Source organism: Lissotriton helveticus, chromosome 9, assembly GCF_964261635.1.
Source record: "Lissotriton helveticus chromosome 9, aLisHel1.1, whole genome shotgun sequence".
Classification (NCBI taxonomy): domain Eukaryota; kingdom Metazoa; phylum Chordata; class Amphibia; order Caudata; family Salamandridae; genus Lissotriton; species Lissotriton helveticus.
Window position 1 is genome coordinate 388608568 of NC_136070.1, and position 72089 is coordinate 388680656.

Genomic DNA, 72089 nt, shown 5'->3' on the forward strand with positions numbered 1-72089 from the left:
TAACCTTACTCTTTTGACTTTAAAAAAAAAAATGCACATTTTACCTTTATGTCTGTCTTTTGCTGCATTTGCAGTCTTCAAGTTAATTTCTTGTGTGTCTTGTATATGCCCTTCTTTCCCTATTTTCTTTAGTACCTCCTCCCTTGTCAACTAAACCCTACTACACCTCCACATCTTGTTTTCTTCCAGCAGACACGATGTCCAAGTATGGAATGTGTATCCCATGTTTCTCTTTCAACCCCTGAATTTGAGGTTGTGGAATCGCAAGAAACTCTTATTAGAGGGATCCTTAGCAATAATTTGGCTTTTTTGTTTCATGTTCCCTTCTTCCAGTCTGACCCTCCATATACTAAATCCTAGTATGAAAAAGATCCTTACACTACAGACTGAATCTAATCTGCTATCTACATTCCGATAACCACTTCAGCTCCATAAAGTTTATATTGTATATCCTTTTTTAGACTGCGTTCTTGCAAGGTACATGGTACATGTAACTAATATGAGGGAGTATTACCATTCAGCAACTGTTTTCAAAACATATGCCTCAGGTGCTGTTGTTTTAATAAGCAATTTTATGCATGAAAACCAGCTTCAATACTACAGTTGGATTGAATACCTAGAATTCAGAGGAACTGGGCAAGACCTTCCCCTGGGCGTGGGACAAAAGATTGTTTACGTTCTCCTAAATATTAAGCAATGTTCATTGTTATGTGTGATTAACACTGTGATGGGACATGATCTGGGAAAGAAGTCCCAAATACTGATGACGGGTTGAGGAGAGTACATTTTCCGTATGTTCTGATTAGAATCTGCACAGAGACTGGCAGGTGTAGCTCTTCATTCAAAGTAACTAGGATCCTAAGCCACAGTGCATGTATTACATTTGTACTCAGAGATTTACACCTATGAACAAATGCAGATTTTACTACTTTTCCGGAGTTTTTCAAACATTTCTAGGAGCACCCAGCGATTGCTTCACCAGGTGCAGTTCTCAATGCCTATTTATATAGAATACACCAAAACCTGACAAATTAAATACGGGAAAGAATCCACCAAAGGTACTTGAGCCAGGGCCAAAGACAATTTTCCCATCTGATATCCAACGACAAATATCAAGGGGGAGACCAACCGGTGCTCCAGGGCCGAGCGGCCTACCATCTATGCTCTACAAATCAGATGTTGAATTTTGGAGCGCATCTTTAGCACCAGTGTTTAACAGTATAAGATTCTCTCAGACACTTCCTGAGTCCTGGCACGGTTCAATCATCAGCCCGATATATAAACAAGGTAGCAAGAGGCTTCCAAACAACTATCGCCTTATTGCTCTTCTAGATGTGGAGGCAAAATAATTTGCTGGCCTTATTTTGGAGGAGCTAACATCATGGGCAACTGAAAACTCCATCATCCCAATCAACCAAACGGGTTTCTGTAAAGGCCAAGGGACCACAACTAATCTCATGGCACTATCACTGCTGATGGAAGCAGCAAAAGAAACTAAGTCATCTTTATTCTTTTCATTTATTGACTACACTGCTGCATTTGACCATGTGGACCGCAACAAACTTTGGCTGAAACTGGACAATTTGGGAATACCTAAATGCCTATTAGACGTACTAATACTGCTCCACTCAAACACCTGGATTAAAATCAAAGTTGGGGCTGGAACACACCTTTCAAAGCCCATTAGGACAACAGAAGGATAAAAACAGGGGTGCCTACTTGCACCCATCCTATTCAATCTTTTTCTAGCCGATCTACCTGGGCAACTTGACAAATGTCCCAATCATGCACCGAGATTAGGGAAAATTCCCCTCCCCAACCTGTTATATGCGGATGATCTGCTGTCGATAAGTCGGACTCCAATGGGCCTCCAACATCTTTTGAACACAACTCATGCTTTTTCAGTAAAGAATGCCCTACAAATAAACTTCAATAAGTCAAAGGTAATGGCTGTGAACTATAGGAAAAAAAAGAATCCTTGCTGGCACTTGAATGGCGAAAAGCTTGACCAGGTCACCACATATAAGTACCTGGGAGTAATCCTGGACTCAAATAATACCTCTAGGGCGCAGTTCAAGTCCTTGCGAGGGAAGGCCACAATGACCTATTTGGCATTAAAATCATTAAAGGTCAAATTACCTGACCTTACACTTAAACCTCTTCTTGAAGTCCTGCGTGCCAAATTAAAACCGACTCTCACCTATGGGAGTGAATCACATCACGGTAAGGACGCGGCGTTGCTGGACACACTCATAGCTAACTCATACAGGGCTATTTTTAATCTTCCCAAATATGTCTCCCCGGCTCAGATTAGATTAGAATTCGGTATCCTGAAACAAACCTTAGAAAGGCGGAGTGTGTATGCGACAAACTGGCACAAGATTCGCAATGCAGAGGCTGGATCTTTATGTGCAAATATATGGGAAGAATTACTTCGGCACCGCAATTTTGCGCGGAGAGCCTATTTATACGAATCACTCAAAGTTCTAGGCCTGACTGACGCTTGGGAAACATCAATAGATCTCGTGTCTTTTAAAAAAATAGCCAAAAAATCAGCAAGTATCATTTCAGCGATAGAGGACCTAGCAAATAGAGCACATGGATGGCTAACGGTGGGCGATTATGAAAAACTGCGGTCACAAGCGTACGTCAACATCGGGATGAAAATAAATGTTAAAGAAAAATTCTTCAAATTACGCCTTGGGGTAATTCCAATACTCCCACATCTTCCGCCTTGGGAGAGAAACAACTCTTCACAGCAGTGTTGCATGTGCAAAACCGGCAAGGAGGACATAGTTCATGTGATTTGCATCTGCCCTAGCTTAAAGGACTTGAGGTACAATCTCCTACGTCCCTTCTTCAATCTACATGCCGTTCGGACCTGTAGACAGGCAGCCAAACTGTGCTTCTCTACTAGCGACATCAAATTGAACTGCCAAGTTGTGAAGTTCTTTGACCTAATAAGAAAGAGACTTAATCATGCCGGATGAACTTTTTAAAATCCCTCGAGGATAATCATGAAACTGTTTTTAACAATGCTGTAAGTTTATACATTCTAATTTTGTTAAGTTTAAGTAACAATGACTATTGGACGTTTTACAATTTTGTAAAGATATACAAATAAAATATTACTTACTTACTTACAATGCCTATTTATAAGAAAATCATGTGACGTTCCCAGCAGGATCCTATCCATGCTGCATGGAGTTCTCCATAGCAGGGAACTCGGCACTGGTGAAATAGTATCCCCTGAGTCTTTGCTTTCTGCATGGGAAATATTTTTCCTGGTGGAGAAAGCCCTTCTCCTAGACCCCCACCAAATATGGAGGCAATTCATTCCTCTCCACACCATGGAAAGGGGTTTATGCCTGTCTTTAGCTGGAGTAAAAATCTGACTGTTTCTAAGGTGGAAAGAGGTCAGTGGCAGCACCCCACAGCTTTGCAGGAGTGAAAAAAGGAAAAATTAAATGATAATAACTTTATGTTATTATCATTTTATTTTCTCCTGCTGCAGCAGCTTTGCGGGCTTGGTTGGGGGCACACGGGAAAGAGTGGTGTGCAGACTCTAAGTGCACGTTACTGTTTGGCCAGCCGTCTCTGGCCGGCGAACAGTCACGTGCACTTTTTATATTCTCCATCCAGCTGTATTGCAGGCTGGGTGGAGAACATGCCCAGACTCTCATTCCCCATCTAAGCACCAAACCACGATGCCCAGACCAATCACAACGCTTCATTGCAGTGTTCTGATTGGCTCAGGGGAGTTTGGGTGCTCCTGTTCTGACCTGAGCCCGATGTGACAAGAGACAGAGGAGAGATGCGCCGATAAGGTAAGTTTTTTATTTTTATATTTTTAACACCCCTTTTCCCCCGTCTCACCACCTCGATCCATGCTGGTCGCCACTGAAAAAAAACTGTCTGTATGTCACCAGCGTCCATGTTGTGGGTATTCAAAACATTCCAAGACTAACCACACCTTGGAATGCCCCATTTCCCATCACTTTGAGTGGGATTCTTGCATGTGGAGAACTCTGTACTCATGGCTGGCTTTTCTGAACAATTAAATAGGCTTACAACTGTCATGAATCCCAATGCAAACTCATGTCAGGAGTCAGTAAGGTACATTTGTAAACATCAATCAATCCACAGGTAAGAATCTATTACTGAAGTATGAATGTAAGGACAAGGAAGTGATCAGAATATTAAGCAGGTTGAAGATAGGAGAGAAAGGAAAATGTATGCTTTTATGGTTGTAAATAGTAAATGAAAGACAGAAGGAGAGTACACAAAAGCGGCGGTGAGAAGGACAGGGCGGGCATGAGGGTGGGGATGTATGCTCAATGAGACAAGTGCAATTGTAGATAAACATGGAAAGAAGGGAATCCTTGAGCAACTTTCTACTCCGAATGGCATGCTCTACTCTTCGAATCTCTGCATTATTTGTATGACAGTCTATGCAGGTTAATTTGAAGTATTATGCCAAGACAGCCTTCATAAGGACATATGAAGGTTTTTTCTAACAATATGTAGAATATGCTACTTTTGACATTCAAGAGGAAATCACTTCACTCACACACATAATTACTACACTAAAGGTAAGTACTGTGAAGTGTGACAGCCTGTGTACACTCGAAAAAGCAGGGAAATAAGCCCTGAGAATAACGGAAGAAATACAAAGGATGAAGTCTCTATTTATATTTAACGCCAGAAAATAAAACCTCGTTTTCTTTTTGAAACAGGAAAGCAAATACACTAGCATGTACGATTGTCAGATGAACTAAACTCAGAGGCTTAACATTTGCGTTCTTTTACACTTTCTGGACTGAGAAAGTGCAAGTAAATTACGTAAGAGATATACATCCACCCACCCTATAATCCATACAAAGCACTGGAATCCTGGCACTAAAACTGTTAAAATACATAGGACTGCATCACAAAAAGACAGCACTGGAGTGCTCATTTAAAACATGGGTTCGAAACACAAAACGTTTTTCAATTGTGTTATTACATCTGCATAGTGATAAGGACGACACTACTTGGTGTAAACACTTTTTACCACAATAGTATGAAAACAGATTTCTGCGTACGGCATTTGTAAATATTGTGTGCCATTTTGTTTTTTTTTGGTTGTTGTTTGTGATGTTGGGCTTTTTTGCTGCATTATTGCTTTGCATTATTACTGTGCTGTACCTGGTTCTTGGCTGAGTGCTGTTCTGTTTTTTGTGGGACTGTGACCTTCTTGTTTTAATTGGTTTGTTATATTACTTTGCGTTATGTCATTGTGCTTGTTCTGGTTTTCACAGTAGAGACAGTAACACATGCTGATACATTTTCAGCCCAAAAACAGGACATTGTTAAAACTTCCAGTGATAAATAACCATGTACCCCTAAGGTGGCAAACGAAACCCCTCAAGCTCTTCAACTATTTATAAAATAAATCTCCTCAAGCTCTTTAACTATATAAGTCATCAGTCAACCAAAACCTGTGGCATAGACCTTTCTTAAATTAGCTCTCTTATGTGCACTTTATGCAATGTGGTCCCCTGTTCTTGCTACAGTTTTGGGCTGATAGAACAGATGTATTTTACCAGTCACACAGTGGTAGATTGTTGTTTGTCACTGAAAGTTTAACAGACTGTGCTGATTTAGAAAGCAGTGTTTGATGACACCTTCAAAACAATTGCAGAGCCCTGCAGAACACAACCCAATACCATAAAACCGAACAAAAATGCAACAAAACACAACGTATTTAAACTGTTGGAAAATAAGTCATTATACAACCACAATATGAAACAATAACAACACTGTGTACTGATGTGGCACAAAAAATACAACATGAAAAACAACACAAAAAATTGCCACTACAACAAATGGACCTCAGCAATATGCATGTTTGTACTGGAATGTCCTCTGTATGGTTAAAGGCATGTTTCCCTGCCCTGAGTGCCAAACTGTACTGTTGTCTGGGTCCCTAATGCTGATTAGTATGTCATAGGTAAGCATGGATCATGCATGTGTGCCATGACATAGGCCTGCCTCACAAATTGTGGTCCTGTTGGACTGGGAGGGGTGCCCAAAGCTCTACTCTCATAGTGGTAAAAGGCTATCTCCTTCACCAGGAGTGACCGTTTGTCACTGAAGCGAGTCCTACTGGCTCACTCCCCGTTTTAAATTTTCCATTGTTGTGTTCTTAACTCACCCTTGTCCTACATCAGGTAGATGTGAGTAGTGACTGCACTGATCATATGTGTACCTGTGAAGGGCACAGTACAGGGACATAGCAGTGTTGTGTAGTAAACGTGAGATTAGTGCATGTGCTGAGTGTATGTATGCCTGGGAGAAATACATGACATGAAAGATGTAATGCAGTGCAGTGCATATGCAATGAAAGCATGTTCTGTGTGTGTGTGTGTGTGTGTGAGCTTCTAGGAATCACAATACATTAAGGGTGAAGTTTAGTACAGCTTGTACATAGTGAGTTTGTGTGTTGGCCGTGTGTGTGTTTGCATGTGGCACACCCTGGTTGGTAAAAAAAAAGAGTACTGAACAGTGCTCGCAGAGTGAAGGTGTGTCCTGAATGCATGTGTGTCTGTAGTGGCACAATGCATGTAGGTGAGAGTACTGGACAGTAACTGTTCTGTGAATATACACTGAGCAAGTGTGCCTGCATTGATACATTTAATGGCGGACCCTGGTTTCCATTTTGGGAATTCCAGGGCTGCTTGGTGACAACATGAGTGGTAGAGGAATCCCCCCAGATAGTTTTATGTATTGCTTCATTCCTGGGTGCTGGGTGGGACCCACTGGAGGAAGGGACCCTCCATATACACTCCAAGTGGTTGCTCTTTAATTGAATTTGAATTTGAATTGAATTTGAATTTACAGGCATTTGTATAGCGCACGTTTACCTGGCGGTTTCATGGCGCTGGAGGATGCCTAACCAAGGACTGGAGCACAAGGAGTCACTGGGAGGGGAAGGCACGTGAAAAGAGGAAAGTCTTAAGGGCCCCACGAAATTCAAGATAGCAGGGGAGAGATCTGATCTGCAAGGGTAAAGTGTTCCAAAAGATAGGGGCTAGAACAGCAAATTTCAGACCCCCTGATCTGCTTTTCTTGAACCGGGGAACAGAAAGAAGGAATTTTGTGGAGGAGCGAAGGTCTCTGTTAGGACAGTAGACCTTAATGGCCGATGAGACAAACGCTGGGGCAGTCCCTGCTATGGCCTGAAAGGTAGTGCAGCCTAGTTTAAAGAGAGCCCGAATCTTAATAGGCAACCAGTGCAGGGATTTGAGCAGCGGAGTAGAGTGATGGAAACTGGGCAGCCCGTAAATCAGGCGAGCGGCCTGATTTTGGACTAGCTGGAGGCGGTGAAAGGCATATGCCGGGGAGCCATTGTACACTAAGTTCCCATAGTCCAGCCGGGAGAGGACCATTGCCATTAAAATTAATTTCAAAGCCGGAAAGGAAAAGAACCGGGAAATTTTCCTGATGGTGCGGAGGGCAAAGAAACAGGAAGAAACAACTGAACTAATCTGGGAATGGGGAGTGAGGTGTTTGTTAAGTGAAATCCCAAGTGTTTTAACTGAAAGGGAGGGTGTAGGGGGAGTACCCAGGGAGGGAGGCCAGAAATTGGGGGTCCAAGGGCTAGGGGTACAACCAGTAACGACAAGTTCAGTCTGGTCGGGATTTAATTTGAGGTGATTACAATTCATCCAATCACTGATGAATAGCATGACGGATTGAAAATTGTGAATGCTGACAGGAGAGTGTGAAAGATGAAAGATGAGTTGGAGGTCATCGGCATAATTGTACACGGTGTCCTCCATCTGCTGAAGTGCAGAAATGAGTGGAAAGATATAGAGATTAAATAGTAAAGGAGAGAGAGAAGAACCCTGAGGGACACCACACTGGACCGGGCGAGGGAGGGCAGAGAGAATTCGGCGAGGTGGACGGCCTGGGTGCGACCTCTTAGAAAGGAGCTGACCCAGGTAAGGGCTGGGCCCCCGATGCCAGCCGCCTTGACACGGGCAAGAAGGATGGAATGATCAACCGTGTCAAAGGCGGCGGAAAGATCTAAAAGAACGAGGGCCTGGGGAGTGTTGGTATCTAGCCCCTCTCTAAGCTCATCCATCACCGAGATGACAACCTTCTCGGTGGAATGACGGGGTCGAAAGCCAGCCTGACGGGAGGCAAGACCCCCGCTCTCCTCCACAAAAGCGCCAAGGGCCTGGGTGACATGGGCCTCAAGGACTTTAGCCAGGAAAGGGAGAAGAGAGATAGGATGGTAGTTAGAAGGAGGGACAGGGTTGGCCCCAAGTTTTTTTAAGATGGGAATGATGATAGCCTCTTTATGGTCGACCGGCATGACACCCTGTTCAAGAGAAGCGTTAAGAAAAGTAAGAGGGGGAAGGTAACAGTTAGTGAAAATCTTCCGAAGAATATGTGCAGGGGCAATATCCACCGGGGATCCAGATTTGACACGGGTCAACAAAGAGAGAAAGATTTCTCTTGTTAAGGGAGGTAGGAGGGTGAAACTGGACGTGATAGACGGGGGCTGGGGATCACCAAATGCAGGGGAGGGGGACGGGATCTTGGACTTAATAAGTGCAACTTTCTCAATGAAAAAGTCATTGAGAGAGTTGCACAAGGATTGGGAGGGGGGAATTTTGGGAGAGGCCCTATCAGAGGAAGCTAACTCTCGAACTATAGAAAATATTTCTTTGGACTGGCTCTCTGCAGCAAGGATTCTCCCGGAAAAATAGGAAGTCTTGGCAAGGAGAATGTCCCTTTTGTACTCATTAAGGATGGAGTTATGGCGTAATTTGGAGAGGGGGCAATAAGCCCGCCTCCAGGCTCGCTCTGCTTGACGTACTGCCAGTTTTTTTGCCACAAGGGCAGGGGAGAACCATTTCTTTGCCTCATGGGCGCGTTTGATAGTGACGCGCTTCAGAGGGGCTGCTTGGTCGCAGGCCCTTCGAAGCCAGCTGTTAAGGGCGTCCAGCTGCCTCGATGGTTCAGGGCCAGCCATGGCCAGATCAGGGGCAGATAAAGACGAGCAGAGGGCAGGAATGTCCACTCTGCTCCAATTTCATGACCAAATATGTTTGGAAAAGGGGGAATTAGTTTTTATGCTAAGATCCAGGGAGAAAGAAATCAAAAAATGGTCAGACCATGTGCAAGGCAGAACAGTGAGAGCAGGAACTGAGGTATTGAGGGTCCAAACTTAATCTAGGGTGTGGCCACCAATATGAGTCGGGGAGTGGACCTGGGAGACGAAATTCAGGCTGAGAAGGAGCTCGGTAAAGTCGCGAGAAGTAGCATCTTCGGATGGATCGTTGGGCCAGAAGTTGAAGTCCCCAAGGAGCAAGACAGAGGAATTATTAACAGAAAGAGTTACCAAAAGGTCCGAAATGGCAGGGAGGAAACGTGGGCAGGACTGGGGAGGGCGATAGACAAGGACACAAGTTAAAGGAACCTGGGGGGAGATGGAGCGTATGACCAGACAATCTGTCGTGGGTAGGGGAAGGGAGGGAAGCACTTGAAAGTGCAAGCCTACAAGGGCGATTAGGGCAATCCCACCACCTAATCGACCTTCTGGCCGGTCAGCTCTAAGAATAAAATAAGGGGGTGGAGGGCTGCTAACACACTGGGGAGAGAGTCAGTGCGAAACCATGTCTCGGTCAAAAACAAAAGGTCCGGTTTAACAGAGTCCAAAAAGTCAAACAATTCTAACTGATGTTTGACTGTCGACCTAGTGTTAAGTAAAAAGGCTGACAAGTGTGGTGACGAAGGGGAACAGTAAGGAACCGGACAGGACAGAGGAGGGGCAGGGAAAGAAGGGGGAAGGGGAGGCGCAGAGGCGGGGAAGGTAGAAGGACGGCAAGGTCACGCCAAACCGAGTTCATTGATCCGTGCACAAGTGAGCGCTTGAAGGGGCCAGTGATCCTGAAGAGCGCATAAATCAGCAGCGGAGTAAAAATAAAAACGGGCAGGGTGAGGGGCCCCTAGCCCGGTCAGCCGCGGACGGGCGCAGACGGGCTTGCCTTTGGCGCGCCGCTGGCGCGCCCGCTGCGCGCGTCCGCTGCGCGATCGCATGGGGTGTTGCTTATCAAGGGCTAAGAGCGCGATGACTAGTGTGCTAGCCTTGATGTTGCCACTGCCCCTCTCAAAATGGTGCCCGCTGCCCCGTCAGCCCTCCGGAGCAATCGGCACACAGCCGTACCGGACCGGGGCTAGGGGTGCGGGAAGGAGCCAAGAGGGCAACAGCAGCAAGGTAAGATCGAAAAATAAACAATTTTAAAAGTAGTGAGGTTTAAAAGGTTTTCCCCAAGCCAAGCACCACACACACGACCGCAGCAGCCTCGAACCCCCTGCCACTGGGTTACTGCATTCGCTGCATGATCGCATGGGGCGTTGCTTATCAAAGGCTAAGAGCGCGATGACTAGTGCGCTAGCCTTGATGTTGCCACTGCCCCTCTCAAAATGGCGCCCGCTGCCCCGTCAGCCCTCCGGAGCAATCGGCACACAGCCGTGCCAGACCGGGGCTAGGGGTGCGGGAAGGAGCCAAGAGGGCAACAGCAGCAAGGTAGGATCGAAAAATAAACAATTTTAAAAGTAGTGAGGTTTAAAAGGTTTTCCCCAAGCCAAGCACCACACACACGACCGCAGCAGCCTCGAACCCCCTGCCACTGGGTTACTGCATCCGCATTCAGTGATAGGTCACAAGGAAGGGGCCTAGGCACATCTAATTAAAAGCAATGTGGCTGATAAGGGAATCAAAGAATAGGACTAGGAGCCTTGGATTATCCCTTTGATAGATTTATCACTGTGGCTGACATCCAAGTGTGAACTCTGGGCAGTCCCATGAATTGTGTTGTGGTTCAATCAGCTTTGGAGTTGTTCCTGCTGTGATAGATATCTTTTCAAGGGGAAAGAAAAAAGAGAAGTGGACAATTCAAAAGAAGCAGAACCTCAACACAAAACTTCAAAGACTCAGACCCTAAATTGCATGTTGGTGTCTGACAATGGACATTAAGAAGGAGAGGATGAGACCCCATACTTGGTCATCTGCCAAACAGTCAGACGGGCTGTGTGAGAGGGGAAATCTCTGCAAGACTGCCAATGACCAGGACTGGGGGCCAAGGCCTGCTAGTAGGCTACAGTGGAGCTTGCAGAATTTAACCATGTTGAATTGCATGGAGATACATAAACACTCTGCGAGATTCAGCAGAGTTCCACCAATTGGTGGAAAATGTACGTCACGCTACTGGTGCTCTGATTTATCCCAGGTAGTGTGTTCTGCACTGATAAATCAGCACGAATTGCACCACACGATGTGTAGGCACACATTTATTTTGTTTTATCCAGACTGCTCCTGGTTAGCTTTTCCTCCTGTTTCTTCCGCCCCTAGTCCTAGACCCCATCCAATTAAATCCAATCCAACCCAGTCCATCTCATTCTGATCCCAAAACCACCTTTTCTTTATTTCTTACTTTCTCACCTCCCCTGTGTGTTTGTTATTTTATGTTTTTTTTGTGTGTGTGTGTCTTAGTAACATGTTTGAACTTCCTGCTTTTCATATTTCCCTTCCCATCCCAATCCATCTTTTCTATGGCTGAAGCAGGCAGCAATGCTGCTGCAGCAGCACACACTACAACCGCAGCTGCCACATGCACCCCCTGTGGGTGATGGCAACAGGTGGGGGTGCAGGCCCACACTATCTTTGGTGAGGCGGAGGTGGCTACACTCATGTTCTGGGTGCAGTATGTAATAAATGAATTCCACAGATGACCAGAGGTAGCCAGGTAGTATTTCCATGTATGAGGTTTATTGGTAATTAGTTTCAGGTTCCATACAAGTCTTTAAAAGGTCTTAAGAAGATCATAAGGAAGGTCCCACCAGGAGCTGCATGGTTGCTGCTCAGCCCACTCTCTTCAACTGTCATTCTCCACACACAACCAGGCACACTCACATTCTACTCTCTCAGTCATCAAGCATTCCAACATTCCACGCAGACATCACATTCATTCTGGCTGAGCAACTAAGAAGGAGATGATTCAAGGTACAACACAGTGCCACCTCCCACACATGTTGGCAGTAGGCAACAGGCCCACCAAGGGCTATGCCTTGGGGTAGCATCAGGTGCTCTGGGTGCAAGTGCGACACTATATGCACTGAAACAATGGTGTTCTTCGCAACCAGCAGCAGCTGACTACCTGCTGGGTGGACATAGTTGACCGGGGTCAGGACATGCTAGACCTGCTAGGCATTGAAGTCGAGGAGCTTGGTAAGTAAAGTTTTTGTTGTCTAAAATTTCTAATATTAAGTATTGCTTTTTTCAAGCAGCATGATCAAAGGTAAGTTAAGTTTACTGAAAAAAACTAAGATTACAGGGACATTATAGTTAGGTTCAGATTTCATTCGTACAAAAGCATTGAAATTCAGCAGTTATAGTTACATGAGCTAACTATAACTTATGCCCCCGCAATGCACTGCTTATGATCTCACATATTACATCACTCATGGCATGCTAAGAGACATCACTCATGACATCTTGAATTACATCACAGATGACATATTCCAGTGAGTTTAAGTATTTCATAAATGTTTCTGAGATTTAAAGATCTATACTAAGCTACTACATAAGTTGAATCACTATGCTTTCTGTACTACTAATAAGTGATACTATTTCTAACATATGTGACCTTGGTGGTTGTGTGACTGTCTGTATCCATGTGTGAGTGGGTGTGTGGCTGTATGGGTGTGTGAGATCGTCTATTGGTGAGTATGTGGGTGTGTCAGTGGCTGTATGGGTGAGTGATTGGCTGTGTGAGTGGCTGTATGGGCGTGTGAGCAGGGTGTGACTGTATGGGTGAGTAAGTGGGTATCTGAATGGCCTTGTTTTTTCAGTGAATTTCTAAGGGTTTCTTTATTTCTATTTCCTAATAAAGTTTTCCCTGTAACCATTGTTTTTTTCAGTGAATGTCTAAGGGTTGTGAATGTTATTTGCTAACTATTAGGACCCTGTAACCTTTGGTCTTTTAAGTGAATTTCTAAGGTTTTCCAAATGTTATTTCTTAAACTTCAACCTGTAACTTTTGAGAGTAAGTGTGTGGGTAAGTGCATGAGTGTCTCAGTGGTTGTGTGAGTGAGTTTGTGAGTGTCTCAATGGGACTGTGAGTGTTTGCAAGAATCTGAGTGGGTTTGTGAATGAGTGAGTGGATCCGTAGGTGTGTGTGTGTGTGAGTGGGTCTATGAGTTGGTGCATAAGTCTCTGAGTGGGTCTGTGAGTGGGTGTATGAGTTTCTCAGCACGAGTCTAGGAGTGGGTCTGTGAGTGGGTGTGTGAGCGTCTGAGTAGATCTGTCAGTGGATATGTAAGTGTCTGAGTGGGTCTTTGAGTGACTATATGAGTCTCTGAGCAGGTCTCTAAGCGGCTCTGTGAGTGGGTGCTGAGTCTCTGGGTGGGTCTATCAGTGGGTGCATGAGTACCTGAGTAGGTCTGTGAGTGGGTGCTTGAGTGTCTGAGTAGGTATGTGAGTAGGTGCATGAGTCTCTAAGTGGGTGTGTGAATGAGGGCATAAGTGTCTCAATAGGAATGTGAGTGGGTGCATGTGTTCCTGCGTAGGCCTATGAGTGGGTGCATAAGTCTCTGAGTGGGTCTGTGAGTGGTTGTGTGGGTGTCTCAGTGGGTTTGTGTGTGGGTGCATGAGTCTCTGAGTGGGTCTGTGAGTGGGTGTATGAGTGTCTCACTGGGTCTGTGAGTGGGTATGTGACTCTCTGAGTGGGTCTGTGAGTGGGTGTGTGAGTGTCTGAATCCCTTCTGTTTTTCCCTCTTGTGCTCCGTTTTCTGCCCTCTGTTTTGCCCTCTTTAGTGTAGGTATGGGATTTCAGGTGGCAAGGGTAATTTTAGGGAATAGTTTGGGTTTTTGGGTAGCAAGGGCAATTTTAGGGTTAGGGTGGGTGTAGGTTTTTGGGTGGCACTCACGGTCCGTGCAGGTAACAGTGGTGGGGCTGTGTAAGGGGGGATTTGGAGGGACGATGCAGAGGGAAAAATAATTGTTTATTTAATTTTACTTCAGCATCATTCTTCGATATCCCCCTTACCTGGTCCCACGGCCCAGGACTGTTACCTGCACAGACCGTGGCTGTTGGGTGGCAAAGGGTCATTTTAGGGCTTAAGATGGGTATGGCATTTTGGGTGACAAGGGAATTTTTAGGGATTAGGGTGGGTATGGGTTTATGGGTGGCAAGGATAATTTTAGGGTGTAGGGTAGGTATGGGTTTTGGGTGGCAAGGGAATTTTTTGTGCTTAGGGTGGGTATGGGTTTTTGGATGGCAAGGTTAACTTTAGTGTGCAGGGTGGGTATGGGTTCTTGAATGGCAACGGTCATTTTAGGGTTCAAGATGGGCCTGGGTTTTTGGTTGGCAAGAGTAATTTTTGGGTTTTGGAAGGGTTTGGATTGGGCGTGGCGGACAGCTGCAAGATGGCAGATGTGAGCTGAGAGAGCACTGTGTCCTGACCAACGATCCAGGGCCAGTCATCTTGCTTTTGCTACACAATCACCTCCGCTGTGAGTGGAGTGGGGTCCCCCCAGGTGAACTCAGGGAGCTTTCAGATGGCTCCGAACAATGCTGTGGCTTGTTGGGTGCTGCCCGGAAGACTGGTTGACCTTGTGGCAGCCTGGTTTGGGGAATGGACTAGAGGCCTGAAGGAGCCTGACCAGACTGCTGCTGTGGTATCAGGATTTAGAGGTGACCCCACCCTGCCCGATATAGGCCTCCCCCCATGAAGGTGTGTTGACGGGGGTCAACACACCTTGCCATGCAGGGATCTGCGGTGACCCCCAGAGGATACACTGAGTGGTCTGCCCCTATGCAAAGCGCAGGAGCATATTCCTGCCACCCCAAACTGAATGCGGAGGCTGGCAGAGGAGCTGCTGCTTGGACCTTGGGCCTGAGGGCAGCGGTGAGTGCAGCTGACTGAAGGGCTTTCCATCAAGGCATTGAGGGTGCTGGCAGGCCTGAAGTGGCCATAAACTGCCTGAAATTGCTGAAGGATGCTGCTAGTAAAGGCTCAGGCACGGGCTGAATGGACCTATCCAATGAGGTGGGTGTTAAGAGTTAAGGCAGTGATGGGACGCTGCTGGGGGGCTGGGACCGCTCGTGCCCTTCTCCCACTCCTTGTTCCCACTGCAACATCCCCGTGGTCAGGGAGACGTGAGGGGGTTCCTCAAAGGTGTGCTCCCCCCAGTTGGTGCAGTACCCCCACAGGGCCTGGAATGCCCTAGTATCATTGATAATGACCTGTGCTCCCTCTGGTGTGGAATTCAGGAGACGCTTTGACTCTCTTCACTAATTTTTCCCTTCATGCAGCAGTGCAGTGTGAGAGGCTCCTGTGCTAGTGAGCGGCCACAAGCGCAACAGTGCTGAGCCCTTGTAAAATGCTGTTGTTGTGGGGATGCCTGCTCCTTCCCCCCTCCAGTGCTACCTATACCACCACATGAAGACTGATACCACTAGTTTATAACTGAATAGTTGATGCCGCCTTACAGCAGGGGGCCCCTCCGCTACTGCACTGAGATAATGGTCTGGGAGCCTGGTGCATTTTGTACCTGTTGAGTGTGGCCTGGCAATTCCCCCTTACCTACTAATACCATCCTAGGTCACCCAACTTGACTGAAGTACCTGCGGTGAGCTATGGGAAGACGTGGGGGTCTTCGGACCCATTTGTTAGGCTGCCAAGGGATGATTTTCCCTGATATGCAGAGGCATGAGAGCTGGGATCCCTCTTCAGGTGGCAAATTTGATCCAATCTGGCAGCCATTGTGGAAACACACCAAGATCCTCGCAATAGGATAGATGCTGTGGCGATTAACGTAAACCTGTTCTGGGACGACCAGAAGAAGCTGGCCTGCAGAGTCACTCAGATGGTGAACCCTCTGTGAACTGCAGCCCTAAGTAAAAGATCTTGAGGGCCAAGTCTGCACTCTGGTGGCTAAGGTGTGGGAGCTGGAGGATAGGACAGAAGATTCCTGCTCTTGTTGTTCCACCCTTCGGTTTGTGTGATTTCCTGAGGGAGCGGACGGCCGGGACCCAGTCTCCTTCTTTAAGCAATGGCTTGCCCAGGTGGAGGCCCAAGTGGCTCTCTCCCCACAGTATTAGGAGGAGTGAGCCCATAAAACCCCTGCGAGATGGCCAGGGTCAGCCCCCAGACCGATGGTGCTTCACCTGGTGGACAAGGAAACCATTCTGAGGGTGGTCCGGGGCACAGGCCCTTTGCAGTATGAAAATGCGTGCATCTCTATTTTCCCAGACTATACCTTATTTGTGCAGCGTTGGAGAGCATCCTTTCTGGCAGTTAAGAAATGCCCGAGGGAGGCAGGCCTTACATACTCACTGTTTAGACCTGAGAAGCTTAAAGTAATAGCCAACCAGACCAGGTATTTTTTCACAGAACCCGCAGATGCACATGACTCGATGGAGCAACAGAGCTACCAATCATCCTCCCCGGCCACGCTGCATCAGCCGCCTGGGATAGAGAAAAAGCAGCGCACAAGGAGGTAGTGAGACAGGGTAAGGCATGGTCACGTGCAGAGGTGGCTTCCTCCCTGCCACAGGTGAGAGAACAGCAGCAGCGCACATTGAAAGATGTGTAACTCTTGACAACAGAGCGCCGATCTCCCACCTCTCTGACTCACCGATGACTCGCAGTCAGACTCCAGACTGATTGCCTCGCCAAGCAGCACCATCTACATTTTAATGCTGAATGTTATCCTGCAAACTGCAGACTTACTGATTTGAACCCCGCCCATTCATCCTACTGGTTTCTATGTTGTCACAGTTATCATGCTTCCCCCAGTGAGAGCTTTAATTCTTGCATTTATGTTGGATTGTTCCACAATTACTGCAACATGTTGCTAACAAATTGGGATGGAGAGAGCTAGAGGTACAGTTGGCTCAGGCTTACGGCGGTTTTTATTTTCCTTGAACTATAGGAGCTAAAGTACCGGCTCCAGACACTGGTCACCTCCCCTTAACTAGTTCTATTCACTTTCCCCTAGCCGAGACACTCATATGAGGTTGTACTAGGAGAGTTCCACAGAATGGGTCTATTTGTTCAATGTTTGGGTGACCGCAGGTTTGAGCTTACCCCAGAAGGGGGGTTGGGGATTTTGTTCCAATTGTTTATGCACAAGACATGTCATACTTTCATAGGCACAGGGCTGTACGCAGGCCTCTTTTCGTCACTGCTCCATTAGGACCTACAAGTACTCACTTTGAGTGTACATGGAATGGGAACAACGCATAAGTGGCATCTTATTCAGCAAAATGTGTTCAGGATCATGACCCACATCGCATTCCTACAGGAGACACATGTCACAGGAGGGTCGGATGTCCGTCTACAAAGGAAATGGTGGGGGAAATGCTTTAGCACTACATACTCTGTATTAGACCCTAGCATGGATCATTCCCGCCCCTCACTGCCGACCTCCCCAGTGGTGGTGTCTGTGACAGGACTGCGGTAGTGAATAACACACTGGTCTCTCTTAGATTCCTGGCTTACTTTATACCCAGCAGAGAGGGAGTACTCCTATTATTCCCAATCCAATAACCTACACGTCAGTCTGGAGCAGATTATTTGTCATCCAACTATCCATGCACAAGTTATGGCTGGAGGATTTTGAACACCTTTATGAACAAAAACCGCTCTTTGCATACTCAAGGTCAAGGAACATAAAAGAACTATTGAGTAGACCAGATGATATGGCATTAGAAGAATCCAGCCCTAGAGGCACAACTAAGTGTTATAACTGCAAAAACTGCAATAATGTAATCACTGGAAACAAGTTATCTCATCCCAAAACAGGAGAACAAATAAGTTTAAGGCACTCGGCAAATTGTAATGCGGAACATGTGGTTTATTCCATAAAATGTCCATGTGGACTATTGTATGTCGGCAAAACCGACAGGAAGATGAGAATACGCTTAGCGGAGCACAAGAGCAGAATCCGTAATAAAAACATGACCTCACCATTGGCTAGACATTGGATTGAGAAAAATCATACCATAGCGCAAGTTCGATTTCAAATTATTGAGCAAATTCCGCAGCATTTGGGTGTTGATAATGCCAAAATTTTGCTTAGGAGAGAAATTTACTGGATTCGGAAATTACAGACTGTAGTCCCTGACGGGCTCAATGACAAATTAGACATGATATGTTTTCTTTAGTATTAGGCCAGAAATAGTAGCTAATTTCCCGAGGGTTACTACCAACATAGTGGTATCTAGAATAGCTGGAAATATGTATGATGTATCCATTAGAATTTAGACATAATTTAGATATGATTTATCAACCTCTAATTCAGAATTCTATTTTGGACAACTAAATGTGTAACACATGTAATTGGTTTAAGCTCATATATTTTCTTTACTTATTCCTTTCCTCTTTTTCTTTGCTGCCACCCGCAATTTAAATAACAAATTAGTTTATAGCCATAAAATAGTGGATTAATAGCCATACTATCCCATATTTAATAATTTGCGCAAACGTATTTCCTGGAGATTACGTAATTTTGGATTCATTGTAAAATAGTCGTGAATAACCCCCTTCTAACATGGCGGTCACACGCTTGTGATTTAGTCCGCTTTTTATATTGGGTCCGTTGTATCAACATAAGTGAAGGACTAGAGGCTTCGGAGTAAGCAGAGAGGGAAGACGCTGTCATAACGCTACCTTCTTCGTGTCCTAGGTAAGCGTGAAAACTAGGTTTATACTTTAACGCGAGGATAGCCGGTGTTGATAACCGAATACTAAACAAGGATTCTATTTCATTTTGTCTAGCGCGGGAGTATGCCGAGATTTAGCGAGACCCTGGGAAACTGTTAGAAGGCTCGCAGGTAAACTTCGAATTCCCTTTGTTTGCTAATGTTTGACAGTATCTGAAGGCGGTATTATAAAAGATTGGCCTCTTAATGGTCTTAACTTTTCTATTTTATTAGATCCCCTTAACATTACAGTTAAGCGACACTGATCCTCAGGTGAGCGTTTGTTTATTGTATGGCAAATAAACCCTTGTGGCTTATTAAAGCAAGGAATAACAACCAGACAGTTACTGGTAAAACTCATTTTTTTATTTTTTCAATTATTCACAGATAATCTCAAAATTACTGGAAATCAAGGTAACGTTTTGTAAGCACAATACAAAACACTGTGCTTTCTTAAGTTTCAGTTTAAGTACTTACACAATTATGGTTTTTTTAGATTTTTTTAGATGCGTCAGAAACTATGTAGTGCACGCAAATGCTCTGCAACCAGTTAGTTAGGTAAGAGAATTCAACATTAAAAAATAATACAATTAAGCTTTCTTTAAGCATCGAAATTAATTAGGTTTCCTTTTTCTTTCCCCTCATATAGGCCCCTGACGAAGGGGTTCAAACCCCGAAATGCATTGGGTTGTGTATATAACTGTGTTGTGTATTAAATGATCAGTGAAAAATGTGTGATAAAATGCACTAATTGTGTATTGTTTATGTATATATTGCATTGAATTATACCTTATTCGTTTGAACATGCAATGAAACTAGAAACGAAAGCATTTTGAATTAAACTGTGTCAATTGCAAAACTTTGAAAAATTTATGTTTTTGGTAGTGCGCACTCGAGTCCATGTGATCTAGTGATCCCTGGCTATATACATTGGAGGATACTTAGGTCAGACTTTCTCTGATCTCAATCCCATGTTGTTGCATCTAGCTTGGGGCAATCCCCATCCGCCTGTCCCCACCTGGCGGATGCTACCGGCCACATTGGAAGACAGTGTATTTCGGGACAGGACACAGGAAATGTTAAATCACTACTTTGAAGAGAATTAGAGCAACACAGTTAAGTTTTGAGAGAGTGGGAAGCGCTGAAAGTGGTACTACGGGGCACTGTATCAGTACTGTGGCTGGGGTATGGAGTTGGAGGTATCCCTGGGCAGCCTAGAAGTAGAAGCTCATGGACCCCAGCAGGACACCAGGCCCTCAGGGATGCCTGGGAGTTACATGCCCTGTTGGTGGTTCAATTGCAACATTTAGATTTCCAGGCCAACCAGGCCAGGATGCATGCTCAGGGAGATAAGGCCGGCTGCCGGTTGGCCTGGCTCCTACACAGTGCAAATCTGTCAGTGCTGATTACTGAAATCCTACAGTCCCCAACTGCTAGAGTCACTAAACAGATGGACATACATGATACATTTATGTCATATCATAAAGCATTATACAACCCACGGATGCTCATGGGATGCACATACAAACTTTCTTCACAGCCCTCGAGCTGCCCTCCATTAACTGGGTGGCCCAGGAGGACCTGCAGCAGCCATAACAGAATAGGAACTGTGGGCGGCAGTCTGAGGGTTAACCACCTGCAAAACTCCTGGCCTAGATGGTCTCCTGGCTGAGTTTTGTAAGGCATATGAGGGCATCCTGGTCCTTAAATTGTTAGAGATTGATCAGATGGCCTTAGAGGAAGGGATACTCCCACTGAAGCTTCACAAGTCACACATAATATCACTACCGAAACCAGACAAGGACCCCCTCGAAGTGTCGCCGTATAGCCAGCCCCCTGTCAGTGTTAGTCGCAGTCCATAAGATACTTAGCAAATTCATAGCTGGTGACCTAGTGGAATTTATGCCGCTACTGGTGAATGTAGATCAGAGCGGTTTTATTCCTAATCGCTCGACTACCCTTAGCATATGTAGACGTCACAGAGTACTGGAGCTGGCCCACCCCACTATCCCTTTGCCACCTGTTTGGTTATAGACCTAGATCGGGCTTTCGATACAGGTAATTGGAATTTCATGTTTAGAGCGCTTTCACAGTTTGGGCTTCCAGTAAGGTTACTCAATTATTCTATACAGCCCCATGAATGTCGCCGCTCTTATTTGTGTTGGCAGTAGAGCCATAGCCCAACAGTTACGGTGTGCCTGGGAGTAGAGGGACATCCCGTGGGGAACTGAGCTTCATGTGGTTTCCCTATACGCAGATGATGTTCTTATTTACATACAAGACATTTGCAAGGGCTTTGAAGCATAGAATTGGAACTCGAACAATTCAAGAGCCCTTAGGTCTAGAAGTGAATTGGTCCAAGACCTGTCTGCTTCTGGTGAGCCCAACATGCCCACAGCAGCTCTACTCAGTGGGACACCACCAGGTGAGAATGGAGCCATTTACGTTCCGTTATCGCAGTATTCGACTATACCACAACACCAGATATTTATTAGATGGTAATCTTACCAGGGTGATCACCTCCCTGAGGCTGCAGATGACAGTTTGGAGCACATTGCCCCTTACATTGCAGAGGTGAGTTTCACTGTTGAAGATGGTGCTGGCCCTCTGACTACTTTATCACTTCCATAATCTACCAGTTCACATACCAAGCTCCGCCTTCCTCACCTTAAACAGTATCCTGGGGTCCTTTATCTGAAACAAGGAGTGTATTTGGGTCACATTGCCGAAGCTCCAGATGCTAGTTGACAAGGGGGCTTAGCGTCTCCCAATTTTGAACATTACTGCCTGGCAGCACAGCTACAGTGGCCGTCATACTGGCTGGCAGGCCAAACACATGGTTGTTTTGGGCATGCCCACATTGGATCGAGCCTCTCAAGTGATTCATGAGCTGCTGTTAACTTCGGGTAAACTCCCTCCATACCTTACTAAGCTACTGGCTGTACCTACCCAAAGGAGCCTCCGTTTAACCCCAACCCTGCCATTGTACATGCCGGATATCCGGGTCAGATCTTTATGGCCTTTCAGGGAAGTTATTGGGAGGGAGGGAGTGGGGATCTGGGAATCGGAAGGGGTGGTATGCTGGTGCCCTGTTCCAAAATGATGCCCTTGTGCACTTTGAACATTTGGCATTCCTCCAGGCCATATCCTGACACATCGACACATCGAACACTGCCGGCTGAACTGCAATGGCATTGGCACATAAGAAACAAGGAACCAGACATTCATCCACTTATACACACGCTCCAAGTATTGGGCAATGGTTGACACCTTATCAGATGGTTCATGCATGCGATGGCCTCTACAACACAGGACTTGATGCAATCCACAAGACAGCACTGGGAGGGAGACATTAGCTGTGTGCTGACACCAAAAGAATGGAACAGGGCACTCTTTTATCCATGTAAACTTTCCTGCAATGCAAAATTCCAATACATCTAACACAACATTTTACACAGAGAATATCTCACACCTGTGCAGTTGCAAAGAATATATGGGAGTTATTCAGCATGCCCTAGGTGTGACTTCAGAGCTGCAGACATGGCACTCATGTTTTTGGAACTGCTCAGAGACGCAGCTATTGTGGAGGGCAGTAGTAGCTGACATGACAATGGTCACAGGCAGGAAGGATTTGTGCACCATAGAGGCAGGTCTGTTGTCATGAATCCATTTATAGATTTGGCTCTAATTAGAACTAAGAAGACCGTTGCCATGAAATGGAAGAATGCAAACCTTCCTGGTATGCCCTATTGGTGGGCGGCAACACTGAAGTGGAGCAAGGCTGAATCGGTGGCACTACGCAGAGAGGAGGTCAGAAGTTTGCATAGGGTCCCCATTGCAGTGGAGTGGAATGTCCTTGTGTGCAACCTGCAGGTCCTTTCTGAGGAGGCCAAGGTGAGGGACAAGGGAGGGAAGCATGATTATACATCAATAGCCACCTTATACATCTCCTTTCTCAACATTGTGGCTTCAGAGTTGGTGCCCTATCTCTCCTCGAGTCATGATAGGAGTTCCCTCTCTTCCTCCCCCTCCTCTTCCCTATGAATGTTGTTTGCCCAGGTACTGGAATATTATGCTGTTGTCTGTTGCTGTCTGTACATGTTGTGTCGCTATAATGGCTTTCCAACCTGTGCCAAAAATATCTTTCGTTCTAGATGCATAGATCTTGACAAATAGAAATATTAGTTCCCTGCTAGTTAAGCTTGTTGTTTGTTGATGATGTAAAAAAGGAACCAATGTTTCCTACCAAAACTCATTACTATCTATGATGCATTGACCAACTGGAAAATGTTTTATCGTTGTTCAAATCACTGTACTGCAATGATTGCAATGTGTATACTGTACTCTAAAAATCAATAAAATTGGTTTAAAAAAGTATGGGTTCGGTTTTTTGAGGGACAAGGGGGTTTTAGGGTAAGATGGATATCACAATTTGCTGTGGGGGTGTTGGACACAGGGTATGGCCTGGCAATGTGCTGCCTCAGCCCAAGATTGCTGCTCCTGCCCCCCCTTCTCATTGCCATCTATTGTCCAAGTCCATGCCCCTGCTCCTTCATTACTGTCCTCTGTGGCCATTGTGCTGCCACTGCCCTTCCCGCCTGCCCTGAACAGTAGGCTTGCTGACTCATCCACCTGCTCCCTACCCTCTGTTGTGAAAGTCCATGCACCAGTCTCCTCTCTCCCCCCCTGCATGGTCTAATGTACTGCCACTGCCCTCCATTTAGCTTGATATCCCTGCCCACTCTTCCTGCCCGCCATTGCCAAATTCTATGCCCCATTATTGCCCACCTGCTGAGCCTCTCTGCTTAGTTTGCTGCCCTTAATCTCCTTCCCCCTGCTCTCCGATGCCTGTGTGCATGTCCCGTTTACCTCCTATTGCCCACCTTGTTCTATTGACCTGCTACTGCCTTCTGCCCTCCGTGTTCTGTTGTGCTGGAAATGTCCCTTCTGTCTGTTTGGCGTGGTCTGTTATGAAGCCCTTTCCCCTTCTGTCTTTTATCTGTGTCCAGCCCCTACCCCTCCCTTCCGTACTCCATGGTCCTTTATGCATGTCCCTGCCCCCTCCCCCTTGAGCACCATGGCTGTTGTGCTGCCACTAACCCACCCATTTGCTATACATGGTCTTCTGTGCTGCCACAGCCCCTACCATATGCCCTGTGTGGTCAGCTTGCTGCCCCAGACCCAATACCACCTTCCCTACGTTGTCTGTGTGTATGCCATTATAGTCTCACTTTTACCCTCCAAGGTGTGTTGTGCTTCCAGTTCCCATCCCACTGGTCCTCCATGGTTAGCTTGCTGCTCCTGCCATAGCCCTTTTCCCCCTGTTCTCCGTTTTCCATGTACAGACCCCTAACCCCTCCCTCCTGCCTTGCCTGTCTGCTGTTTTGTCCCTGCCCTCTCCCTCCTGCTGTTCATGGTCCATTATGCTGCAACTGTCCCTCCTGTCTGTCCTGCATGGTCAGCTTGCTGCCCTTGCCTCTATCCCCTCTGCTCTCTGTTTGTCCATCCATGTGCTTGTACACTCCCTATTGCTTTCCATGGTCTATTGTGCTGCACTGCCAACCCACTTGCCTAGTCTGGTGTATTGTACTGCTGCAACCCCTGACACCTCCCCTTTAAGGTCAGTTTGGTGCCCCTGCCCATCTCCCTCCTGCCCTCTCTTTTCCATATTCTGACACCATTTATCCGGGCCTCCTTGTCCAATGTACCTTACTAGCCATCATATTTTAATTTGGTAAGAGGGAGATTTTGAAAAAAACCCGGGGAATCGATTTTTTCTGTGAACTTACATTGAAAAAATGAGATTTTAGGCAGGAACCAGCTAGAATAAAGCCCCGTTGGGCTTAAAAATATTGGGAGTCTCCTGCGTGAATCGGGTCTGTTTGCATGTATGGTTGTACTGCCACTGACTCTTCCTTCTGCCCTCCATGGTCTTTTATATTGCCAGAGCCTCTCTTGCCTGTACTGCATGGTTGGTTTGTTTCCCTTGTACCCGTTTCCCCTCCCTTCCATGGTCCATTATGCTGCCACTACTACACATCCCACCTGCACAGCATGGACAACTTGTTGCCTCTGCACCCTCTTCCATGAGAGGGTCTTATTTCCATAGAAATGATGGTTAGCGCTCTAAGCAATTAAAGTGAGGACATAGTTTCTTAGTTCTCAAACAACAACATAACACTTTTAAATAATTTGCTATCTTTATGTTTTTTTTTCTATCCAGTTGATCATTTGATTATACATTACGGAGAGGATGTGGTGTTACAGCCAGAGCTGCAGACTTTGCAACTGGGGAACGAAGTTCAGGTTTCGGCATCAGCTCGACATCCTTTCATTCTGGGCGCTTAATCTCCCCATGCCTAAAACCAAAATGAATGCGCCCTTATGTAATATAACTGATGCTAATGTAAAGCACTCCTATAACTTATGGTCAAGTCTTTGCTGTATAAAACTGCAAACAAAAACAAAAGAATCAAGTGTTTTTCACACTTCTATCATTGGGCTATACTTGGGCTATATTGAAGTGCCCTAATTTCCCCATATACTGCAGTATCCTCAGTAGAAAATGCATCCCATTTTCTACTCCAATTCCACCAAGATGGCATTCAGATGTGCCACACTTTTGGCATAAATTCAGAATGCTAGCACTCCAGTTGCTCATTTGAACACTGTAGTAAAGCTGCTGATTACCTGGGAGATAACTGGCAGTTTGCTGCTGATGTTGAAAGTGTGTGTTTCAGTCTGCATGTCAGAATGTTTTAATGAAACAGAAGAGGAAGATATTTGAGTACTCACTTCAAATGTGACCTAATTTTACTTTCTATATCTCTAACCATATTTCTATCACAATCCAAACCCCTCATTTTGTTCCTTTCTAAATTAAATGTTTTACGTTTTACCTGTTTGATACAATCAACATGGCTTCAGGTGTGCCATGCTTTTGTCATAAGTTTGACTGTTAGCTTTCTAGTTGTTCTTTAGAACACTCTGGGAGGCTGCAGTAGAACACAAGGGAATCAACTGACTGCTCCTGTTGGAAGTACATTTTTTACTGAGAATGTCAGACTTCATTTTCATATGGCTGAGAAAGATAGTGTGGCTTTACAGAAAATATGCTCTCATTTTAGCTTCTGGAGCACCTTCCATAACCTCTTTGGGAAAATCATGAAAAAGCAGTTTTCCTTCAAACATGATTCATGAAATCCCAGCAGAAGGCTTTTCTATAGGGTAAAATCACCTTAGAACACACCTCAATTCCTAAACATATTCTGGTACCATCAACAAATGGGTTATTTTGTAATTAAAATCTGTTACCACCCTTTACACGTTCTCCTTTTTGTGACCAAGAAACCTGCCATTCACTACAATGCATTTCGATGGTGGTTGAAGTGTTGGCAGTCAATCGGATCCCACGGTGAGATCTGTGCCTAGGCACGGCCCAGCACTGCAAACTTGGTTTTCCTTTAATATCCCCAAAACTACTGAATTGATTTAGATCAAACATGTCACTCTTGGCCAAATTTGGTGTAATTCCATCCAGAAGTTCGGGCTGCAGGAGTATCTAATAACTCTATGAGAATTAACATGGGAAACACCATTTTTTGCCACTCCTTTTTTCTCGGCTCCCTCCAGAAGGATCACCCCGAAACTTTCCATGTACAACGAGAATCACTGGGTCACTTTTTGAGGAAAATGTAGTGAAGATTTGTCTAACAGCACCAAAGATATATATTTATATATATGTATGTATTCACTGAGAAACCAAAGTTTACAGGGACATTATAGTTAGGAAATAGAAATAAAAAACCTTAGAAATTCACTGAAAAAAACAAAGATGACAGGGACATTATAGTTAGGTTCACATTTTACACACACAAAACCATAGGATTTCAGCAGTTATAGTTATCCCATATCCTAAGGTAACTGTAACTTACGCACCAGCCAGCACAGTTTTCTCATCAGTAATTTCACTGCAAAGGAGGTCGGTGGTGGACCAGATGGCCCTTCTGTCGGTACATCTGTTTGAAGGTTTCTTGATCAGGGCGGGGGGGCGCAGTCGTCGATCCACTTCCTGAGGTTCCGGGCGGCTGTTCCGGTGTCGACGTGGTCGATTGGTGGGTCTCGGGCGATGGTGATTATTTGCTGTTTTCGGTGACTTGTTCCAGCTGCGGTGGGGGATTTGTTGTGGGTGGTGGTGTGCGGTGTTTTTCTTGAAGTAGAAGTGGATGGAGGGGTGGTCGGTCCAGTGGAGTTCGGTGGTGTGGCTGAAGGTGACGTGGTTGCTGGAGGAAAAGATGGGGTCAAGCATATGTTTGGCGGAGTGTGTGGATGTTGTGACGAGCTGTCTGAGTCCGAGGTTGGTGCGGTTGTCAAGCAGGGTGGTGGAGTTGCTGTTGTTGCCGTTCTTGAGGTGAAATGTCAGGTCTCCGAGGAGGATGTAGTCTGTGGAGGCCAGGTCGTGTGGGCTGACGATGTCGGTAATGGAGTCGCTGAACTGTGGCTGTGGTCCGGGGAGTCTATAAACAAGGGTTCCTCTGAGGGTGGTGTTGGGGTCGATGTGATTCTGGAAGTGCAGGTGTTCAGCGGAGCTGAGGGTGTCTTCGGTGCTAGTCGATATTCTGAGGGTGTTCTTGTGGATGATGGTGATTCCTCCTCCCGGTCTGTTGGTGTGATCCCTGCGGGTGATCTTGTAGCCATCCAGGATGGCTATGGCAACGTCGGGTCCCAACGAGGTGTTCATCCAGGTCTCTGCCAGGAAGGCGATGTCCGGGAAGGATAAGTCGAGCAGGTCCCAGATTTCAATGGTGTGACTGTGGGCGGAGCGGGTGTTGAGTAGTATGCACTTGAGATGGCTGTGGCCTGCCCTGGTGGGAGGGGCAGGTCATGTTGGTGTGCGCTGGCTCGTGAAGTTGCAGTTTCCACAGGTGAAGGGTCCGTGGGTGCGCTGCGGGGTGGCCTGGACGCAGGTAGATGAGCGGCTAGTGTTGAGTGTGTGGCGGAGGTTGGCGTCATTGCGGTGACATGTGTCGTGGCGCATGCGAGGGCCAGGAGATCTGGCGCTGGGCACGGACGGGCACAGACGGGCTTGCCTTAGGCATGCCTTTGGCCAGGCAGTGGTCGCCATTTAGAAGGGTAGGTGGGAGGGAGGAGTAGCTGGGAGGCGGTCTGGCGGGAGGGAGAATGGGCGAATAGCCGAACAGGGGGCGGGGCCGCAGGGGACACAGCGGCGGGAAAAACAGAGTGCAGCGGGGGAGAGGGAACCAGGGGGCCTTCAGGGAGCACAAAATAAAATCAGCAAAAAGGCAAAAACAGTACCAATACCAAAAGAAGGCAACACAATAGCCCAGAGGAGCAGGCTGAAAAACAGCGAAAGGGGTGAAAACGAGGGCAGCCACAGGAGGCTCGAACTCGCAGCAACAGCGGGTGGAGGGCACAGGCACAGACAGGTGGAGCTAGCTGTGCGGTGTGGGGAGCGACCAGGTTGAACACAGGGTCAAGGGTCGCTCTCCCCACCGCGTAGCGGTTGCCATTAAGAAGGGGAGGTGGGAGGGAGTAGCAGCTGGGAGGCGGGCAAGAGGAAGAATGGGTGAATGGGAGAGCGGGGGACAGAGCACAGGGGACGCAGCGGCAGGAAAAACGGAGTGCAGCGGGGAGCGGGAACCAGGGGGCCTTCAGGGAGCACAAAATAAAATCAGCAAAAAGGCAAAAACAGTACCAATACCAAAAGAAGGCAACACAGTAGCCCAGTGGTGCGGGCTGAAAAACAGCAAAAGTGGTGAAAACTAGGGCAGCCACAGGAGGCTCCAACTCACGGCAGCAGCGGGCGGAGGGCACAGACAGGCAGAGCTAGCTGTGCGGCATGGGGAGCGACCAGCCTGAACACAGGGTCAAGGGCCCCACACCAATAGACGAATGGGTTTTGATTTGGGTAGACCTCTTTTGGGAGATCCATACAGTCTTGGACTATTCTCTGAATGGTCATTGGTGCTGACACTTACAGGACCGCTGTTGCCTTTGCCTCTGCACTTGACTTAAGCCCTGCCACTTGAAAGCAAGTGAATGCAGAGGTTGGGTCAGATTCTTCTGTTGCTGATGTTGCTGGTGATGATGGTGTAGTCAGAGAGAACAGCACTGCCTCTCTGGAAATTGAAGGCTGCATGCCATAACTTCTGCCCGGGCCTCTAACTCCAGCTGTTCTTCTTCCACGTCTCTTGCTTGATCGACATTCTGTAAAGCGAAACAGCCCCTTCTGAAAAAGGAATGAAAGAGGCCAGTATTTTGTACATATGTACTCTTTGGAGGACTCTATCTCTTTTTACTGCCCTGGATTAACATCTAGGTAAAGGTTTAAGCTCTGAACCAACTCAGATGGAACAATGGGATTGCTTGGCTCATCCTACTGTTCTCCTTGATGACTTACCATGTGAAAACCTCAAAAAGAAGTAGCATTTGTGTCAGGCACTTGACTAGCCCCCATTTGCCTATCTCCATTGTCAAGCTTTTCCCAAAAGCATTCATTCTTCTTTAAAGGACATAGTCGGTGATCGGTCTGCCCTGCTCAAAATGGGGCTGTAGCACGTAGTAGGTTGATTTCCAGTGTGTTGCCACTTCCTGCATGAGGGCTTTACCGGTAATCTATTATCACACTGAATGATCCTTAACTGCTTCTGGACTTAAAAGAATGACTGAAATTAGTGCAGTTTCTTCGGCGGTAGGTATTATTTTGCTGACTATGTCTTCTTTTTTGAGATAGTCCTACACAGTCAGGTTCACGCAATGCACCAAACGCAGGAACCTGAAATATCTTCCATCTGCCATGGCTTTGAATATATTACTGCCATTGCCATAGCAACAAACCAAATTCAGAGACCTCTGGGTCGAAGCTATTCAAACGCTTTATGGGATTTCTCCATGGTCAACTCGACTAAAGTTGCATGCCGCTGAATACCCTGAAAACTTTCTTCAGTGCTATACACACGTCAATTGTCAGGTGGATAGTCTGAAAAGCACTCTAAAGCATTGCTTGGCCAACCCATTTCTGGACAGCAAAGTTTCCCAAAGCCTTTTGTAATAAATAATTGAAGACCTTGTGAATGAGTAATGATCCTCTCCTGGAAGTGGAAAGTGTATACGCAAGTGGTGACAAAGGGGCTGATGGGCGAGAGAGTAAATTTGGAAGCCATTCAATGGGATTATTTTGTAGTTAAGCAGTAAACTGAGCCCATTTATGTAAGCTTGTTTTTCTGACTGTATGTTTAAAAATGGTTCTCTATTTTTTTTGATAAACATTTATTTTATAATATTATGCCCTGAAGAAGGTGGGGTGAACCAACTCAATACCACCGAAACGCTGCATTGACAACTTTTGATGGAACTTGTTTTTCTTTGTTTATTATGGTTATTGTCAGTTCTGTGATCATGTAGATCAGAGAAAAATGTTGTAACAAAAACCTTGCTTATTGTAAGAGTGAGGTATTCTGGATATGATATTTTATACATAGTATGAATAATGGTTTCAAATTTTTAGAATAGATGTAATATTGTTTTATATCAATGAAATATTGCATGCAGTATGTTTTAACTACTATAGTAATTTTAGATATGTAATGGTTTGATTATATTGAATGAACTAGACATTTTTACATTAAACAGTGTTCAGTTTTAAGACAGTCTAGTGCATGAAAGTGAATGGTGGATTTACCTTTATTAATACAAGGTATATATTGATATATGGTATTGAACGTGTAGATCGTGTAGATCAGAGAAAACTTTTAAATAACAAACAACTTGCTTAATGTAACAGTGAGGTATTCTGGCGATTATATTTTGTACATATTATGAATAATGGTTTACATTTTTTATAATAGATATAATATCGATTAAATCAATTAAATATTGCATGCCGTATGTTTGAATCATGATAGCCATTTTTTTTATGTAACGGTTTGATTATGTTGAATAAAGTAAAAATGTTTACAATAAACAGTGTTCAGTGTTAAGACAGTGTAGTGCATGAAAGTGAATGGTGGATTTCCCTTTATTAATACAAGGTATATAATAATATATGGTGTCGATAGTGAGAATGTGTGACACAAAAGGGATCCCTTCTTCAATTAATTCCTACTGGGAACCTTCCATTTTAGGCAGAAAAAAATTACAAAAATCCAAATCCTTCAACAAAAGACAAATGAGGTCCAGTGCTACCATGTTAATGAGCTTTTAGTACTAATATTTTAGTGAGCTTTCGTTTGTACAAACGTGCTATTGGGAGCTGGCATTCGTGGGGCCTCTCCTGCTTAAACATGCCAATAAGAGTAGCTTGGATTTTTGCCTTTTGTAGTGTCATTGACACAGGAGACTTCCAGAGAAAACCAGGAGGTGATAGACTTAATGTGCATTTTACAAGAATCTCTGTATTCAGGTTTCTCTGCATCTCAGTCTTGCGCCATTTGGAGGTTGCTGATGCAGGCAATGCTAGCACACTGCAGGAGACATTTGTTGCAGCAGTGCTGCTTTGTGTAATGCCGTTATCCTCTTTTTTACTCATGACCACCATCTCCTTCAATCACTGTGAACTGATTTCCCTCTCTCTTCACCACCACCAGAAGCTAACTTTTTAAGGCGGCTCTCCCACCAAATTCCATGATGCATTTTAAGATGGGATATGTAGCCTCCAGTACTACAGTGTGGACAAGGTTTAACTCGACGAACACTCATTTGGTAAATGGAGCACATTGCAATGTTATCCTCCTTCTTGCTAGTCAAAAAGAGGTCCCAAACTGAGGAGTATAACATTTTTAGTGTGCCACTGCCCATGCCCGAAGTTTTGGAGGTATGTGGGTGCATCATTTGCCTCTTAAAATGTGGATATAGGCCTTGGTGGGGGTCTTACAAATATGAAAGCCGGCGGCGGTGGTGAAACCACATCCCTCTGAACAGGTTTGATAGGAGGGGTCATCTCAGAGTCTTCTGAGCAGTCCTCCACACTGAGAATCACTGGCTTGTCATCACTGTAACTTTCCATAAATCTAAGGTTGTCAGGAGCTTTTCTTCTTTTCCTTTCTCTCTCATGGTGGGTCTCTGACTCAGCTAGAGTTCAATCCATGTCCAGATCATCAGAAGCGGGGTTTGTAGAAGATACTGGAGTACTCTTTCTTTTTCTTGCTGGAGATGGTGAAGACAACGGTTTAAGAGCAACATCTTGCTCAGCAGGGAGCTTAACTTCCTGTCTTGCTCCAACTTAAAGAAAAACTGTTGCTAGCTCTGGCTCCTGTTGTCCATGTTCCTGTGACAATTGAGTTATTTGCGGCTGAGACAAATCCAATTCAGACTCCCTGTTGGTTGCCATGACTGTGGTGGCTGCGTTGCTGAGAGACATGGAGTTGGGCTTAGGTTGAAGTGGTGCCGTCGATGCAGGAGTGTAGCTGCCCGTCTTCTGCTGCCCAGAGGAGAGTGTGCCAGGTACACCACGTTTCGTGAAAAAGGTGGATCGTGGCACACCAGTGGTGGCAATCTCCTCATTCTCCACCTCACTGGCCACCTTCTTGGCAGGAGCACCCTTCTTCGCACTGGCAGTTGCCACTTAGCTGCAAAAGTGGAAGCAGAGGAGGACTCAGGTGGTGTTACTGCCAGCCTTATTTATGGCAATACTGTTTGTGATGTCTCTTGTGCACCCAAAGGCAAACAAACAAGAACAAAATCTAGTTAAATATGATATTTGCAATTTGAATTTCCAGACAATAAAAATGTTTGAGGTCATCATAAATAATTAACAACAGTGTATCCATTTCAATCCATGCATAAACATAATATTCCAATAACGTACAGATTGAAAAGGTTAGTTTAAGTGCCCCTACAGCCTATGAAACACCTGTGGCAGGCAGGTGGATAATTCTTAACAAAATGATTGCTGTTGTGCGGTGTGCTTATGGCCAACGAGACTTCTATAGGAGGCAGGGAGTGCAGGGTAAAATAAAACAATAAAAACAAATATTGCTGGTGTCCCTCCAGGGGCTTTATGAAATCTTATGGGAGGAAAAGAGGTGCAAGGGAAAACCGATTTTTTTTTTTAAATAGCACTGTACAGCAATCATCCTCCAACTCATATCAGGGAAAAAAGAAAAATGAACAAAAAGGCATAGACCTCATCTATCAATGTCTTGAGAGAATGGCTTTGAAAAGTGGGAGAAAAAGATTTAACACACTGGCTATGCAAAATGACCACTGGCCAAATGTTCAGAACAACAAGCAAAAAGGCATACAAAACAAAGAACACATAGAGGCATAGGGCAAAATGACACTGGCTAAAAAAATACCTTCCGCCACATAGTAGGTAGAACAAAAACAAAATGGTGGACTATGGCAAACACACACACAGACTGGCCAAACTAAAATTTCCACTTGACGAGCAAAGAAGGAGACATGATAAACAAAGAAGATAACACTACCATTAATTCAGCAGTGCCAAAACAAACATTTAGTCAAGTTTAACCATTCCCCAAGCACAAACATCCCACAGCATCAAAAATGACCCCACCAAAGTACATTTTAACATTTAGCACATAAATTACAAAAAAACTTATTTTGCATTTAATCCAAGGCCACCTATAAATAAAAAATATATATATACAAGTAAAATAACAAAAAAACTTGTTTTACACTAAAAGACTTACTTGAACCACCCTTTGGGGTACAATACCTACTCCAAAAATTATTTTTGAGCTGATTTTGCTGCCACTCGAGTATAAAATCTATTTGGGAAGCAGCCCTGTAGCCCCGACCGCTCATGATCGCCCACGTTCATAAAATATTGCAGGAAGTCCTTCTAGCAACCGAAAACTATGCTAGGGTATGCCAAATCCCACTCGCACTTGCCAGCTAGCTTCTGAAGCCTCTAATTTTTCCTATTGTCATTGCATTGCTCGATCTGGGAAAACATAGGCGAATTTTGGCGGGAATTTCACCTGACAAGAGTAACACGGAGTCACCACACGGAGTCACCAAAATTCTCCAATTTTGCTCATGGAATCGAAATTGCACCCAGGCCTACTTGCTACTCTAAATGCTGGGTGAGGGGACATCACGGATGGAAAACCAAGATCACCAGCCGTGGAGCCTTGAATGCTTGGCCAAGACCAGTGTGCCCTGTGAGGAAGAGAAGAGTGCTAGGGGAGTGAGGTCCAGTGGGAAGCACTATTGAGAGGAATCCCTAAGCAAGTTGTAAGGAGAACATCAGCACACTGATTGGGTCATGCCCTTTGTGCAGGGATGATCCGGTGATACTCTTATGCCAGGAGAGGGCTGCCATGATCTAAGCTGTGTAAGGAGCACTGTGCGTGAAGTGCCAGGCCTTGACTGCCTTATGGCATTGACCCTGTATGCCAGAGGGGACTACTGTTGAACAATTTTGGCCAGAAGCATGAGACTTGTGTCTGCTGAGATCGGAAATCCCATATTTCAGGACGGGCTAATGTAATGAGAGTGATATTATGGGAGTGTGCCCAAGTTGTGAGTAAAGCAGAAACCCCATGTGGCAAGAGGGGATGACAGTACCACTGTGGCCAAGTGTTTGAGTCATGGCCCGGATGAGAGAATTACTACCATGATTGACGGATCAAGTCTACAAATGTGATCTGCACCTGACTGATTTTCTGCGAAGTCCAAGGGTGCTGCTGAAGTGTCACACCCTTGCTAGGGTGCCAGTTGGGAGCCAGAGAATCCCCTACACCCCCATTAAGGGAAGAGTGACTTACCTTGTGTTTGCCAAGAGGTAGCAGCTCTGATCACTGGAACGAACAACAAGCAGTGCTGTTTCGAGAAGAGAGCCTGCACCTGCTGGTTTTTTTCAAGGTGAACGACGTGCACCCCGTCTTCGACTAACAGGATCTGGACTCTGGAGCACCCACAGAGAGGGCACTCACTGCCATACTGCTGGAGCAAATAAGACTGGACCTGGTGGGCCACTGGGGACTCACTGCTAATGGTGCTGAGGCACCATGGACACTTTAGACTAATAACTAAGGAGTCAAATGGGAAATCTTGAGTAGGGCCTACTGCAAGCATTCCCAGGATGTAGCCACCAGTTAAAGGGGAACAATCCCAAGCATGTTATGAAAAGGAGGGTGGGACAGAGATTTGTCTCACAACTACTGGAGACCTGGCCTCAAGGAGAGTGTGATGTTCCTTCTGAATGATGTTATTCCTTTGAGTTGAGTGTTGAGTTAGATATAAAATACTTATTTTTCTCCTAAAAGTAAGTATTGGAGTGGACATTGATTTATTGTTCGCACTATGTGCACTTTCAGTTATGAGTAGTATTCACTTACCTGTTCCTACACTCCCCTCCCCCAGGGAGCCTTTGACTGCTCATCCACAGCTACCATCGAAAGTCCAGTGCAGAAGGGAAACTTGTCCCAGTTGCTCAGGATCCATAGTAGAGCTGGTCCTGGCACATCAGGAGTAAAAGGCATCAAACATCACGATTGGGCCATGTAGCCCATGCGTGCCCTGTGGCTCTCTGAAAGAGGTTCTGACAGTGCACAAATAGTTTTGTCACACATTACCACCTCAACAAATTTACTATCATATTAAAATGGTAAAATGCTCATTTCCCAAGAACTGCCTTACTTACCTCTAAAGATATATAATAATGTCAATGAAAAATATTTTGTGATCTAGCACATATTCCAGTATTTTTTGCTTCTCTCTGACATTTGGAAGCACATAAACAAGACAGAATAAATCATTAAAGTCAAAATCTCTAAGAACTAGTATAAACCAGCAATGTAAAGGTTACTCATATAGAGGCCTATTCACAAAGATAAATTTAAATGTGAGTAAATGTATACATGTAGATTTACTCCTGCACTTTTGAGTGATTTTACTACTTGTCACCATTTCTGAGTGTAAAATTACTAAAAAAGTGTGGACAACATGTCTCCATCCCCTGAACCAAACAAGGAGTGAGGACTAATTTGTGAGTGTAAAGTTACTGGAGCCAAAGAGGAGCAGTAGTAAGTCCAGCATCACACGCGGCCTACTACTGATACTGCTGCACCCTTATATGGAAAATAATGGAGGCAGGGAGTTTAAATTGAACCCCATAGGAAATAATATTATATTAAAATAATTTATTTCAAAGTAACTGGAAATAAATTCTGAAAGTCATATAGACATCCCCCCAAAAATATTATAGACTTAGCACTGAAAGGGTTAACCACATTATTTTATTATTTCCATCTTTCTGATTGTTCAAAACAAGGAAACAACATGAAACTATGTGTATAGCTCTAAGAAGGTATCTATTGTGTCTCATCACTAAAATATGATTTTCTTGGATATATGCCAGATTGCCATCTTGTACTCGGCTGCAGGCTACAACTGTTTCTAAGAAAAGGAGAGGAGAGATGTCTGCAATTCTTTCATTTAAAAAAAATGGTATGAAATAGTACAACATAGAAGTCACTTGCAGTTTGCTGTACACCACCAGTAAGTGCCTAAATGAAGTCTTTACAGTTTGTAAGGTACTAAATGGAGTAGACTATTCTGCTGTAAAAATGGCACAGTAACACGCTTTGTAAGATTGGAATGTGAATGTTCTGTAAATATGTGTGGCTGGCACATGAAGCAGTGTCTGGACATGTCTTTTGGCTTTTAGATTAGCAGATCCACAGTGAATGTCTACATAATATTAATAATATGTTTTAAGGACTTTATATGACCTTACTTTAACAATATGCAGATAGTACAAGACATTTGTCATAGGCTAAGGAGCAGATAAGGTCAGCAGTGGTCAAGCCTTTAGATATTGCAAAGCAGGATATCCTGGCAATATTGATGGTAATGCCATTTATTTATTTATTTTATGTGCTTGCTATGATGCATCAAAATGCTGGATATGGTGACAGAGCACTTCACAGCATAGCAAAACAATGCAAGTTAAAGGTGGAAACAATCGTTTGCAATGCCAATAGGTCTGGCTTTAATCTGCTGACCCTGCACTCTCACTGGCACACTGCTCACTCTGCACTCACATGGACAGAGTCTTTACCCTTTGGAGTAGTGGAAAAAAGTATGCTATAACCAAGCAAGACCGCCTTCCTTCCCTGGTCCAATTGAACATGGACATAACAACTAACAGTGCATGAGAAAAGGAACACAGCATGTGAGAGGGCTCGTAGAACTGAAACCGAGAGCTGAGATACTCAGGGAAAGTGCCTTGTGCACGACCAGAGCACACTGGAAAACCAGTTAGTACAAAGCCAACCAGTATTTCCAGTACGGAACTTTTCAAGACGATAAAAAATGTGACCACAGTCCCTAATGACGACATTGCCAATACTAGTCAATCTTTTTGCAACATTCTTGCCGACTCTTTTAAATATAAGGTGGACCAAATATATGACCTATTTGCAAACCACAAACCAAATACTAATGGATCAGAGCAAGAAGTTATAAGCAAAGTTTCTTTTCTTAATTTCTCCCCGGTTTCTCAGTTCAAACAGCTACACTCCTTTCAACAATCAAATCAGTATTCCCTGACGATCCCTACCACCCCAAGATCCTTCCGAGCATTAGTCATATTGTTAGCCCACTGCTAACTAACTTGTTTAACCTGATGCTACTACAAGATCATTTTCCATTTCGGTCGAAACAGGCCTGTATACTGCCCCGACTTAAAAAAAAACTTGAACATAACTAATCCTGCAAATTATCGCCCCATCGCAAGGCTGCCACTTCCTGCAAAAATCATAGAGAAACTGTTAAATACTGAACTCTCTACTTTTATCTCAGAGAACAACATCTTAGACCAAAGTCAATTTGGTTTCAGAACTGGCTGTATTACAGAGATGGCTCTAATAAAAACTAAAGAGGAAATCCGTAAGGCATTAGACGGTGGAGGAACGGCTGCCCTCGTTCTGCTCGACCTGTCCGCCGCATTTAATACCGTGGACCATACTCTTTTGGTCTAACGCCTAAAATCAACAGGGATAGGAGGAAAAGCCCTTTCCCCTCCTGACCTCATTCCTCTCAGATAAAATTCAAACAGTGCATGTGGGCAATTTTAAGTCAGTGCCTTTTACTCTGCCTTGCGGGGTGCCACAGGGGTCCTCGCTAAGCCTGACGCTTTTAATATTTATGTCTCCGAATTGGCCCCCCTGATCAGCAGTTTTAATTTAGTACCTACTTCCTACGCTTATGATACCCAGTTGGTTATCTCAGCAGTTGACAAGGATGTCAATTACTCAACCAAACTTCATGACTGTATGGTCACCCTGAGCAACTGGATGGGCAGGCATTGCCTGAAGTTGAATTCTAACAAAACTGAGGTGGTGCTGTTGGGTAACCTCTCTCCTCAGTGGTCGCCAGTTTGGTGGTCAGACACCCTAGGCCTCCCTCCCACGCCAGTCTCCAAGGCAAAGAATTTAGGGGTTATTATAGATGAAAAACTAAATCTTAAGTCCCAAGTTTCCAAGGTAGTGTCCTCTTCTTTTCTTACCATTAAAATCTTACGCAAGATACTACCTTTTATCCCCTTAAATACCAGAAAAACTGTACTGACCTCCCTGGCTTTATCCAAATTGGGCTATTGTAACGGGTTGTATCTGAATTTACAATCCAATTTACTCAGAAGGTTGCAGGCAGTACAAAATGCTGCGGCTAGACTTGTTTTGGATATCTCCAATCACCAGTCTATCAGAGCAGGGATTCAGGAATTACATTGGCTACCAGTAGATCCACGTATCAAATTCAAGGCTCTTTGTATTGCTCATAAGGCCTTGCTCGAAGAAGGACCACAATTTCTTTGGGACCTTCTTAGTTGGTACTCTCCAAATAGATTACTTTGCTTTGCTAATGCCCACCTGATGTCCACCCCCAGAGTTAAAAGGGCAAATTGGGGGGGAAGGAGTTTCAGTTACAATGCAATAAAAGAATGGAACTCCCTTCCGCCCTCCCTTAGGAAGGCTTCCTCCCTACTTGAGTTCAGGGTTCCAGAAGCTGCATCACTCATGTGGGGGGCAAGCTCCTGCAATTGAAAAACCCCGGTGGGATCTTTGTCCCAGGATGCGGCACTTGTTAAACGCTGCTCCCAAGCGTCATTTTTATCTGGATTGTCCCGCGCTGCCCCTGGTGGGAATCCAAGTCCCAGGGTGCTCAGCGCTCCCCTCCCGTGGCATCAGGTGAGGGGGAGGAGTCAGCACACACTTTTAAGCGCTCCAGCCTTCCAAAGGAGCAGGACCCACGTGGGACGCGCCCGAGTGAAGCCCGGGCCAAGGGCGTGCCCGTTCACGCCCGTCATCGCCAGGAAGAGGCAGGGCAGGGCCCCCCTCCAACATCCAGGACTTCGATTGGAACTTGGAACAAGGGGAAAGGTATCGTGTCTGATAGTCTTGTGTTCATCCAGAACTGTGAGTGACTTGAGACCCAGAATACTTTATCTGACCCACCCCAGACCTTGGTGACTATTACCCTTAATTGCATTTTGCACGTTAATGTCATTTTAGCTCCTAATACTCCTGGACCTTTTACATGCTAATTTTACACTTTACCCCTAGTGGGCCGCTTAAAACACTAAGCTTTAGCTTAGCGAGTCCGTTTCCGCAGCAGATTAATTTGTACTGTGCATCACGTGTCACCTTATAGTCAATCTACATTGCATTTTATTCTTAGTGGCGACGCTTCACAACAGGAGACCTGTTTAGGGGGCTCATTTTTGGCAAGTAAGGACTCATTGTCCCAGGACTCTACGAAGCCCACACCAGCTGTTCTGCATTAGCCCCTCCCACCAGCAGTTGCTACATTACATCCGGGTAGCCGCAATATATGCCCTTGTCGGTGCTCTCCTAGGGCCAGTTATTTACCTTTTTACCTTTCTATTTTGTACAGTTTTATTTGTTTGTAATATCATGGCAAGGAGGAAGATCGTTAAGCCATTCATTGACAAATCCTGTACTACGATTGACTCATATTTGGTTAAAGCGGTTAATGTTCTCTCAGAAGAAATAGAGCGAACTGAGAGGCGTCTGTCCATGGGTTCTAGCTATATGGGGGGAGAACAGGGGAATGAGGTTAGGGCCCCTACTAGTCCCTCTAGTGAGACCAGATTTGATAAATCAACTAATAACTCATTGCTAGTCGAGGAGACCGGCACAGACGCCATTAATACTGGAGGGATTAATAGGGACTGTACTCGAATATCTTTGACCCCTACTTTGACCATCCCTGAAAGCCCCCCACCTCTGAAAAAGACCAGGGGACGCAGAAAGAATTCCCTAGAACAGGGGAATTCTAATCCTAATCCTAAAACAAAAAAAGATAAAAAGAATACCCATATCGGGAAACCAGGTCCGCCTGCTGATCATTTGATTAGAATAGACCCCCCCCCCCCCACAGCATGGTTTAACACTAGCGGCCATTTCTGATAAAGTGATAGAGCTACTAAGGCCGCTTTATGACAAACTTGACTTTTTAGCCGGAGAAATCCATAAGATCAGTGGATCGCTGGATAAAGTTAACGGTAAACTCCAAAATGAGTCGATTAGGATCCAACAGAAAGATGTTACCGTAGGCCCCATTAACTTGATCACTGCCCCGGATAGTGAACCCAGTAATAACCCTAAGGAACGGATCCCTATCGTAGAGGCGGCAAATGGGAAAAATATGCAAATATTGTAACAGGAATGTTAACTAATAATTATAGACCTGACCGACCCCAGAAGGAAAGAGTAGAGACTAAGCCAGGAAAATTTATTAAATCTAATCCCGTAAAGTCTGATGGTTTAAGAACTCCAGCTTGCGGGGATAGAAAAACCGCCACGGCTATAAACTTGCCCCACGAATGTAGTGCATATGTCGCAATTTTGGTTAATGTACCCAAACTCCAACTTGGTCAGGTAGAAGAACATGATTCACTTATGAACAAAGTGGTGTTTTGGTTGACCAACAATTGTGGCTACCCAATGGAAGGGGCAGGTCAGATTTTGACAACACGTAGAGTGGGCTGGATCGGGCCTCTTAAAAAATGCTTTGGTGGCAATTGTATCATTATTAATTTCCGGTCTCCAAGGTGGGCAAACAATACTCTCAAAAACGCACCACCACCTTCTCCCCGGGAATTTAATACTACCCTTCTCCCTTTGGGGTACTTCTATAGACATCTAATGGTGATGCATGGAAATGGTAGTCAGCCTAGAAATGGACCTCAGCTAGCCCCCCCCATGCTTCCTACCTTAACCAATTTTGCTATTTCAGTAGCCAATAGATACCAGGCCTTGAGTAATCTTGATACTAATGACTGACACGAGGGACCCATACAGTCCAGTCAGGTAGAACGGGAAAGATATGTACCCAAAAGCTCTATAATGGGAAACAAGCAAGATGACAATCCATTTAGAAAGGTCGATCTATATATGATAGAGCAGGGTGGAACAATACCTACAAATGTAACATGGACACCGACCACCCCTAGCGATTCAGAATCTATTCCAGCAGAATTAATTTTCACTAGTGAAGTGGCGGGGCACGAAGCACCCCTCGGGGAAGCTAATGAGGCCAATATGGGTAATGGGTATCAAGTCACCACGTGGAATATCTCTGGTTTTAAAAGTAAAATAGGTACACCATCATGGTCTGACTTTATTTTGGCCCAACATGACATTATATGCCTACAGGAGACGTGGAGTATTGAACCAATTTATGTAGAGGGTTTTACCTCCCATTGGCTCCCAGCTCAGGCTTCCCATTCTGGTAGAGCAAAGGGTGGTCTTTTGATCTTGAGCTCCACCAATTTGAATAAATGTAAGATTAAATGCTGTACTATTGTTGGTACCAATGCCCAGATTATGTGGCTGGCATCCCCCGTGGGTAAAGATGTTGTTTTGATACATTTTTATAATAATGTGTTTAACTCTTCCCGCGGGTCAGTTGTCTATGCCCTGGAAAGGGAACTTGAGAAGCTGACAAGTACCATTAGAAAATCGATTATTATTCTCTGGGTTGGCAATTTTAATGTTCAAATATGCCCACTATCTTTGACTAAAATCTGTGGGCGCAGGAGGGGGGAATCTGACGATGATTGTTATATGCACTTCCCCCATGGTGAATATGGTATGGCTTTAAATAGTGTTATTGCTAAGCTGGATTTAGAATTATTGCACTGTGCCACTGATAATCATAATGTGAAACGCCCTACATTCACAGGTAGACATGCAATGTCCAATATTGATCACATCATAATTTTGTGTAATTGTGTACATTTGATTTCCCTACCTTGGATAACGGATCAACCAACTAGTGATCATAATAGTATTTCTCTCCATTTATTATGCTGGGGTTTTAAAAATGTAATCGGTGTCTCCTATAGCCCGTGTATTGCCCCCATTAGACCGAATAGTGTCCGGATAAAATGGGCTGGCTTGGACCCATCTAAAATTCAGTATGATGTTATTATGCAATGCCAAAATGAAATCCAAGTTTGCTTAGGGGATGAGGTTGTTCCACAATTGATGCTCGCCAATTTCACTAAGATCAATAATATTGTTGAGAGACTACTGACGAAACCAGTTCGCAGAAATAAAAAACCTAAGGTGGGCTGGTTTGACGATAATTGTACAGCGGCTCTACGTCGCCTCAAACAAGCCCTGGGGTGTAACCCAAGATATCCGGATACAATTAAGGTTCTACGTGCAGAATATGCTTCAGCCCTAAAAGCCAGAAAAGTGGAGCTTCAAGAACTAGCCTGGGAAGATTTAAGCCAGGCAGCAGACACTTAAAATAGTAAATTGTTTTGGGATACTCTTAATGGTACCTTTTTGAAGATCATCTACCAGAACTTAATTCCCATATTAACTGCAATTCCTGGGTAGAACATTTTTCAAATTTTTTTAATCCAATTGACAGAGATGTTCCGTCCACTTTGCCTACCCAATCCCCCACTGATTGGCCAATAATACCCCTGTCAATTAGTATAGAGGAGGTCCCTGAGGGTATAATTAGTAGTAAGGGGGGTAAGGCACCGGGACCCGATGGGGTCCGGATAGACCTTTATAAAACAAAATGGTTCTATGGCCCCCACTTTTAACCAGAGGTTTTAATGCCGCCTTCGAGACCCAATTTCCATCATCATGGGGCCAGTAAATTATAATACCAATCCTCAAGAAAGGAGTAAAAACTGACATACGTAATTACCGTCCAATTTCCTTACTGGATTCCTCTATAAAGATCATGAGTAGGGTCATGCTTTCAAGATTAGAAGCTTGGGTTACAGAGAAGCCGATCCTCACACAAATACAATATGGATTCAGAAAAGGAGTTTGCACACTAGAGCTGTGTGTCAACTTGGATCTTTTGATCGGCAAGTATACCCTAGCAAAGGAGGGTAATTTATATTTATGTTTTGCTGACCTCAGCAGTGCTTTTGATTTGGTAGACCATTCTATTTTATGGCCCCTATTGCTAGAAATGGGTGCTCCCAAAGAGATAGTTTATTTTTTGGCAAGATTATATGGGGAGCTGTCAAGTAAGGTGTGGTATGGTTACTCAGGTGAATATAACCCCCTTTTTAAAGTTAAAAGCGGCATTCGACAGGGCTGCTTTCTAGCTCCACTACTTTTTTCATTGTTCGTCAATGATGTAGACCCAGCCATGAAATTGTCCGAGTCGGATGCACCGAGGGTGGATGGGAATCCTATCCCGATTCTCTTGTACGCTGATGATGCGGTTTTACTCTCTCGCACCCCCATTGGGTTACAGCGTCTTATCGATAATTTTACTGCTTTTATTGTTAAAAGAAAGCTTTTAATTAAAAAATCAAAAACTTTTGTTATGGCTTGCGGCAGGAACCCAATAACATCCAGATCCTACCATATAGAAGGTTCTAAGGCCCAGATAGTCAAAACATTTTGTTATTTGGGTATTACATTTGCAGGGAACAGGTCATGGGCTCCGGAACAGGAAAATGCTTGTTCTAAAATGTTGAGAAATATCAATGGTATTTTTAGATTTGCTGCTAAACTGGGCAACCAACGTATCAAAGATATGTTGACAATTTATGAGATACAATGTGTCACTGCAGCACTTTATGGGGCAGGTGTTTGGGGACATTGCCAAGGTAATATGTTACAACAAACCGAAAACTCATTTTAAAATGCTTGTTATGTGTCCCTTTATCGGCCTCCACTGAACTTATTCATCGTGAGGTGGGCATTAAATATATTTCTGATTTGTTTTCATTGTGCCCTCTCCTACTATGGAAATCAATATGGTCTAAAGAGGAGACAATGTTCACCCAAGCTATAGGACGGGACTGCCTCAAAATGGAGAACTGTCTAAGAATACCTTGGCTTAATTATATTTCTTACTGATTTAAATCCTTATTTAATTGTGATATTTGGCTGGATCCTGGGTGTGAAGATTTTGTTGCCAGAACGGAGATAAAATCAATTCTATTAGCCCACAAAACAGAGGCCCGCTCCCATGTTATTAAGAACCAATCAACTTTTATTTTTTATCTGCTATTGGATCTTAAACAGGGTTTCCAACCTTACCTGTCAGTCGTGACAAGAGCATCACATCGATTTGTGTTGACACGCTTAAGATTGGGTACCATACATTATCTTGTTAATTTCACAGTTATGAAACAGTGCTTTGTTCAACCATGCCCATGTAATGGAGTTTCCCGACAAAGCTGCTGCCACATGTTATTATTTAGCAAATTCTATTTTCATTTTAGAAAATGTTATTCAAAACCATTCTTTTCATACTATAATATAAGATCTACTAAAGACGCCATGAAGTTGCTCCTTAGACTAGAGGACCCAGGATTGTGCTTTTATTTAGCTACATTTCTTTTGAAATCTATCAGTATTAGGAAATCGATGATCATTGTCACATGATTATATGATTTTTAGGGCATCATGTAACTTTCTGCATTTGCACTTTCTGTACCAGGACCATATATGTTTATGTAAATTGCTAGGGTCCATATATGAATTACGCACTCGCACTTTCTGTAGCTGGATTATTATGATCATGCTTATGCTTATGAACTCTTATGTATTCATATTTTATCAACCCTGTAGTCTCATATTTTATAATTTTATTGTAGATTGATTTATGATTGTACTGCTTATATGGCTGTTCTATTTAACCGAATAAAAGTTCAAATTGAATTGAATTGAGTTCAGGAAACTGCTCAAGTCATGGCTTTTTAGAAATTAGCGTTCGCTGACTGAGCATGGTAGTCACAAGCGCCTATACACCTGCGGGTATTAGTGCGCACTACAAATTGTTATAACATAACATAACATTGTTTTAAACAAGATCTTTTTATTCAAGAACAGCCTGTGTTGGAATTCCAACTGGGATTTAACAGAAGTGTGGTGAGTTAAATTAAGTACCAGAAGTGGCTGGTGCATTTTACACAATTTGAAGGCTACAAATGATATAGTTAGGTAAGCCAAGCAAGACTGCATTCTTATACACCAAACTGAATGTGAACGCTGCCTAAATCATCAACATACCACCCTCAACTCAGAAGTAAAAAATAGTGTACGTTAGCCCTTCAAAAAGGATTAACATGGACCAGCAATATTTCTGACATATAGGCAGAAGGTAAGTAACACCAATATTTTTGGTCATAGTACCAGGGGCTCAGGTTAGATCTAGGTCCAGGTTTAACAATGATTCCCTAGAAGCAACACCTCCATTGTATCTGCATTCAACTCCAAAACGTTTACTAGTCATCAAGCACCCCACTTCAGCAAGGCATTTCTGAAAGTTAAGAGGAAAATCACGTTTACCACCGCTTTGAGTTACAACAGCATAGTTGGAAAAGCCAAAGGAGTGAATAAAAGCAATTAAAGGTTTAAATAAAGCTTACAGTACTTCACAAAGTGAGCAAAAAATCTAAATAATCCAATGCCTAATGTATTTTATTTTTAAAAGTACTTTAATTCACACAAAACTAAATGCTACACATAAAATTACAAATGCACACTTTGAAAACAAGGCGTCTCTAGCATTGGCTGAACTAGACACCTGTGTCACAAGGTTTCCTATTATTAAACAATGTTTAGCCTATCCATATGGTGTTCATGGAGGAGTGCAAAATGGGAAGGTATTCCTATTGTAGTTGTCACAGTGTTCTCAAAGTAAAACTGTTTCCCCTTTCCTTAGTCAGACAGTTCACAATGAAAACCACATTTCTAGTGCATTTGTACAATGTAAAACCTGACTCAGAGTGTACTGAGGCACAGCAGCCCAGGGCTGACTCAAGGAGTAGCTGTCGGGGGAAAAGTCAGAAATGAGCAACACAGAATATTGTACACAATAAGTCAATGTCCAACTAATGCTATTTTCTTTAAAAGGGAAAAGTATTGCCATGAATATAAAACTAAATGCCATATTCCAAATTACATATATTGGCAAGATTTCAGGTGGAATTGCAAATTCAAACTTCTCTAATAGGGGCCCTGATAATTAACTAGGGTTCAATTCACAGCTCCTATAGAAATATTGCAGATGACATCTAACCCTGTAAATATAGTCAACTCCCAGTATATGTGAGGTACCAGGTGGCTTTTTGTGCACCATCAGACTAATCATAAAACCACAACTGGTTAATTATGGGCTTATTGGAAAAAACGAGGCTTTTCACAATTAAACATTTCATATGCAATAAAAATGGGAGTGCCACCATCTTTGTCACCACATTTAATTACCAATCACGCAAGCCTTCTGGCTTTAGTGTGAAAGTACATAAACATGACCAACAAACATTTCAGGCAGAATCAAAACATATCTTGACATATTGACATGAACTGTCCTCCTTGACACACAAGCATGTGCTGTGGCCAGATCTAACAATGAACCTATGTACTAACCCCTTCCTGCTGCATTTGTCACAGTGTTCACAATGCAACTAGCTCACACTAGAAACTCAGGGGCATATTTATAAAGAGTTCATACAGTGCAGGGAAGCAAGCAAAGTTGCTTTGCTGAGTTGCATCAACTGGAGAGAGCAGAACTGCATCATATCTGCCAAGATGCGGTGCATTTTTGCTCTCTCCTTGCACTGGCGCACTTAATGTAGCTATGTGCCAATGCACACACACACATGCCATGGAGGAAGAGTATCTATGTTGTGGTCAGCATAGCTTTTGTGCAGTAAGGGGTCCTTTTCTTCACACAAACTATTATGAAAGACAATGTCCTTTTGTATGTGAGATGCAGAATCAAATCAGTAGGGAGGAAGATCAACATGTGGACTGAGCCAAACCCCCCCCCCCCTCTGTAGTGCAACTTAAAGGGCCAAGATGGAATGTAGCATTAAGGGACAAAGATTTTTTCAATTTTTTTTTTAGTCAGCACTTACAAGATTGATACAGTTTAACGGTGCCTGCAATAGTGCTACCTGAGAAGATATTGGTAAACTAGTTTAATACACTGCTTCATATAATTCATATGCCAGTATTATTTTATTTTAGTGCTCTAAATAACAGGTGCTGAAGTTACCCGATGTAATGATGCATCAAATGTTCACGCATTGCGTGGCAGCAAGCAAAGTAGGTGCGCTGTGTTGCATGAACAGGAGAGAGCTAAGAAAGCACCATATGTAGTAAGATATTGTGCATATAAGCTCGCTCCCGGTGCTGCTGCACTTGTGGCTGCCTAGGGCCAATGCAGGCTCTCTTGCACCATGGTCCAAGACTGCCTACATTACAGGCATGATTGCTTCTATGCAGAAAGGGATACCGTCCTGCACAAACACAATTCAAAGAGGCATATTCCTCTTTCTATGCATGATGCAGAAAGCATCACGCATAGAAAGAGGAAGTAACAAGGAAAAATAAACATATTTCTCCTAATTATGGCTCTCTGTGGTAGGTGTACTGACTTCACGCTATTCCAGCTTTGCAAACCTTGGTAATTCTGGAACTGAATGAAATCCATGGGTCGATGCACGGGAACACCTATGCAACTACCATTAATATATGTAACATAACGCCATGCAAACTGCTGCTTTGTGTTACATTATATTTCTTATAAAGCGACGCAAGGCCACGTAAATCGACCTGCTGTGGCTTTGTAAATCCGAAATAAGCCTTTCCATTGCCCTTCATTGTCTTATGTGAAGCAAGGGGTGACGCAAATGCTTAGTAAATTTGGATCAACATGTTATGGAAGTCTGAGTTGGATTTGCAGGCATTAAAACATACAGGTAATGGTTAATTAGTTGAGAGAGAGCTGTCTTTAGCCCAAAGATTTCTGGTGTTGTTGTATGGAATGCAAGAAACTGCTGGTCATCAGGTGCTATCAAAAGAGAAGGTCTGGGTTACCTGAAACTAACAATAGTGGCAGCTGTGGATGAAGTGTGAGGCTGAGGTTTTGGGCTGAATGACTGCAAAAGTACAGCCCCTACTCCAGAAATAGTGGCACACCTTCAATGCCAGAATGGCCGAAAAAATGTATTCTCACTGCATACCATCTTCATTAGCCTGAAATGGCTCTACTAAGATTGAGAGATGGCTAGAGATGAGCATTTTTTGTTTCTAAACAACAGGACTAACTCCACATCCCTCCTCTAAGGATAACAGTCTGGATACCCAGTTAAATGCAGTCTGTGGTACTACTGTCTTTGTTCTGTACATGCTATGGTTAACGCTCCTTTTTTCTCCAAGAGAGCCCTATGCCTCAGCAGTCACTTTTGTGTATTTTCAGAATTATACTCCTGGAACAGCTTATATTTGCCTGTGTTTGGTTGAGATTCGAAAGACTTCAGAACTCAGAGGTTCTATTGTTTGTCAATAACAAAGGTTCTGTCGTCTACCAAGCCTAGGTTATTTTGCAACGATTAGGATTTGAACAGAGAATTCAGATTAAGTGCTTTTGCTCAATGTATTAGGGTTTTTCTGTCCTGCTAAATCGGGCCTGCCCAACCTCTTCTAAACCCTACTTTCCAGTAGTTGGAGGCCCAGGTGCTGCTTTAGGTCCTCATGGGAAACAGGCTTATATGTGAGGACTCACTTTTAGTGCCTTAGGTCTAAATCTTTGAAATACACTACTCTTACATGTTTTTTTCTTTCTTTGACTTTAGAAAGGACTTGAAGATGTTTTCATTTTGTTAGTTCCAAGCCTTATAGCCACGACACCTTGCTGATGTTCTGCTTATAATGCCAATAAACTGATGCTGCTGAACATTGAGCTTTAGATGTATCAAAATGTTATCAATTAAAAAAAAAGGAAATGGGCATCTTGCACCTGATTGGATTGTAAAGAACAGCCATCAGTTGGGTGCAGTGGGGAAATGTCATCCCAGACTATGGTGCCATTATGCTTGTTTCACTAATGATAGCTACACCACTGTGCTTCTAGGTTTACTACACACTAGTTCCTCCCGCTTCCATTTCAAGGGACATCTGTTGCCACATGGTTGGATGGTTCCACTTTTATCAAAAGGCCGCTATAGTTCAATTAAGAATATAGGAATGGGGCATTAAGTCTACTGGTTAAAGCATGTGTGTCAAGTTTTGATCGCATCCCCTCTAAATCTAATGATCTGTCAGACCCGGTTCCATACCCTTGGTCTTAATCAATAGAATTTGGAAGATTAAAATTTAAGTTTATTTAAATTTGGACAAAGATGATGCACATCATTGCTAAATAGTATTTCACAATCTTCTTCTCTCCTGATAATAGTAGCGTAGGATGGATACGTATGAAACGTATTCCTGATGTGACAAGACTGACATGGAGCAAGGGAAGATATGAATTATCCGATAATCAGCAAGTTCAATATTAAAGTCGATTTTTTAAAAGCTGGATGGAGCATGATAAGGTAATTTTACTTAAGTATCTACCAACCCTTCAGATTAACTTATTTTAAAACACTTTTTACGAACTTGACCATTAAATGATTATATATGATGATAATGCCCTAGAGTTCAGTCACTTTAATCGTACTTGAAATTCGATCACATACAGACATTAGAGGAGATTGGAAGATCGTTGCACACCTCAAAGGATGAACACGTTTGCATTTTTGTTGGAAATACATTGGGATCATATTTAGTTTTACCGTTAAAGGTTTGAAGGTATACTCACTTGACGTGCTCTAATGGCTTGGAGAACCTTGATGAAAAAGAATGCATAAACGTTTTCTAAGAATTAAAAAAATCAAAACGTAGACAGCTTTGCAGTTCCAATGCTAATCGATGCTAAAACAATGTTTACTTGAATATTGCTTTTCCACAGTAAATATTGTTTAATTTAAATATTAATGTCAGCGTTATAACATTATAACTGCTGGTACCACTAGTCACGTAGGTATGTGCAGTGCAAAATAACATACTTTCACGTGGAATTAAAATTTGCTAGCATCAGAAGTGAGTGGTGCTTCAAGAGTAGAAGACATTTTGCAACCATTACTTCTAATTCTCAAAAAAGGTTTGGAATATGCCTTTCTGATGCATATAAACGTTCATTTTCAAATGAAAAGTACTGGTAGTTAATCAGACTTTACATAAAAAGGTAAAAAAAGAATCCTCTCTCCGTCTCTTCGCATATTTCCAGTGGTGCTCTGCGCTCATTGTATAGTGTGAGATCACATACTGAAATTTTCTCACTTGCCCATCTGCCACAGTCTCAGTCTAAAGAACTGGCGTATCAAACACTTAAAAGTGTGGCATTCCAAAGGTGTCATTTTAAGTACAAGGAGGAAATGGTGGGGACATGTCAGCGCATCTCACTCCAACACATATTTACACTCGCACAGCTGTAGCAAATTGCAGTACTCGCTTCCTGGCAGTTCGAGAAACAAGAAAAGTTTTGGAGAAGCGCCTAGGGAGCAAAGTAGTTCTTTAGGTTGGGCGAAAGTCGTTTGTTTGCTTCAAAATACTGGAGCTATGCCACTGTCATTGTTTTGTCAAGAAAAACAGTGTTCATGTTGTTTCCTCGAAGGTATTGCAGTCTTCACACTTACAAAAAAAGTGCTTCACTACAAATTACTTGATAATGATTTTGAAAAGATTCTCTACAAAGCACAGCACTGATGATCCTGCACAGATCAATGAGCTACGACCCAACCTCCTTGTCAAAGTTTGGTTAGCTGATGTTTCTGGGCTTGTTTATATATGCATGATCCTGCTCCGCCTATCAACCTGTCTTCAGCCTTTGGTATCTTTATTGAAAGTGCATTTACAACTAACCAAAATACATGAGGGCACATTTACTAATATTTCACGCAACGTGGAGCAACAATGCAACTTGTGTTAAAGGGAGAAAATAGAAATGCTCCATATTTAAAATGTAAAAAGATGTGAATCATTTCTGCTACCTTCCTGTGCTGGTGTGATGTTGACTGCATAGCGCCAACACAGGCACACTTGCAATATTGTGCAAGATTGCCTGCTTTATTGGCAGGATTGTTTTTGTGCACAAAAGCAATCCTTACAGCAGTGCTTCCCAAATTTTTTAGAACCATGATCCAATGTTTATAATGTCAAAATTTCACTGCCCACTTATCTCTAAGGGACAAGGCAGGCAATTTTTTAAAGTAACTAAACCATTGTGTAGTAGCGTACTGCATTGATTTTTCAATGAAACGAAACCATTGTGTAGTAGTACACTTTCCTTTATAGGAGGCACATATTCATTGAAATGGCCACTAAGGGCATGATTGTGAGCATGGTGATCCCAAGACAGGCCATACTCGCACTGGCAGTCCAACAGCCGCAACCTCGTGGTCTGATCACTTAATTACCAGCCCAACACAAGCCTGCCACCACCACCAGGATCCTGGATCCCACAAGAGTCAGGAAGCTGGCCGCAATTGTGGCAGTGCAGATACTTGCACCAAAGTGCATATTACCAGTTAGCTTTCCGAAAGCCTTTTCATGGCCGGGATCCCGCCATGAAAAGGTTGCCAGAAAGGCCCCATGCGTTTTCACCAATTGGGAATTGTGGCTGGGGCTACATGTTGTGTCCCCATGCTTGCACTGTTGTGCACACACTGTGTGCCATGCACAACATTGTGCAAGATAACAGTACATGCAAAACAGTGCAGGACCTGCAGGGAGGTGGCACAGCCGTCTGGCTCACTCTGTGAGCTGAAACATGCCACCGCAGCAATGCCACCGCCGGTTGACAGTCAACTTGGAATACCGCACTTCAGAGAGTCGCAGGCTTGGCAGCATTCTGCTGACCACTGCAAAAACAGTTCAGAGGTCAGACCGCCAATCTTGTGATCGGCCACTAAATGTTTACATACATATTACGTTTTATTGTAATAAAATTATATACTACACAATTATAATGTGTGGAGTTTGGGATTCAGTGAATTTTTATCATTTGAGCATCACAAAGTAAAGTGTCTTGATTTGTTTTGATCCTATTACAATCTTTTTTTAGATCACAATTCAGAATTGTAAAAAAGCAATTTGTCAGAAGACATAGCCTGACATTTGACCTCTGTCTTTGAAGCACAGCAAATGTGGCAAGATAATTACAGAATTTAAGAGATCTTTCTGTATTGCTTAGACATTCAAAACACCTATGAAATTGCCTATCTTTGAACTCCAATAAAAAATTATGACACAAAAAAAATCCGATTGTTTTTCGAAGACACTGCCTTGGATGTATGGAAAGAGGAAGAGTAACAAGAAAGAATGATCTTTCTCCTTGTTATGCCTCTGTCGAGTAGCCAGGTTTACAAGTTTTTATAAATCTGGGTTTGGGTCAAAATACATAGGTGGGCGCATGGGAACACTCAGGCTCCACCCATGTAACGCCTACCCGACAAAAAGTAATATCTGCTGCATCACTTTGCTTTCTATTTAATAAACAAGGCAAAGCCACACAAAGTGGCTTTGCGTGATATGGTTAATGTCAAAATTATTTTGTATTTGGACTTTGCCAAAAAAGTGATCCAACTCCAATACAAAAAAATAGTAAATCTACGCCCTGATACCTAATCATGTCTGCTGTAAGACAGGTCATTCTCTTTACTCTATAATTTTCAGATCAGTTAAACACTATTATGTCTTTAGTTGCCTGGCCACTTTGTAAAATTGCCTCGAAATAGTGCAATTTACTTGATTCTGACCATAGGCTAAAAAGAAATCATTCGACTTAGAAAAACATTTAGTTTGAAATAATTTCTTCGGTAACCCATCCTTGATTTAAAAGTCAGATTTTTCTGAAGGAAGGGTTGATCAATGGTACTGTGGAAAGGATTTTTAAGAAGAGCATTGCCCTCCGTATACTACTGGCAAAATATTCGTTTATTTTCAGATACATTGTTTACCAGCAAATCATTGGGATCTAAAACAGAGTGTGTCCTCTGTAATGCAAGACCTGCAGACAATCAGTAGAGATGGGCTCCAGAGAGTTCTCTTTGCACTCGCAGCCGATTTTCCTGCACAGCAAGGGATCATTGAGTAGAAACAACCGGGTAGATGTTAGAATTGGGTACTTGGCTAACTTTCTGCCCTCAAAGGGGAGAGAGATTACTTATGTATCAAGCTGTAACATTCTGGATGGTTTTTGTCAATAGCCAATTGACACTATTAGACATTCTAATTGGATGTTACTCGGAGGATCACACAAAAGGGTCTATTGCATGAACTTGAGAGACATGCGGCTTTTTACAAGTTAAGGTTGCTTAATTTACTGACTAGATGAAAGCCTATTGAAGACCTGTTCCTTTTAACTTTTTCATGTGTTTAGTGGTTCAAACTTCATTTAGAATTTTGAAAATTCAACCCTCAGCGTTTTCTTTTGTGCAGCAGGAAATGTTTACTGTTCAGAGTATGCTAGACTTTCAGAAAACAATTATCCATCTAAATTAACAATGACAATACTTTGATTTTAAACTGAACCTTGTTAGCTTTATAACAAAAAAAATGCACATTTCGATTAAAATGTGGGTATATTTAAACAAATACATGGAGTCCTACGGATTGTATATTCTACCTGTAAGATACATCACACAAGAAAGCCTACCTATTTAAAGGAGAAGGAGTTTTAATTAATTGGAGCTTAACCCTTCAACTGTGTATGTGTGTGTGTCGTGAGCCTCACCTGATCTAGTCTGAAATCATTGCCGATTTTAAAGACTAAAGTATGCACAGACCTTTGATCCTGAAGCTCACAAAGATACTGCACATGCAAAAAGTAGTGAACATGAAGAGGTGCCTGAAGGTTGTGGTAGATTTTCAGTGTAGAATGTGGATTTTATATTACATTGATATTTCCAAGGAATATTCGAAATTGTGGGATTTTACTTCTTCTATAAATTGCATGAAAAGCTGCAACTTTCATGACATTAATTATTGTAATTGATATCAGATAAGCATGCTGAAAATGTATTTATTTCATATTTTTAGCTAAATTAATTCGCCATTTTAAGACCTTTTGTTCTCCTACGTTATTCATTTTATTTTACAAAAAATAAATTGTTTTATGGGATAATTTCTCTGCAACAATGTTTTGTGGATAATAGTATGTTGCAATATCATGACGTAAAAAATTGAAACAGTCATCAAATTTAAACTTTAACCATCTTGAGTATTTATTTTGGATACCTCTAAGATGTATTTGAGATATGTTTCCTGAATGAACAAGAATATATTTACATTTAGGTAGATGATCTATTGAAAAAGATATTTGGGCTGTTGTCTCAAAGATCCCAACCTTTTTAATGTGTTAGTGGAGTTGGTGTCAGAGAAAGCCACCAGCAGTATAAATCTCCATTTAGCAATGCATTTGTGCTTATAGTAATGACTATTAAGCTCATAGACGTTTTAATTACACAGAGATTTTAAAGTACAGTGCAAAATGCAAAGGTCGGAAAAGTATCTAAACCTATATAACTTACCCAAGTTGCCTTGGCAGACCACTTTCATGAATCTTTCCTTGCTGGGGAATCAAAGGACATTTTGAAAGCAATAAGTTGAAGAGTAAATTTGCTCTAGAATGTCCTTGGTTTTCCATTTTTTTCTATGCCCTCATGTTTTTTTCATATAAAAATACCCCTTCAGCTCTGTTTACTAGTCCACTAACGTATCCCTCATTGCTGTGCTCTGTCCTCCATTCTCCTAACTGTTATGCCTAGTTCCTCAATACTTAAAACGTGTAGGAAATTACCATCTTTTGTGTATTGTACCCCAGAGCTAATGTCAAGACAGGAGCCATCATATTATGCTTATCTTTCTCATTTTCATACTGTTAGCAGCCAGTTATAAAACAGGTTGGTAATACGTGAAAACAGAAAATTATTATTTGAGCCGCAAATGCCATGAGGCACTGGGTATTTCGTCTTTTGCTGGACCCTATGTATGTGCTAGCTGCGCCCGCACATTTCTTGCAAGAAATGCACATGCGCGTGCATGTGCAGTTTTCGCTATGATCACCCAAGTTTCGAGAAAGAGGCAGCGAGGAAGAGGAGGAGGGCAGCCCAAGGGATGCCGCAGTTGAGGTAAGTGGTTTTTGTTTGTTTTAATTAATGTCAAATTAATTTTTAATAGGAATGTAGAGGTGGGGGCAGGCTAACTCTGCTCTGCTGCGAAGTGTGCAGAGATTTGCCTGCCCCGCGTTTCGCAGAGAACGCGGAGTAGGCAAATCTCTGCTGGCAGAGTGTAGTTCTCCGCCAGCGTTTAGTGAGCACACAGGATCTTCATAGGGAAAAATGCTATCTTGCATTTAGGCAGAGAAGGGCACTGTGGGATTATTTGCTGTATGGCACACAAGAACTGCTGCAAAAGTTAGGGAATGGCCAAGAGTCAATCACACCCGTAGGCTGGGGGCAGCCAAAAACAAGGTACCCACACTACCGTCCTCAGAACACTACTGAACCTGATGAAGATCCGAAGAGGACTGCACCTGCAGTCTAAGACCTGAGAAGAGCCTAGAAGACTGGATTTTTTATCCCTCTGGTATCTTGGACAAGGAAGTGGACTCCATGGTTCATAAGGCTGACTTTCTGTTCAAGCTACAGTGACACAGAAAGCTACAAGAAGCCTTTCCTGCAACTGTCCAGCGGACCAGTTCCAACTGGACCTGCCCTGGACCCTGCAGATGGGTTCTACTGGAGTGAGCCTTGACCCTCAAGTGCTGTTCCTGATGTCCTGGAATCCTGGGCTTTCTCAAAGTGTACACCTCCTAAAATCCTGAGAAAGCTGGGACTTAGAACCTTTTTCACTGCAAAGACCTCCAAAAACCTGCCAAGCCGATCGGATGGAGGTGCATTGCCATTGGGATGAAGACTCAGGTTTCTACTGTTCAGCTGAGCAGCAAATCCATTTGAGTGGAGCCTCGCAGAGACGGTATCTTGCCTCATGGATGCCTGTTTACCTCCAGCCTGTAGACGCCCCAATTGGAGGAATCTGCGCTTTAAAAAAGTGGCTAATTATCTGATTTACATCATGGCGGATGCGTTACTCAATCATAATGGTGACACATATCCCGTCCTCTAAAATATAAATCCCATAGGATATAATGAGATTTATTTTTTGTCAGATGGGATATCAGCCATTGTTGTGGTGGAATAACCTGTCCATCAAAAACTAAATCAAGCCCTAAGTATAAACATGGAAATTTACAGAGGAAAAGGTGCCAAAAGTATCCGGCTGGTGAGAAACCTTCACTAGGTGCAAAATTTGAATTTCTCCCACTCAGAGCTTTCCTGCCAAAAGTCAACAGATTCATCTGCACCTTGTCTGACAACAATACGAGCTTGTAGACCCCTTTACAGCTCCTGCGTGCTGCTTTGCTCCTGAAGATTTTGGACTTTCATTTCAAAGAAGTCTAAAGACAAAACATACAACTGGGTTGAAAATGGTTGCTGTAGCCGACCCATGCTCCATTGCAGTAGGCCTCAAATTACACCTAGGTCCCAGTCTATTGTGACCAGTTGACCAGAGTTGGTGCTTTATGCTTTTTGGCATTATATGTAACCTTAAACTTAAATATTCATACATCCAGTTTCCCTTGTTGGATGTTTGGCTTTTTTTTCTGTCATTTATTTATTGAAATGTAATTTATTTTTTTTAATCAGTTTGGGATTTTTCTTGTGTTGTGTTTTGACTTTATTACTGTTTTGATACTGCACAAATACTTAACACCTTGCTTTTAATTAGGCTGGCTGGAGGAGTCAGAGCTCTACTTTAAAGCGTCACGCTGGTGTAAATCTATCTGTGCTTCAGTCCGCAGCTCCAGGCGCCACTAGAGACTCACTGGGGAAAAAGATAGAAAAGGATTCCACACCCCACAAGTCACCTTGCTGGAGGAGGCAGAGGTCTATATCACAGCTCCATGTGGGCGCATATTTAGTGGCGCTTCAGCCCGCAACACAGGATGCCATTCTGGGCTTACAAGGGAAAAGGACCTTGCCCCCCACATGACCTGGCTGGAGAAGGTGAAACTCTACTCCAAAGCGCATAGTGCATGTATATGTACTGGCGCTGTTATGTTCATCAAGAACTGATCGATTTCAGAACAAGTGATTACCAAACCCTGTCCTGTGTTGGAAGCTGCTCACCTCCTTATCTCTACAGTGGATCCGCCACAGACTCGCTCCTTTCATCTCCCTGACTGGGACTTGAGCTTTGTTTCCAGGAATATTGCAGCCACTCGTCCTAAATTAAGAATGTCTGCTCTATGAGATTGCTGCCAGAGTGTTGAGCTCGGATCAATTTTGTGACTATAGTGATTCAGCATAAAACGGATTCTGGCTATAGCTTAAGGTGGGTCATCAGCCACTTTAACTAATATCCTAATTTCTTACAATTCTTTCTGGTTCCAAGTCCACCAACACATCCCTCTTTGCTGTACTCCTTCGTCAATTCTCCCACCTGTAATACTTAATACCTTAATTAGTGCCTTCATACTGATATTACTCTACCAATCTCAGCCATTCATATTCTAAAATCAGCCACTATTTGAAACTCTACTGTTTGACAGTTCCTGCAGGTACCTATCTGATTTTTTAGTACAGTTGCCAGGGCATTGGCTCTTCACTTAGAGGTCCCACAAGTTTTCCCCTATTTTGCCTGCCATTCACTCTTTTAGGTGTCACCTACAGGCAGCTTCATCTGTCAGCGGTGGGCTCTCTGTTAGCCGTTATTAATGATTGGACAGCTTTCTTACTTTCTGCTCCTTGTTTGATGGTGTTCCTCCCTAGTCTTATGTTTGATCCATCTAGGAGGCATTTGTACTCACCGTGTTTTCCTTGGATGTCATCAATCCTTCAACTGCTGATGTTAGACCTTGCTTTGCAGTATGTAGAAGGGACCACTTCCTGTCTCCTTCTGCTGGCACACCACTCCTCACTCCCTCACTCATATTGAAACCTTCCTTTTTCCACAATGCCTCTTGTTACTGTAGCTTCCTCAGCAGGTTGCCGCCATAAACTCATATTGACTATTCCAAAATGTGTGGCAGGCATTCTTGAGTATATTTACATATGCCATTTTGTAATCAAATCAATTGTGCACTGTGAATTCCCACACCCACACTCTGCGGCAGCTCTATTTCTTTATACATTCAGAAAATACATTGAAAGATGGGCATTGTGGAGGCACACACATCTGCAGAGATCAAGGAAAAAACAAGCAATGGCCGAACCAATAGGCTTAACGGGTGAAAAACTATTTAATTTGCTAACACCTAATTTTCTCTTTTTAAACGTTCATCCGTTTGCTTCTGCTGCAACATACTATATGTGATCCTCTTGGTGCCCCATACATATAGCTACGTTTCCTGTCTCACATTTTTATTTTTATTTTTGTTAACTGACCACGGTTGAAAGCTTGTGATTTCGAAAATAATAACTAATAAGCTTTCCAAAGCCCTACGTTCAATCATTTTTAAAGAGAAACATCCAGTAAAAAATAAAAGAAACACGTTACCTTTTTTTGTTGAATTTGTGATGTGTTTGCCTCGAAACTGCTGGGAAAGTTCATGTAGGCATTACGCACCATTAGGCAGGTGATATGAAAGTAAACATACTGCAGAAAACGACATTAACATCATTACAGGACTGATTTAAATTTGTGATAATGAACAGTTTGACTGTGTCAATTCCGATAATTACAGCAGATGACAAGTCTGGGAATGGTAGCAATCTGAATTAATTGTACTATTCTTACTTGCGATTCCCATACTGCTTGTTATCGTAGTTTTGCTCTGGTGGTAAATGATTGATCTTATCATATCCTACGTCAAGGTAATGAACATATAGACCTAGGGCCATGTTTATCACTCTTTCGCGCAGCACAATGCAGGCAGCCACCTTGCTGCGCTGAGTGAAAGGGAAAGGGCAGGAATGCGCCATATTTAACATTATACATCGCATTTGTGTCCTTTCCTAGCGCTGGGTCACTTTTGGCTGCCTAGCACTAATGCAGACACCCTTGTGTCAAGGTGCAAGAGTGCCTACATTGTAGGCAGGAATATTTTAGTGCAGGAAGGGACACCTTCCTGCATAAAACAATCCTCAGAGGCATTTTACTTTTTCCATGTGTGCCGCAGAATGCAGCACACATAGAAAGAGGTCAAAACAAGGAGAAATAGAGATATTTCTCCTCATTACACCTCACCTGGGGAGGTGTTACATTTTGATGCATTCTCAGGTCTACCACTAGTGGTAAATCTGGGAATGTGCCAAAATCCGTGGATGGATGTGTGGAGCACCCACGCTCCACCCATGGAATGCCTCACTGGGGCAGAGTAACGCAAGGCAGTGATTTGCGCTGCCTTGCATTACATTAGATTTATCAAGCCGTGCAGGTCCTCCAAAGAAGCCTTTCGTGGCTTGATAAATCTCACTTAGGTTTTGCGTTGCCTGCGCCCCCTTGCGTGGTGCAAGGCCAGCACAAAACTTTGATAAATTTGAGCCTATTTGAGATCTATGACCGGCTAAATGGCCCCTAGCACATTCAAAACTGATGCCACCGTTTCTGCGTAAATATGAGGAGAAAGCACTGAATTAAAATACCAGCCTTATATTTTGTGTTTTAAAAGAAATGGTGCCCCCGTTATTCAGATTGGCCTCATACTTTAACACAGTAGCTGAGAAACAAACTTATCTGTCATACATTGTCAATTATGAGGAAAGGGTGACTAAGATGCCGTTAAAGTAATTCCCGCCTCATGCATACACACACCCATGTGCACATATGCACACATGCACACTCACACATACACCAAATTGAGTCATTCATCATACAAACATCAAGTAATTTGTTCATAACAGGTTTATATATCATCAAACATGTCCTATGTGATAAGCAAAAACTATTACTGAAAGTTAACCAGGAAAAGAAGCAAACTTATGCAGTATGTGACTACATATTTTAAATTGTATTAATTTAGGATGTATTTCTCATGTGTCACACTTCTGTAGGCTTATAGTGCTAGGCAGGACAAGGTATTAGTGCAAGCACATAACTTTTGATAGTGTAAAAATGTGCTACTGTTGCACATGATGCTTAAATATATATCACATTTACTGTTTAATTATATGCAGCCTACCTGTTGGTGGAAAAGGTTAGTTTGGAGATAGCTTGTAGCAATATGTCTTAAGCGTCTGACCGTCTGACAGTAAGGTCTTGGAATGCTCATGGCCATGATTGTGCCCTGTGTGCCTAGACCAATCCTCCCTGACACCCAAACGTTTCTAAGCAGAGAAGGTGAGCTTTTGGATATCAATCTTTTTTTGTGCAATTACTAATTTATTGCATAAAATTATTCATATAAAAAATGCAGCATATGGAAGTTTATATACCCATGCATATACCCAATGCGTTTTGGTAGTTATGAGAAATTGGGTTTTTAATTTGGAAGTGGTGATGCCTAAAATCTTAATAAAGACTATCTGGTTGGGTCAAAACACAGTTCTGAGAGATTCCCTGCTCAACCTTTGGAACTTACGGCAAAGCAGCAGGCAATCCCTAGAGAAATGTGTTTTAATTACAAGCAGTACCAACATTTTTAAAGTCAAACAAAAAAAAAGAATAAACACAACAACAATTTAGAAAATCAGGAAACACATTAATGAGCAAAAAGGAACCATGAATATTAAAATATATTAAGGTGAACCAGTAATATACATTTTTAAACTTTTAAGTCACAAAACTTCTAGAAAATGTAAAAGGCCATTGAAAACAATAGTTTGCAGGTGGCTATGACCTAAACACAATTTCAAGCTAAACATCACTGAGGGACGGTTGAATATACTAAGGGGCAGATTTACAAGCCCCGTGCGCCACTTTTGCGCCGCAGTTGCGTCACTTCTGTGACGCAGCGGCGGTGTAAAGCTAGCACCATGCTGAGGAGGATTAACAACGTGACGCATCTAGGGAGATGCGTCACATTGTAAAGCTCTGCTCCACACGAAACCTGCATCATTTTTCATGTGGACTTACCAGCGCAGGGTGGGCGTTCAGCGCAGGAACGCCTCGGAAAAGTGCCTGAATGAAATCTACAAGATTTCACTCAGTCACTTTTCCGATGCTGCTGCGTCAAAACATTGCGCCTGCTTGAAGCAGGCGTAAGGCGTGACGCACCACGTTATGTATGGGCAGGCCATGATCAGTGCTGGAGTTGCGTCACGCTTGCGACAAGACTCCAGCAATGCGCCACCCTTCCGACAGGAGATGCGCCACACATCTGTTTATCCTTGCGCCACAATGCTCTGCTTAGTAAATGCGGCGCATCTGTGGTGGAGCAAGGGTAAACTTGCGTGACACATCTTACCTAGCGCATCCCTGCTGATTTGCAGTGATGCACCAGTCGTCATAAATCTTCCCCTAAGTGTGTGACCCCGGTCAAAGTTTTTATCTTTGGTCTTAGTGTCTGAAATAGAAGTCACAGTCATCCAATGGAGTAAGGTCAAAGGCAGTGGAAGTAAGGGTCCTGCAAAGTCAGATACATGTCATTGAGCTCTTGCTGAAGCTATTGCTTGACACTAAAAAGCTCTGAGTGTGACAAAATTAGATTTTTTTGCATTGAAGGGTGCTTTCTTAGTTCAATATATTTGCCACTGTATCCTGATATAAGATATTACCTTCAGACTTAGTACATTTTGGAAAAATTCTCCAGCTGGACAAGGCTGGAAGCTATAGTGTGTCAGGGTTCCATGAGCCCAGATACCTTTGCAATGAAGACACGTCGAACCTTTTCCCAGTGCAAAGAAGAAAAGCTGCAAGTGGGGCAAACTGCTGGAAAAGTTTATTCTGATCAGTCCTGGAATTTCTAGCTCTTTAGGGCAGCTTTCTAGATACCATTTCTCTCTCCAGCTAGGTCTCCACCAGGGTACAGTCCTCTGGTGTCCTCTGGGCCCTCTTGGAGTGTCAGGAGTCGGCAAGGCCTGACTGGCCATAGTGGTACTGGGCGTTTCCCCAGTGGGCTGGCAGGGTGGGGGTCGGTTTTGGACCCCAGGGGGGGCAGTTTAGTTATCGTGGGCCAATTATGCAGCATAGCTGCAATATCGGCCTCCTGTAACAAAAGCAGCAGCAGTGAGATGGGAGTGGTGCTTCCAAACAACACCATTCCCTCCCCCAGGAGCTGGCCAAGCTGTTTGCCAGTGCCAGTTTTGGTTCCTAGTCCAGCAGTGGGAGTCTTTGTGTCTCTGAAGTAAGAAAACAGGAGGCAGTGAGAAGGACAACCTCTTGGGGCTTTTTTCTAACCCCTTTGCACTGCCATTGCACCGCGATTGCGTCACTTTTTTTGATGCAATGGCAGCGCTTCATTTGCTTCATATTTACATGGCTGCAGATGCGTCACTTATTTTAAGTGTTCAGACTGAATCTGGGATGAAGGAAAAAGAGGCTCAGGGTGCTAGGAGCTGGCAACAACCGTACTACCCGCCAGGATTCAGGTTTCCACAAGGGCTACAGCCTTTTTTATACCAGGGCTGTGGCCAGGGAAAAGGAAGACAAAAAAGGCAGTACACAAGGGTACAGTGGGAAGATCAAGCTCCGTGTGCAATGGGAACAAGGAGCAGGGGGAAAGGGAATGGCCCATTGACAAGCAGAGAGTAACTAACATTGTCAGCCTCAGTGACTACCCACTCTCTGAAGATGAAGAAAAAGTCCTGTCCAAAGGTCTAGGCTTTGTCCCGACACCGATGACTGACCACTTTTTGCTTAATACCGAACAGGCACAATTCTTCAGGAAGATCAAGCTCCGTCACCACTTCAGAGAATCAAGTGATGATCAACAGGAGAAGGCCGACACAGGACTTAGGAAAAAGTCCACATTCGTGCCTCCAATGCAAACAATCCCCTGCCACATATTAGCTTTTGAGCAGGTGGTACTAAAGGAAGTAGAAAAAATCTACTTCGAAAAGGAAAAGGGATTTCGAAACCTCACTAGTCAGGAACGACAAGCCCTGGAGAAACTTAAGAACAATACCGAACTTACAGTCAAACCATCCGATAAGGGAGGTCCAATCGTTCTGATGAACAGGTCAATGTACCGGGAGGAGTGCAACCGCCTTATCTTGGACGTCGCCAGCTATGAAAAATATTCAAACACCTCCAACCTTAGGTACGTGGGTATGACCACCAGAAGAATTAAGACCCGCATCAATGATCATCGCAGCGCCATTCGCTGTAAAAAAAGCAACACAAAACTCACTAGACATTTCCTGGAACACAACCATACAGACACGGACCTGAAATGGGTGGCCCTGGAGGCTATGAAGAAACAGAAGACAGACTTAACAAGGCCACTGCATGTCAGGGAGCAGAGATGGGTATACCGCTTTCGAACATGGAAAGAAGGTCTGAACGATGACATCCCTTGGCTACAATTAGCTCTTTAAGTAACATCCTGTCTGCATTATGTCCCTTACCCAGCACCATACACCATCCATAGTGACTGACACCTCCCGTAAACAGTGAAAGTCCTTGCTTCCAATTATGGGTCTTTATTTCCCATCAACCATAGGAAATGTCCTTCTCTCAGCTATTGGAGGAAGTTTGTATCACCCAGGATGTCTGTTTCTGTCTTTGGCTCGCTAAACGCCACACTGCATAGAATCAGCCCGGTAGCATATTATTCAAGCATGTCATGTGTTACTGCTGGCATTTAACTTTTGGTTCAAACATGGCACCATGGACCCTGGGACACATTCATAATTGTGCATGGTCTGCCAACTCTGTGGCATTTCATACTAAACTTAAAATTAATGTGCCTATCCTCCGGTGAATTTAACCTCATCACCGTGGCTACTTACGAGTGATTTAACATTGCCTGGGGCACCTTGGGCCTATTCATATTTGTACATGGTTTGCCAAGCGTGTGGCATGTCGGGCCAAACTTAAACTTAAAATTAATGTGCCAACCCTTCAGTGTATTGTTTTTTACTTTTACCTCTACACCGCAGTTCCATACGTATGGCATTTCATTGTGCATGTGCTTTAGATTGTACATGTTCGCACATGCACTGTCTAACATTTCCAGCGCGCATGTGCAGCGCGTAGACGCTTCTCAACACCCACACGCTCTATCTATCCATGGAGGGGACGCCGGCCCCACCCCGGCCACTACATGCCCGCCTGCACGGATTGAATGCCATTAAGGGACACATGTGGAAGCCCATATTTGGCAAGTCAGGCTATGCTCCGGACGTCCATCGTAGCACGAAGCACTCCAACACCTAATTAAACCTTGATTGGCATTTTACTACCTGACGCCAAAACTATAAAAAACCGGACGCAGACTCACTCATTTAACATCGAGGAGCGGAGGAGCAAAGATGTAGGCGCAGAGATGGAGATCACATCACATATCAGTAAGAGTATGATTGTGTGGATGAATGGATTACTTATGTCGACCCCATTGACATCGGTGGGAGGACAATAATATCCCCATTACACCGATCACTTTGTTTTAACTACCATATAGATGCCAGCAATATTAAAATGTAATTTGACATCTGTAATGGCTTTTTAACCTCACTGTCGTTTTCAATGGGCCCCCACTTAGTTTAGAAGTGCATCCCTGTCGTCAGGTGTATGTCCACCCTCTATCAAACCAAGATTTTAGAGGGCGAGGGCTGGTCAATGATGAAGCATGACACCAGGTGGTGTGTGAGACCAGTCCTTCACTTTTTGTGAGATGCTTGCACTCACAGATTGATCTGCACTAGCACTAGCGACACCCTACTGGGAGCGTCTTCATTGTGGTTCCTTCAGAAATGCCTACCGTAAAACTGCTGCAGTGGTATTTACCACTTTTTTTTCCTGTTTTGGACTGCTGAACTGCCAATGTGTCTCAGTCCCTAGGCCTGTTAAACCCAGGAGTAGGGATGATGCATTGGGTGTGCCCGAGGGACAACACAAGCTTTAGTGACTTGATTACAATATGCAATCAAGTCTTGAGGTAAGTGGGCCACAGAAGGTATGTATGTGCATGTAATGTCACAATTTGTGACATTGCATGCTGATGTCACATACAAGTGGGCACTATACCCACTTGTATGCTCACGTCCAGGACCCATAAGTTTGAGCGCAAGGTGACTTTGCTGCAGGGACAAGTAAATTGGTGCATCACTGCTTTAACAAAGCGCTGAGTCAGTTACTCATAAATGAGGCCCCTTGACCCTTAGTCAGCATTTCCACTCCCTGTATACCAGCACGAGGGAGTAGACCTTAGGTCTTTAAATGAGTTTTCTTCTACAAGAAGGAGGTTTTTTCAATCGGTAACTTCTTTATAATGTAAAGTCTTCTTTTTATTTTTTTGTCCTCATTGCCCAAGTATACCAGAGCTTTGGGTCTCAGGTCCCAATCAAGAAAAGGATTGAAACTGCCCCATCGACCGCATATTGGGATGGATCACTCTACACCTTGCACTCCTTATTCACCCATCGGTAGCTGATTCTTTACGGCCCTTGTATGCCATCATCAGAGTATTAGGCAGTGAGGTATAGAGGCCTAATCATCGGACTATTATAGATTCAACCCATTTCTCATATGGAACCCAGAAGTTATTCCTCTTACTTATTGAAGCTCTATCTAAAACATTAGTATGTTGTATAGAGGCCAACCATTCTATTTTGCTGGGAGACACCACTTTCGCCCAATTTTTACATATTTCCCTCCGGGCGAGTAGAATGAGGAGAAAGATCAATTTATTTATATTTATTTCTCTGTGATGCATAATTAACAGGGACCCGATAAAAATCAAAGATATGCTTACCTGGAGTGCCTCTCCAAGTATAATAGAGATTGTATTACTCACTTCCAACCAAAATTCCTGGCTCATTGGACAATCATAAAACATATGGATATCATCGCCTTTCACTTTACCTCATTTAGGACATTTTGGTGCTGCTCCATTACCCATGTTGGATAATTTATATGGCGTCCAATAAACCCTGTGGAGACAAAAGAGGTGGTTCCGTCTTAAATTTGTGGGCCGTTATGTGGAGTATAAAGTAGTACAAGATACTTGCCATAATTCTTCCAACTGCTCCCCAGGCAAGCTCTTCTCCCACAGTTCTTTCGGCAGGTTGAAATGACCATCACTCAGCTCCACCAACAGCCAATATCCTTGTGCCACCTCTTTTTTTTTAAGTCTTCTTAGGTCTAGGACTATTCTGCGTAGCTGGTATATGAGGTGCCAGATTTAACCTCTGAAATAGTCAGTGATTGGAGAAATGAAACCACCCAATCCTATCTATTGTCTCAAAGTCCTCGCCTCTTTTGCAGTATTTCCCATTTTATAACTGTATTTTTTCCAAACATCCTCTGTTTCTATATAGCAGAACCCTTCTGCCTCCAGGCAGTCCTGACTACAGCTCCTAAACCTCACCCCTCTTTACATAAGTTTTTGTGTCACCTGAGAGGTTCCAAACAGTTTTTCCCACACTGTGACTAGACACTAGCTGTTTAAGGGCATCCTAGAAATGAACAGGAGAATCGGTCCCACACATCTGAAAATGAAAAGAGGTGAGGCTATCCTGTGTTCAGCCAGCTTTTCTCTTCCACTTGCAGATTCCTGCCACGTTGTTTACAGTTAACACCCCACATTCTTTCAGGGCTTAGAGGCAGGAAATCACCTTCTGAGCCAGGGTTGTTGACTCTCCCAGCCAAGGTTGTATTTTCCATCTCTGGAGGTATGAAGAGAGGCAGGACTGGTGTTCAGCCAGTTCTGGCTCAGGCAGAATATGTATTGTTTTGTAAAATGTATTTTCTACTTAACCTATCATAAATATACTTTCACTATGACATCGGAGTTTGAAAACTAAGAAATAATTTGAAAGAGTTTGCTATCATTTTCCCAGGTGGCATATGAGATTAGATATTTTAGTCATACCTAGGCTTGTCCCATGGGAAATGTAGCTGGACGAACACAGCAAAATAGAGTTTAGGCCTTCATTCACCATGAGGGCACACTTTTTAAATATATAGAGTTCCACTTATGGTATATTATGCATCCTGCCTTGTGGACACACAAGATACACTTTAGGGGTGATTTATTAATATTTTAACATAAGTGTTCCTACATAACAAAGGCACTTTTTTCTTGAATTGTGTTACAGTTGTGCCTTTAAACTGCAGTGCAGACAGGGAACAGCGGTGCTCCTTGCAGCCATATATGTTGTCATATATGTCAGTGATGTAAACACACTGCAGCCCATATATGATATTTAACATCCATACCATTTGTGCATTTGTTGTGCAATCTACTTCATAATTGCAGGAAATCTAAATATAGCAATTGAGTAAAACCAGTTTTACCAGTATTATTTTTAGGGCCAAATCACACGCACTGTGACACTGATCAGCAGTGCCACAGGTCATAGTCAAATTAGCATCAAAAATAGAACCCAGCATTAGTCAAAAAGTCTGGAATAACCATGCCAGAAAGGTGAATGATCTTCATCACGTTATTTCTCTGAACATTAGCAAAATCTCCTCAAGAGTCAAATGCATGGAGAGGTCTTTGTTTGCCTCCTTAAATTCAGGGTGGGCATATATCCAGCAGGATCACAGCATCCAAAAAAGGCATGTTAGTGACTCATAGTTGTGTTACTTCTGGAATATTTGTGAACTATGCAGAGGCTCTTGAATTAATCCTCTCCTTGATTAGAAGTCAAAGGAGTGATATTGAGGTGGGAATAATATGATCCCACACTCTTAAGCTATGTAGAAGAATAACATCATGGTTTTAAATTTGTGATAATTGGTAAAAATGTGGCTTAATACATACAAAAGGAATACGCTTGGTGAGTAATAGTAGGGCGTTGCATTCATTAGTGCAGGAAGTGTAGTGGCACCATATCCCAGATACCTGAGGGGCACAATGAACTCTGATTATTGCTGTATGGTATAATTCTGATCACAGTTAGGGGTGTTGCTTGCAACAGGCCAGTATTAAGGGGAGATATAAAAAGGGGAGGAAACCTTGTAATGGGTGTAGTGGTGGAATGTATTCATAGTGAGTGCATTGTCTTACTAGTTGAAGGAAGAATCCTCCATTTAAGATGTTTTCTGAATATCTCAAATAGACATTTGCGCTCTGTCTTGGGATTTGCATCACTTTCTGATGCATGATAAAATATACCAATCTGTAGGTAAGTTGGGTGTGTTTATCTTATTTGATGTCATCACAAACATATCCATACACATACAATTGAATTAGGTAAAGAAGTTGGGGTATACAGCAGGTTCTGGCAATGTTGTTGACAGTGGTTATTCAGTACAAATCAGTTGCTTCATAAATTATATTAGCATACTATTCACCTTTGCTATATAAACTGCCTGACGATTCCCCCATTGAGCCCATTGAGCCCTGTTTACACTTAACTTTCTTCCTTCTACTATAAGATTGGATTATCTTTGTTTTCATGCTCTTTGTTCCGTATCTCTCTCTTTCTCATTCTCTCTCTCACATTGCTCTTTTCCCCTCTCTCTGTCTCTCTCCGACTTTCTTTGGCAGTCTCACTTTGTCTCTCATTCTCTTTGAAATACATTTTTTCTTTCCCTCTTCTATCTGCCTATGTATATTCTTGTATGTTCTTTATTAGTGAGAAGTAATATTTTTTTCTGCTGTTATTTAGCAATTCGATTATGACCACTGTGCTGTCAGATGTGAAGGACTGTGACTCCTGTAGAATATTTACCCTGCTTTACTCAGTATCAGTACCATCATTTACCACAAAGTAAAACTGAGTGACTTCAGTCCTTGATCCATCAAGGCATCATATCAGTCCCTCCCTTATTTCCCATCACCAAAGAGTACAGGATGAAAATTCTAAGGTACATATTGAATAAACTGTGATAAACGTTTTATTGAAAAGCACCACATATCAGCATTTCAAGAGGATAGGAGAGTTGTTTAATGTAAATGTGAGGGTGTGAGAGAAGTGAGAATCTACAATAGAAAACCATTACAAAACAAAGACAACTTGTTTTCGTGGTAAGTAGAAATGTCAATTCAAAGACTCTCCATCTACTGAAAATCTCTCCTTGAAAATAAAGTGTAGAATAAACAGATGAACAAGCAGCTGACTTCTGCCGTGCCAACCAGTCACAAATACTAACACTTTCAGCATTGACACGCTGGGTTAAAGACTGAATGGAAGTCCATAACGCCACATGCCACATATTAAAAAATACACACTGCTCTACCTGACAGAAGGGACAGTTTTTCTTCTGGTAGAATATACCCAGATGCCTTTTAGGGAAGGCTTCTGAGTTATCCCCTAGAAAAGCCATTTGCAGAGCACACTGTATCTTGATCATTTGTAACCAAAAATACCATGCCTTTTCGACTAGTTAAACCGATGAATTGCTGGTCACTTAATGAAATGGTGCAACTTGGACAGGTTATCTTTTGGAGACCAAATTGTATAAATTCCATTTTTGCTTTGAAGGTTGAAAATGTGAGTTAAAAGGTGGCTGTGCTAACTTTTGTGACAAAATAAACATTGCTACAATGTTCGGAAGAGACAAAGGCATTTGTTACTCGAACCTCTAAGAACAAGATGAAGGAGAGTAGAGAGAATGTATACACACTGCTCAATCTGCAAACTGAAGTGAAGGTTACCAAAAACACAGTCGCTAATGTGAGGAATTTCAAATTGCAAACAATCTTGTGATCAAATCGAGCCCCCATCAGGAATGAAAAAGTCAAGTTAAGCACCAAGCAGAATTGACACCGTAGGAATTATGTGTTTTCAAGTCACTTCAGTAAACATAACAGTAAGAGAACATTCAAAAGAAAATCCCACCTCAGGATGTGGTGAAAGGCTAAGATTTCAGCAGTGTAGCTTTTACATTATCCAAATGAAGGTCCCCCTTAGACATAGAAAGAGTGAGATCAAAGATCCAGAACCTAATTTAAGATGAGGCTAGGAATGTGGTAAGAAAAACAAGAAGAAAACACTAATGGTAGATAAAGATAGATTTGGTAGCATGGTTCCTTGCTGCAGCACTTACACCACCACCTTATCCGAAAGAGAAGAACTGTCAGAAAGGACATACATTTTGTCATCTTCTCCCTCTTTGTCCTATCTACTTTTCCTGGATTTAGGACTGTGTACACCATGCTACTTCTAAACAGTAGTATAAATGGGTCTGATTTCTCCCTAAAGTTATTGCACTTAATTGGCTTATTAAACATTCAGAGAAAGCTCTGATTGATGGTGCAGGAAATGTACCAGTGGCATGTAGTTAAAGTTCATATGTGGACTGCAGGGTATTTACAAAAATAAAAAGCCCACATATATGTAAAAAATATACATCCAAGATCACCCTTGAGGTTTGTATGAGCTGGAATTTGAAGGCACTGCAAGGATAAGTGCCTTTGCCATTTAGTAAATGCTACTTTTATGTATAAGCTAAGCCACCCTTAAAGGGTGCCTTGTAAGCCCACAGGGTTGGGTACTGAATAAGTACAAATGGGGAATCGTAGACATTGGTAAAAGATTGCTATTGCACTTAAACTAAACTAATGTGTTAGAATTTTATGAGCAGACCTAGCTATTAATAACATCTCTTTTTCCTATCTGGATATGGCAACGGTTTAGACATTTCATTAAAAGACAATTTATAATTGAATTTGCAGACCTAATCAACTAGTGAAAGTAGATTTTGAACAGTGTTAGTGGAAAAGTAACATTGGTAAAGTGTACTTTGTGCTGCCGGAGAAAAAAACTACCTCAGAACAGGTGTGCCTCTCAGCCCCGATCCAGAAACTGAATACATAACCTTGGTTGACTTGTTAAAGACCCGTCTTCTGAAAAACAATGTATTGGCCTCTGACAGCAGGAAGGAAAGAGTGGCATTAACAGTGGCAAGTTGGAAAGGGTTAGCATCTGTAATAGGGACACAAACAACTGCCAGACAAAGGGCAGCTGTCAATCCCCCCCTTTGAAGTGGCTGAGGCCATTTTGCTTGAGGAACTCTGGGAAGTCTTCAGACAAATTGAAAGGGTAAGTGCTGTCAAAGGAGGGGGTAAGTATATGAGAAAGTAGCAAGGGGGTTTGGGAATTCCTCAAGCACTGGCTTGTGCACAAGATTAGATTGGCACACTGCCACCACGAAGAGACACAAACTCAGAAGGAAACATGATTATAAGTTGGCTTAGCTGACCAATGAGAAATGGACCCAGTAAGATCCTGGCTGGAGAGAGACTTGCTGTTGATAAGTCTGCTCTGAAGGCATAAATCCAGCAGAAATTACCAAAATGAACTTTACAGGCTTTTGGGGACAGTGGACTTTTGGGGGGCAAGAAAACCAAGTTCATCTTGCTGTGAGATTTATGTCATGCTCAAAAACATTTCTGCAAGATCTTGCAATGACCGTATCCAGCCTTGGGGAGTCCTACCCAGCTTCAGCTCTCAGCCTCACCATGCTGGTGGCTTTCAAGAAGCAACACATTTTTACTATTTCAAAGATAAAACCTAGTACCAAGGCAAGGTAGCAAAACTACTGCAGCTGCAAAGAAACCTTGGTGCATTTATTGTCAAAGCCAATAGCTTCATCTGGAGCTCAACACCAGCATATCAGAATTTGAGGGACCCTTGCAAGCTACAGTTTTCTGTCATGCCATGGTTGAGCCCCTGGATTTCCTAAAAATAGACTATGTCCATTGTAAAATCTTTTACCATGAGACCCACTTAGCCTACCCAGCCCACTCCATTACAGTTGGCCTGTTATCAAAACAAGGTCCCAATAAAACTGAGAATTGAAATTCTAATTGTAGCGTTCCACTTAGGTAATGTAAATAATGTTGGTGTAGTTTAGCTAACTGCTATTTTTTCTTTATTTTGCTGAATTAATTTGTGGATTTTATCGTGCTGTTTTCTTGACTATA